Source organism: Haemaphysalis longicornis, unplaced genomic scaffold (assembly GCF_048455015.1).
Source record: "Haemaphysalis longicornis isolate Haplotype H1 unplaced genomic scaffold, Haemaphysalis longicornis Haplotype H1 scaffold_12, whole genome shotgun sequence".
Taxonomy (NCBI): domain Eukaryota; kingdom Metazoa; phylum Arthropoda; class Arachnida; order Ixodida; family Ixodidae; genus Haemaphysalis; species Haemaphysalis longicornis.
The window spans coordinates 64875930-64947071 of record NW_027526225.1 but is presented as its reverse complement, the minus strand read 5'-3'; the positions used below and the strand labels follow the sequence as shown (position 1 = coordinate 64947071).

The 71142-nt window shown below is 47.9% G+C and overlaps 3 protein-coding genes across 3 annotated transcripts; 2 read left to right on the top strand and 1 right to left on the bottom strand.

Moving 5' to 3' along the window:
- Positions 1–21389: 21389 nt before the first annotated feature.
- Positions 21390–55995, top strand: LOC144162780 (protein KRI1 homolog). The gene is given in 17 exon segments (XM_077693437.1): positions 21390–21549; positions 21726–21805; positions 21946–22051; positions 24168–24261; positions 25011–25118; positions 25877–25973; positions 28714–28794; positions 31962–32180; positions 33677–33772; positions 34801–34971; positions 39170–39248; positions 40895–41022; positions 45241–45334; positions 48579–48709; positions 48792–48872; positions 53425–53522; positions 55371–55995. Coding segments are annotated over 17 exon segments (2307 nt in total). The 5' UTR covers positions 21390–21431; the 3' UTR covers positions 55897–55995.
- Positions 55996–56136: 141 nt separating this feature from the next.
- Positions 56137–61268, top strand: LOC144162779 (uncharacterized). Its single transcript, XM_077693436.1, has 3 exons — positions 56137–59249; positions 59405–59565; positions 61081–61268. The coding sequence occupies exons 1-3, from the start codon at positions 59059–59061 to the stop codon at positions 61140–61142; spliced, it is 414 nt and encodes a 137-aa protein (XP_077549562.1). The 5' UTR covers positions 56137–59058; the 3' UTR covers positions 61143–61268.
- Positions 61269–63870: 2602 nt separating this feature from the next.
- Positions 63871–65615, bottom strand: LOC144161662 (uncharacterized). Its single transcript, XM_077692290.1, has 7 exons — positions 65601–65615; positions 65295–65354; positions 65104–65194; positions 64436–64542; positions 64274–64319; positions 64080–64216; positions 63871–64019 (listed from the first exon to the last, which is right to left on the bottom strand). The coding sequence occupies exons 1-7, from the start codon at positions 65613–65615 to the stop codon at positions 63909–63911; spliced, it is 567 nt and encodes a 188-aa protein (XP_077548416.1). The 3' UTR covers positions 63871–63908.
- Between the last annotated feature and the right edge of the window lie 5527 nt (positions 65616–71142).

Below are 71142 nucleotides of genomic sequence, written 5' to 3'. Positions count from 1 at the left end.
TCGTTCGGACAATCAGCGATGCTACGACGATACAGAGCTGCGTGAGGACGACGTGCTAACCACTTTACGTATTTAAAAACACAGGGGCAAAGAACTAGGTTCATCGGAAGCGAAAAATCTTTCCTCCATTATAGCGCCTGAAATATACTGGCTAGTGTGCCGAGGGCGGGCTCCAGGCGGGCGCCGGGAGCGATGTACGCGGCCGTCTGCCGCTTGGGGCGCTGCCGTGCGGGAATGTGCGCGTTCATCCGGCCCGAGCAGATCGCGCGGTACCTCGGAGCTGCGTAGCAGACGGCAGCGGCAGAACTTTCCATTCCCGCTTGCGACGAAAGCGAGCGAAAGCGACGGGAATTCTGTCGCGCAACCAAAATTTGTCCCGACCATTCGACAAAAACGATCGTCGCGCGACAAAGCGACGGAATTCCTGCCGATCTCACTCGCTTTCGTCGCAAGTGCGAACGGGCCTTTATGCGCAATCTCCGCCCCACATAAAACAAGCTCTTGCTTGTCGCCTGAGCATACGGTTGATATCTGACTACGTTACACTGTGCTTGCCAGTGTATTTAAACGATGTCACTAGGTTTGAAACGTACGCGCTCGGCGTGCAGCTTTGTAAACGCAAGCGGTTTCACATACGCACGCTATTTTGCTGCTAATAGAGTTTTAGTACAGCGTTTGTGGCCTTTGCATACGCTAAACGCTAAATTTTTGCGTCCCGCTACGTGACACCGCGATGGGAGTTTTAGTAGAGTGTACTAGAAGTTTTAGAGTGGCCCGAGCGGCGGCCTCTCCCATTGCTCCGCCGGGTCGACTTTCGCGCAGAAAATAAAACCGGTATAGCGGCGGCGCTGCTGTCGTCAACAACTGAACAGCCGGCGCTCCCCGGCACCAGCTCCCAGCCTGCGCGCGGCAATATTTGCGTTGCTCGCTGCGGTGTTTTGCGCTTGCGAAGCTGATTTATTTTGGATTATGAGGTTTAACGCGCCGGCGCTACACAGGCGATGAGGCAAGCGCTACTGGAGGGCTCCGAATTAATTTTGACCACCTGGGGATCTTTAACGTGCGCCGAAATCTCGAAGACACGGGCGTTTTTCGCTTTTATCCTCCATCACAAAAGCAGCCGCCGTGGCCGGGAATCGATCCTGCGCCTTTGGTCAGCTGGCTTAGAAAGTAGACGCAGAAACGTTATGACTCCGCTTGAGCAAACTTTAAACTAGTACGACCCGCCATACAATTATCGACCTCCCCTCTTCCCTCCCCCCCCCCCCCCCCCCCCCAACGATACTTTCTCATTTTGTATGCGTTTTCTGAAAACGTTAATTGTTGATATACAGTAATCTCTCGTTAACTCAAAGTCGCAAAATTAGCTGAAAATTTTCAGTAAGCGCGGAGTTTCGAGTTAAATCAAATGCAGAAAATTTGTAGCCAGGTCCCTGAAATAACAGCTATATATATAGTGCTGCTAACAAAAGCTCTATTGCACAGGGGAGATTTCGTAATAAAGGCAAAATAATTCGCAAGAAAAAGAAACTTTTATTATTGCAGAAGAAAGAAACAGCTGTGTTGCGCTCGGCTGATTCGCGTTCGCATCTGCATCCCAGAAAAGCGTACCCGAGAATTCTCAACGCATCGCATGAATTGGTGGTCGCCACCGCTACATTCTACCTTGTTACAAAGCAGACGCAGCATGTATGTTGTTTCTGCCGTTGTAGGCTCTTCTGGAGGCTCCTCCTCGTCCGCATGATCAGCTGCGTCGTCCACAGCTATCTTATGCGCCAAACAGCATTGATTCCGGTAACGGGGACGCGTAGTCCGCGTAAACTTGCACTTCACGACCGCGTTCGGCGAGTAGTGGGAGTAATCATTCGAACGGGGACCTTATCAGCTGCCTGCAGCGGACTTTGCCTTGTGTCCTCTCTGCCAGTATTTCGAGACATCCGTGGTCCTCCGAAAAAACGTTTTAAGATAAAGCGGGCAAATGCGTACCGCCTATGGGAGGTAAACACGGTGAGAAAAAGTTTCGAGAAGATATTTTGAGATATAGCAGAGTTCGAGTTAACGAGGGATTAATTTGACGGACAGGCACCAGGAATGTTCTTCCCTTCCCCTTCTTGACTGCGCATGAAGCAAAAGCGGCGGGGCGCACATTCTATGCTGCAAAAAGTTTACTGTTTTTTACGTTCCTATTTGGAACGAAAATACCAAAAGCCTTCTTCTGGGATACCCCTACCATTGATGCGTGTACTGTCGTTAGTGGGCTTATTTTATTAACCTACTTTGTCGCAGGCACTTGGTAAGAAAGTGTGTACTGAAAACGAAGTGCCAAGTCTGCGGGACCAACTACTGCTTCCTGCATGCCAGGGGACGATGCCGCTGTGTTTACTACCTCTTGTAATTTGAGGGGACTTCTGAATCCTTCCGCGCATTTTTTAAAGTTTATTAGCGATCTCTAGGACGTTTTTACCGGTTGCTTCAGCGACAAGGAGCTCCACCATGACAGCGTTATGGATGTGCTGCAGCCCTTATTCACAACAAACACCTTAACGGCGTTGGTTGCGACCAGCACGTGAGACCTTGACCGCAAATTTGGTTTGGTTCTGTATACATTTCGACACGGATTCATTTCTACATAAAATGTTTAAACAAGTTCCGTGATTACATGCGGAGGTGGGAGCAACACCTTAAACTTAGCCGTCGCTAATGATCAAGGGCGAGTTATGAAAATGCGTTGACCAAAAATGTCAATTTAAATCTCCATGTTACCGTTATTCCTAAACCTTTACATGTGTAGACTTTGTGCATGATTTCCCGCGTTACATTTCATTTTCTGGGCTATTGAAAATGAAAACAAAATGTGTATTTGCTCCAGTTCCGTTTATTTGAACCTCCATGTTAGCCTTCTTGAACCTTTACCTCTATAACGTGTTATATTTCATTTTTGTCGCGGTCAATATATCTTCTGATCTATGTTTTGCATTTGTTTTATGTGCGTTAATTGTACTCTCAGCGTACTTGCGAATTAAATTTGTGTTCATCTGATTCAACTCCTTTCTTGATCGAATCAGGTGAAAGGTGGTGCCATTAATAGAACGTTGCGGGAATAGTTCTATGAAAGACGGTCATTGGGACAACTGAGCTAACTGAGCTAACCACTCTAAAAAGATCTCTCGCTTGCGCGTGTCATTTTCTGTTCGGCCACCACGGTGACCCGTAATTATCCCAAGCGGGCCACTGCTTAAATACTGCTATAATAACAACTCACGCAATAAAAAACAAACGCAACAACTTACGATAGTAACCCACATAACTGCAGTCCGAGCGTAAATTGCAAGACAATAACTAAGAAATTTTTCTGAGAAGCTATCATTCCAGTCCTCATATTTTTTCGTGTCAGGTCCATCAAGCAGCCCAATAAGGACACAATCATAAAGCAATCATAAACTGGTTCATATTAGTCAATTCAACGCAAAATACGTTTTTATAGGACATTGGAATAGCGAAAATGTCGCTGCAATTACTTTATTTAGAATCCGTTATGAATGCTGCACTGAAGGAAAATCCGTAATTTTCCTTGTTGTCGAGCGGGAAAGGCAAAACTAACGCAAAATGAGCTGCAGCGTTAATTTTTCATTTCGTTACCCACAGTCCACTGTACCTACAGTACATTTCAGCAATTGGACGACCCGCAGAAAAAATTTCCAGCGCTCCACGCGTAAAGCGTTTCCTGGCCCGGCTGGGCGCGCGGCCATGCGCGCGGCCAGCCGCCGCTTTCGCTTTCAATGGTCGTTGACTACAGCGCCGCCGCTATTTTCTGCGCGAAACGAGCACCTCTCCGGGCGGCCGGTCGGGCCACTCTAAAACTTCTAGTTCACTCTAGTTTTAGTAGAGCGTCTCATCAGTTTTGCGTAGCGACACACTAATGCATACGGCGCCATCTGTCAAATGTTTTCCGAAATGTCTCGCCGGCTGATCTGCTAGCGGAGTGCCGGAGTGTTTGGACATTTTACGACTATCCAAACAAGTGCAAACAAACGCTTTCCCGTCAGTGTTGAATGCAACACATGGGTGCAGCTTGTCAGAACACGGGTTCTCGCTGATCGAGTGCAGCGTTGGTTTGCTCTTCGCCTTCACGTTCATCGCCGCTGATAAAGCGATCCGATCCGGCGCGTTTTGTGCACGGGTTCTGTGTCGGTTGAAAATGTCTTTTTTCACATGCCGCCGGTAGTAGGAATTATACAACCACCGCAAAATAACACCCGGCACCAGCGGGGCCACATCTGAGACCGCGCTTTTTGGATAAACAGTGCGCGGTGCACCAAAGGGAACGAGCGCACGATTCTCCCCACGCGGCTGCGAGTTCGCCGCCGATGTCAACTGTAGCTACGTACACCGCGAAAGGGCAAGGCCAGGTCGCACACATGCGGCCAGGTCATTCGTTCGCTTTTCCAGCCTGTGTCCATGGTGTCTACAGAGATGAAAAAGCCGAAAGAGCTGGCCCGTAGCAGACGGCAGTCTGTGGGAGCGCAATAGCGGAAGTACGTCACCGCTGAGCGGCGGAGCATCATGGGAGGGGAGGCCAACAGCGAAGAAACAGTTGAAAGGAGGAGGAAATACGGCGCGACGATAATTCGCGGTTTTTGATTTAGGATTTCTCAGCTAATACTCATCGCTTTAACAAAATTCTTGCAGGAGGAGATTGCTAATACATTGCTTTATTTGGTTACATGTACATCCATGCATCGGCGGAAGGCATTTCAGGACCCCTTTAAAATATAGTTTTTCATCCCGCTATGGAATAAACATTGCGGCGTCGCCCCATTCCTAGCGAAGCCGGTCCTGTGCGGAGCGCGAAAAGTCGGAGCTAGGCGTCAGCTTCTGTATTAAGCAATATTTCGAACAAAGGGAACAGCCAGCTGATAGTAACCGACAACAGCGAAAATACAAGACCAACACAAATTCCAGGCTTTCGAGGCTGCCGACTTTGGCAGATGGCATTACGATTCCCGGTAATCGTATGTAAAGTAAAACAGTTTTTTCACACTTGCTGAACGCTCGAAAGTATTGTATCACATCACTTCACGTTGCCATGGCATGAAAGTATGCCGACATACACTATGGGCTGCAAAAACTGTAGGTTGAGTTTCAAACAACCCACTGTGTGTATAGGCGCGTGATGGTTTTATACCAGGCTTCTAACCAGTATGGAGGTGTATTGAGCAAAACGAGTCACGTCTACGGTAAAGATACAGTAACACTATGTTTGTTCAGTCCTGGAGGAATATTTCGGTACATTTGCCACAGCAATATCTTCCCAATATTCAGATATGCGTTGTAGGAAAACTGCCCTCAAAAGGAGGCGGTGGAGGAGGGGGAGAAAACTTTATTTAACGGTAAAATCGTGCTAACTAGTGGGCTGGGTTAGGACAAGAGAGTAAGAGCAATTTCCTTCAATTCATAGAACGCCATCCAGAGTAGACCAACATTTGTTCTTTACGCGTGGAAGGGTTGAAAACAATAAAGAGCTGCTTGGAAATATTCATCGGTTAACGATTCCTGTAATGTATGCACTTATAGTATTTATTGTGTTTTTTTTTATTGCGATAGTATGCCCGTTGGCATAAAATACTGCATTACAGGTATAGATTAACCCCCATTTCGCGAAGAAACTCAAGCAGGGAGCGATGATGGGGTCCCCAAATCCACCGATGAAGGTCAGATGGTCTGCCAGGGTGGAGGCCTGTGCCTCGGAGGTGTCTTGTTCTCGCCGCTTCCAATGAAGGGCAAGTCCACAGCAAATGTTCAGTGTCCGCCTCTTCGGCAGGAGCCGTGCAAAAGGGGCAGTTCTGTGCGAACGGGGCATGGTAACGTGGTGGCCACTCCCGGGTAACGGCGGGAGAGAGGGCTACACCAACACGAAGTCTTCGCAGCAAGACCTCCTCCCAGCGAGCGAGTCTGCTAGGGAGGTCCGTTCCACACGGTGGAATAAGAGCTCGTGTGGCGCGACGAATATCTTCTTTCCTTTGGAGAAACTGTTCTGGGGTGTCTAGTGGCAGTAAAGGCAATGGTCGTGGAATAAATGCAGTGTGGCAGGCACCATCCGCCGCAATGTGAGCGGGGAGAGTATTTCGCCGGACCCACGAGAGCCGCAAAGGGCAGGGGTACGTGTCCAATATGTCGTTAATGTCCCTCGAGACAGCTGAGTTGTTATTTACTCGACGTAAATCACGTATGGCCGCCGTGGAGTCTGTGTAAATTTGTAAAGTAGTACCTCCAGGGGCTTGATGAAGTGCAGCAGTTAGCGCTTGCAAGCCGTCACGGATGGCCGTAAGCTCGGCCAGCATAGACGGCAGGGTGCGGCGTGTTTCGTAGAAGCACGTTTGACAGGACTCTGGTTGGGAAGGACATTGGAGTGTTGTGGTCACCACGTCGCCCTTGGCCCCAGCGTCCACAAATGCCTGCACCACCTGGGGTTGAGAATCAGCCGCCAGTTCTTGTCCGACCGGGAACAGCGTGTCAGAATGTCCGTTGGACCGATTGTGCAGTCGCGTTAGTGGCCTGTTGTCGGTCACCTGGTGGTATAGCCAAGGTGGCCTGGTAACAGCGCAGGTTAGAGATGTGGGTAGCGAATGACCCATGTAGTTTCCTAACGCCGCTGACTCAGCAACAAAGGTGAGTTTATGCATGCACGCTGATGGACAAGCTCATCCAAGGTGTTAACTTGAGCATCAGACTGAAGAGAAGGGATCGCTGTTATCCTAGGGAGGCAGGTAATTGCACTCATTGCGGCTCGGTTCATTGCCTCAAGTCGAGCCCATTCCGCCTGGTTCAGGTGTTGGAATTGGGCCTGGTAAACAAGCCGAGGCTGGAGTACAGACCGCACCAATAGACGGGCCATTTTGGAACAGGAGCCACCAGGCTTCTGTGAGATGCGTCGGATGAGGTGAAGCATCTGTCCCGCTTTTTGGCGAGCGGAACGTAACCACATGGACGCTGACCCAGACGCATAAATTTCTAACCCCAGCACGCGAAGTGAAGTGGCAGTGCGTACAGGTCGGCCGCAGAGTTGTAATGAGATTGGAGACACCTCCAGTCGGCGACGGCCCCAAGCACTGGCCACAGGCAGAATAGCTGTCTTCTCGGTGGAAAGTGTTAAGCCAGCATATTCACACCATTTCTGCGTGTCACACAAGGCTTGTTGAAGGCACGCGGTTTGCCGAGTCAGGTCTGTGTGCAGTCCACACTGTGATGTCGTCCGCGTACATTAGAAAGTGCATGTCAGGTATAGAGCCGAGATGCCAGGCAAGCGGCAACATAATAATATTAAAAAGGAAGGGCGAGATTACCGATCCCTGAGGCACTCCGCGGACAGGCGGAAAGCGACCGTAACTTGTCCCACCAATGCGAACAGAAAAGGATCTTTTTGTGAGGAAGTTCCGGAGGAAAGAGGAAGCCTTGTCCGGGAGCAGAAGGCCTTGGAGAATTTCCAAAATGGCTCCGTGGCTAACGTTGTCGTATGCCTTTTGTATGTCCATGGCAAGCACTGTAAGCACTTTGTGTGACCGGCCGCCTAGTAACACCATTGACGAGAAGTGGTCAAGCCCATCCTCGGTACCCAGACGGGGCCTAAACCCGATCTGCGCCGGGTGGTACCACCGGAAAGTGTCGATCCACCATTGAAGCCGGGTTGCCAGCATGCGCTCCAACAGTTTGCACAGGGTGCACGTCAAAGCAATTGGACGCAAATTAGGGAGCTGATCGGGTGGCTTGCCAGGCTTCGGTATCGGGACTATATCGGCGAGGAGCCAAGATTCTGGTATGTGACCAGAGAGCCACACCTCGTTAATGGAGTCAAGGAGATTGCTGAGGGCTGGATCGTCGAGATTCTTATAAACCTCGTACGTAAGGCCATCTGGCCCTGGCGCGGTCCGATGTTTGGCGTGATCAATCGCTGCAAGGAACTCGGCCATCGTGAAAGGCGATTGGATTCCACGCACGGCGTCATCAGGCGGGGAGGAACCGACGTGACTCGGCAGCGGAAACGGACACGGGCTGCTGGCCGGAAGAATTTCAAAGGCCGGGAACAGGGCGCGGGCAACATCGGCGGCAAATTGAGCAGGATCCTTGTCCGATGCCATACATGTACTGGCCGCCGCATCCGGAGTGCGGCCTCCACTTTCCATCGCACGAAAGGTGCGCCAGATGGATGACGTAGTCGCCGATGGGCCGAGCGATTCACACCAGCTCAGCCATCGCTGCCTTGAAAGACGCTTCTCATGACGCCTGGCAGCCGCAGTCAGACGTTGCAAGCGTATTCGGGCCTCCACAGACGATGGATCTCGGGAGGCAGCCACTTCAGCTTGTTTGCGCTGGGCCCATAGCTGTAAGAGTCGAAGGTCAGGCTTCGGCCGGGATTCCTCTACCCATGTGTCCTCACAGGCGCTTCGCAGGGCTTCCTTAACGACAGTGATGGGGTCCGGATTTGGCTCCGTGAGCATTGTGTTGATGTTATCCCGGAACATATCCCAGTTTGGTACCGTGTAGCGCCGTCGTAAACGATGCGTCGACGTTGGGACAATGCCAAGCCTGATGGGATGGTGATCACTGCCCCAGCAGTCGGCCTCTCGGTGCCAGGAGACCGTATCGTTACCAAGCCACCAGGTTAAGTCGGGCGAGTAGGGTGGCATCCGGGGATGAGTACATCGGCGCGTAGGACACGAGATATCGTTAAGGAGGGTGAAGTGCGCATCGCTGAAGTAGTCAAGTAGCACCCGTCCGCGTGCGCTTGTGGTAGCATAAACCCAGTCGCAATGAGGGGCATTAAAGTCCCCGGCCACAAGTATGGGACAGGCAGCGTGGGAATGCCGTAGAGATGTCAACCAGCCCAATCTTAGACGAGGAGCCCGCCCGCTATGTGGACGTACATAGCATGACACCAAGATTATTGCGGACTTGGGCAGTTGTACTTTCACCGCAACCACTTCTTGCCATTCTGTACACCACTCGTCTAGGGGGATCTGAGACTGCGGGTAAGCCGTGAGCACATAGATGGCGGCTTTGCCTGGCGGAAATCCATTGGAGCCACAACGCCGATCATGTATGGATGGCGTAGCGTAAGCCGTGAAATTTGGGAAGCGAGGTAGAGAGTCTGTCTCTGGTAGTAGGAAGGCCCACGCTCGCAGTTTGCCTAGGCGAACACGTTCCCGAAGCTCCCCAATCTTTGCTGTGAGTCCGCGACAGTTCCATTGGACTATATATTGTGACACAAGCATAGTGAAATGAGATTTAACTTAGTTTGGCTGCTAACACTGACACCAAGTTCTGCAGCTGCTGCACCACGAACTGTAGAAGCTCATGGTGTGTGAAAGCAGAAGGGACAGGCTTTGGTGGGGTCATGCTTGATGGGGCGAAACGGGGCTGACTCGACCGGTCTTGTTTCGGTGGAGGCTGACGGGACGGTCGATGAATTAAGCGGGCACGGCGCTGTGTGAGCTTAGTCACCTCAGTTTGCAGCAACGCCAACTGCTGGTCTATCTCTTCGAGCTCTTCTGTATCCGAAGACAATTGTACAGTTTGACTGTGCTGTTTCTTCCGGTGGCGGGAGCCACGGAGCACATCCTGGTACGACGGCTGGTAGTAGGTTGGTTGGTTGGTTGGTTCCTTATGATATGGCGCGTACCCACGCGGGGGATTGGCCAAGAAGCTGCCAGTAATAATTAGGCTGTGACCCGGTTTATTTTAGAGAAAAAAAAAGGAGTACGAGAAAAAACATTGAGAGTAGAAAAAAAAAATCTTTGGATTGAACAGGATTGTCAGGAAAAAAAAAATCTTGCGAATGAAGGCATAGCTATCTAGCAGGGCATCCGGCCTGTCGCCGCAACAAAGGAATGAAAGGCGATCACGACATCTCTGTGGCAATATCCTACGACGGAAGCACCCAGGGAAAGAATAACGGTTAAAGATAAAGGGAGATTCAGCCGATTAAACGTGTATTCAAGGTGCGTGCGTCGCATCGAGGAAAAGCTGCGGCAATTTAAAAGAAAGTGTTCTATTGTTTCAGGGGCATTGCAGAAAGGGCATTGAGGAGATAACGCCTGACCAGCTTTGTATAGATAAAAATTTAAAGGGGGGATTCTGCAACGAAATTTTGTGATTGCGACCTCACATTTACGAGATTCGCAGAATTTAGGCTTCCATAAGTGAGAGAGGTGAATATAGTCGGAGCATGAACGAAGGGCATCTTGCCGATTACTTTGTAAAACTTGAAGGCGCCTGAACCTCGCCCCCAAAAGAAAACTGTCAATTGGGCAATTCACGACGGCAGGACCCCCAAGAGCCAAATTGGCTAATTGGTCTGCCATTTCATTGAAGATTATCCCTGCGTGACCAGGGACCCACACTAACCGGATCTCGCGAAGCTGGTAAGGAATGAATGAACGGAATGACCTGAGAATAGAAGAATCTTTATCATTTGTTAGAGCAGTGCACACGGAGAGAGAATCCGAAAGGATAACCACCCCCGCAAATCTGTGCTGTAGTTTATTAAGGGCTAAGATTATCGCCAATAATTCTGCCTGAAAGATCGGGGTATAGTCTGGCAGCCTGATTGAGAAGGACCAATCTAGAGACTGGGAATATATCCCTACCCCAGCCTTCTCATCACTTTGCGAGGCATCTGTGGCAATGACGACATCAGTATGAAGAGTGGCCAAGTGATCTTCAAGTAAATGATTGAGTAATCGGGCCGGCAATAATTTCGCATGCGAAGGAAAAATGTTGTCCAAGCTTATGTCGACAGGCGACAAATTATCAGAATAGGGCTGGAGTAGAAAAAGATCTGCACGAAGAGGCTGCAGCCATGCCTGAACGCAATCCAATTGAGGACGCTGAAATCGGGGCCACGTAAATCCTCGAAAAAGGTCAGGCCTCAAGAGGAAGATGGGTTGAGCTTCGTATAATGGAGATTCAAACTGTTTTATAAATGTTACAACAGTTAACAATTTAAATCGATCCAGAAGTGAAGGCAACCGTGCCTCAAGGTACAATACAGAGTTAGCTACATACTTTGGCAACCCTAAACATAAACGCAACGCCAATCTCTCAATAAGAAATAGGGGATGGAGTTTGTACGTCGCGCAGCCAGAAAATAACACGCAACCAAATTCCAATACTGGGCGAACATAGCAACGATAAATCATTAGCAGGGCGTCTCTACGCATACCGAATTTATGATTGCATAGCCTACGCAGCACTCCCGCAGCTTTTTCACCTTTGGCAGCAATGTGCGAAATATGAGGACGCCATGTGAGGTGGTCGTCATAAATTATACCCAAATATTTAATTTCCGTGACCTGAGGGATGGATTGCAACCGGTATGTTAGACGTAATGAAATAGGGTTATTGCTGGGAAATACTATAACGGCACATTTACTGACATTTAGCGAGAGGTGTAACGTGCTAAGCCAATTATCCAGGACAACCACATAGTCCTGCAGTCGCTGATATAACGCTTGGATGTCCCTATCAGCCGAGAAAAAAGCAATATCATCGGCATACACATAGGTAGATATGCCGTTCTGTATTGGGATAGAACTAAGGAGTAAGTTAAAAATAACTGGAGAAAGAACTGATCCCTGAGGAACTCCACGAAATTGGTGATACTGGGATGTCGATAAGCCGCCCTTGGAACAAAAGAATTTCCTTCCCTTTAAAAACTCACCAATCCAGGAGCGGATGTACCCTGGAATCTCGCTAGATGCAAGGCGTGACATCAACGTGCTGTACTCTACGCTATCGTAAGCCTTTGCTATATCTAGGGTTACCAGCGCACTTACATGTTTTAGTCGGCGAGCTAATTTAATGCGGCTCTCGATGTCGACGTGGGCCTTCCAAATAGAATTTCCAGGTCTGAAGCCAATCTGGGCGGGGCTTAGAATACGATTACTGTTCAGAAACCGCATAAGCCGGCCATGCAATACCCTTTCAACCAACTTTACCACGTTGCTATACTCGGATACAACTCAAGAAAAGTGCGGCTTTTCCTCATCAAAGGACCCCCTTCCAGCCAATGGTGTCGCCGTATCAACGTGACGTCGCGGTAGACCGCCTCCACGCCGCGCTCACGGAAGAAATCACAAAACATGTTCTTCCGCGCTTCCGGACTTCTACCAAAATGGCCGCCTCCGCTGTTCGCGTCAAACCGTCGGCGTCGTCGGGCTCTCCGAGGACGATTTTTAGTGCCGTTCAGTCGTATTCATTGTTTGCGTGTTGTGTGCAGTGTTCTTAACATGCTCGGTAATGACAATCGCTACGGTGTTTTTTCTTCTGCTTTGTGAGCGCTCGCGTTGCCGGTAAGCAGCCGCCGCTGCAGTTACTGCAGTACGCTGTATGATACGAAGCTGTCGTCGTCATCCTGTGCGGGCGTTTGGCCTTGAGCGTGAAGTACCGTTCTACCGTTTAGTACCTCCTGTGTCTGTGCTACCCACGTTATCGCACCAGTGTCTGCGACAGGGGCGATAACTCCTTGTTTATTTCTCGTAGATTACGCCAGCAAGTTATTAACGCCATGGACAGTACGCACGGGGCGAAACGCAAGCCACGCGACGGCGCGCGCTGCATTTCGTTAAAGCATATATGTCGAGCCGTGTGTCCCAAGTCCATGTCGGGCGCAAGCGTATTCGCCCAAATTGTGATCAAGTTGCCAAATACAAGAAGCAGAATTTTCGCACTTTTTGACCGTGAATGCGTACGAGCTGTAGCTTAGCTACGTGATGGGATTTAATATGCCACCTTTTCTATTTTTTTTCTCGGTTACGCTGAGATACCATTGTTAAATGTGTTAATTGCCACAAGTATGTTTTTGTCGCCTGTTTTTTGTTGGAGTGCCTTAAGTTGTTGTTTCGGACAAAAACCTTTGTGAATTAAATACGAATAGGCATCTGCTTTGAGTTTGCATTGTCTATGATAATTAAGATTCCACAGGAGTGTTACCACTGTAAGTTCAATTTCATTGTCCCGTTTATGCTTTGTGAATGAGCTGTGGTTCGCGATAGTGACATTGCATTAGCTAGATTTCACCGGTATGACCAGCTGCAACAATGCATGTGAAGACATGAAACGCAGCACTGAAATCAAATAAACCACCTTTCAGCTTTTTCTACACATGCGCATGCATATTGTTCACCAAATCAAATTCTTGCATGAGATGTGCATTATTGAAGCTATATAGACACTGCCCGCCTTGTGTTTGTCTCTTAAGAAGCTGCTGCTGCAATGGTCATCTGCATGCACGTGCTCTAAATTCAAAATAGAGCATTCAGGGTGGAAAACAGCTCAGCATTTCATCCATTATCACTGTTGCGTCACAAGTGGCCGCTGGAGCGAGAAGCTCGCTGCTCCAAGTCAAATAGCAAGCTGCTGCTTGCCACAGCACTGTTCGCAACTCAACTCGTGCAATGTCTACACATATATTAGGAGTGTAAATCACAATGACAGAACATGAATTGATGCCCACTTCATAACACAGGCAATGAAGTCTGTTTGAAGGGTTACGTAGTGATCTGCACTGATTGATGACATGTCGGTTGAGTTGATGCATGGAACCACACATATGGTACACATCGCTGCACTGAAACTGGTCAATGCATATCATACTTTTCTTGCTACGCAAAGGCAAAATCGGATCATATGTTCAGGAGGAAATTTATAATCTCGCCAAATATGCACTACATGAAATGATTCCCATACATGGGAGGATCGATTGAAACCAACCTTGTTTCCCCTTCCCAAAGCTTTGGGGATTGTTTTTAACATTGTGATTCTGCATTTTATCCAGTGGAGTAGGCAACAGATAAAACCTATTTATCCTAAGTCCTGCGTAAGACAGCAGATAGCTAAATAGAATCAAATTAGAAATAAAACACCGAAGCAACGTTTCTTGTCCTCACTGCTGTATCCTGTCAGATTTGGCTCAGACAGCTAAACAGACGCACTGCTGAATTATGCATAGCAAATGAAACGAGCAATAAGACACTTAAACAGATTTATTTGTTCTCAATGTTCTACAAGAAGACAACTTGGCTCAGCCAGCCACACGGACACACAATGTTCAGTTACATGCTTTCACGTAGGCATTTAATTTGCAACTTTGTTTCTGCATCCAATACACGCATAAGTGTCCAAACAATGTAAAAAACGTGGGGTGAAAACTCGAGCTAGCGTCTTTTCCTGTAGGAGAAACTTGCCTTTATAGCCATTTATATAGTGTCGCACAAGGAGCCGTAGAGCCACACACTGCAGATGATTCTGCTTGAAGTGAATTTGCGAACTCGCTTGACTCTGCTTGCACACACCTCATGCTACACATGCGAATAGCCATCCTCCCTGTGCAGCGAAAACTATCGCATAGTGCAAGCGTGGCCCTGCTTCCAGATAATAGTTTGGAACAGTGTGGGTTTCCTCTAGCTCGAGATGTACAATTTTCTTTTATGGATACGTCTGCCACGCAGTGTCTTGTCAGGACTGCATTCATTCGGCCTAATTCCTGCACCACACTTGCAACAAATGCAATCAGAAACCAAGCACTGCAATAGCCTTTTCTGATTCTCATAGCTACATATCAAGGCAACCAGTCCTGAGCCAGCACCACACAATACACCGCTCGGTTCACTACAGCAAATGATATCATGCAGCGATTGTTGAAATAACTTGTCACCCTCACTGTCATACTGGAAAATCCCTGTCGACTCTACAACACAGCATACAACATTCAGTAATGGCAAATGAAATAAAACCCAAACACTGCAATTCCATCTTTTGATTCTCATAGCTACATATCAAAGCAATCAACCATGAACAAGTTACGCAGCACACACAGGCAGCTCAGTTAACTCCAGAAATAAGTCTTAATAACGCACACAAACAGCATGTCTGGTCTTCTCTGCTGTCTGATGGAGTTTCTTGCTCCTGCAGCTATGGAAACACACCTACTTAAGCTAAATTGCGCACTCCACACTAACTGAAAGGGGCAAAGGCGGCACTGGCGAATAGCTGGCCGCCTTACACATCTTCAAAGGACTCGATACCAGATAGGTCACTGTCGGAGTCCATGTCATCTTCATCCAGATGGATTATAATAGGTTGAACATGCGCACTTGCTCCACCGTCTCCCCTGAACTTTGTTTCAATGCTGATCACATGCTGAACTGCGTTTGCCCAGTGTTGAGCTGTTACCTTGGCAGCTTCTTCCCTCGGGAGCACCTCTACATCTGCCAGCTTAAATGTGGCATTTCTGACTGCGACACCTCGTTTCATCTGCGCCCATATGAGCTCAATGGGATTGAGCTCACAATGGTAGGGTGGGAGCCTAAGCACAATACATCCTGCCCTTTCAGCTGCACCGTCAACACGATATTTGATGTACCGTGTCTTTACAGAGGTCACAAGGCTGAGGAGCTCCTTTTTAAGCATTTTTTCATCCCAAGCAAGTCCTTTGGACGTCAGCCAGTCCTGAACGACCTGTTTGCGCGAAGACGTCGTAGGCACTGCTTCTTCCAGCCGCGAGTGGTACGAGGCATTGTCCATGACAATTACACTACCTTGTGGCAGTTGCGGCAAAACGGCGCCAAACCACCTTTCAAAGCGGGTGCCGTCCATCTCCTCGTGGTAGTCGCCGGTCTTTGTACCCCGAAAGATATCCAGGCAACCACTGACGAAGCCGTCCTCGCTGCCGATGTGCGTTACAATCAGGCGCTGTCCTTTCCCTGACGGCTGCTTCAAACCTGTCGTCAGACCACGCATGAAGGCGTCGTGGTGGGAAGCAACCGTCGTGTCCGTCCAAACAGTCGATAGCGTGTGTCCCGCATTCACCCAGGTTTCATCAAGGTAGAAGATTTTTCGACCTTCCATCATGTACCTGGCGACGTCGTAGAGGTACTTCTGCTGCCACGCGACAATGTCGTCCCGCTCGATCAGCAGCGAGTTCCGGCCCCTCTTCTCATACCTGAACCCGATGTCATTCAGCAGGCGGCGCACAGTCCATGGCTTGAGAGGAGTAACATCGCCGCTAGCGTTGAAATCCGCAGCAATTGCCTTCACTGTCGGAATCTCATTGCTGCGAAAAAAACGATGCACGGACGACCGCAATGCGCACTTCGTGAAGTCGTCGTACACTTCTGTGCGTCGTCTCTTTCCGGCGCTTCGCGGGCGCTTTCGGGAGGGCGTCGCAACATTTCCGTCGTTATTTTTCATCTCCTTCTTCACGTCCATCACCAAGCTCACGCTGACTCCAAGAAGATCGCTCACGGTCGCGGCCGTTTCTTCAACGCTGCGCTCTGGGTGAAGATGCCGCAAACGAACGTACGCGTTCCGGATCATCTCCCGTCCGCAGCTGCAGATGACACGGCCGCTTTTGTTTTTCTTGTACCATCGGCGTGGCGTAGATGGCAACGCACCACAATTCTCAGTCGAGAACGATGAAGCACATTCAGATGCGACTTCTTCGGGATCCATGGCGGGAAATGGGGCCGGCAATGCATAAAACCAGAACATGCCAGAAGCAAGCGGCTGAGGGAAAACCCGGAAGAGCAGAAATTCACCATCAGGAATATAATTGAAACTCGCTACTGCAGCTGACGATAAATTCTTTCACGCATTGCATTAAAACGGGCACATAAAAAAATTTAGCTAAGGTTTTTATCTCCGCTCAAAGTGAAGGCGCCCTTACGAACTACTTTTCGGCACGGACGCATTAAGGAAAGCGTGGCTCCGAGTGCTGCCCGCAGGTGCAATGCGGTCGGCCACGACGTCACCTTGATAGAGCGACACTATTGGCTGGAAGGGGGTGGTGGAAGTGGGGGATTAGGCGACGCCCCTTTTTTCTTGACTTGTATCCGAGTATAGTCAACGATATCGGCCTAATATTGTCTTTGACGAAACCCAAACTTTCGTTTTTCAACAATGGTGCTACCCTAGCGATTTTCCATTCAGAAGGTATCCAGCTGTTTTTTAACGACATGTTGTCAATGTTTAGTAAATCATCAGGAGACACCTCAAGCAGAAATTTTAACATTGCCACCGTAATGCCGTCTGATCCTGGAGCACACTCAGACAGCTGCAAAACAATATCAGCTAATTCCGCCCTTGTCACTGGAGTGAAACCCTCATTTGAAACCTGGCACACAAAAGGAGAGGCCAACCCAGAAGAAAAACGAGATTCCAGTTCCTGCGCAATACGTTCCAAAGTTTCCATAGACTCACTCGTCGACTGAACAATTGACTTGCCGTTATCCTGATCTTGTACAACCTTTCTTGAACGGAGGAATCTATGCAACATGCGTCTATTTTTGGACTTTGATAGAGAGGCGAACTTTTGGGTGTTATAATTTTCTTTTGCTTTAGAAACAACCCGCTTGAATATTGCAGCTGCAAACTTGTAACTGGTCCAATTGGATGGGCATTGGTTTTTGAGAACGTTCTTCCAAGCCGCTTCTCTCTGACTATACGCACGAGCACATTCCTCATTCCACCATGGACTGGAGAGCGTCTTCCACTACTACTTCCTCGCTTTCCTCCGCCAAACAGCCGAAGCGGTTGGACAGAAGAACATCGTTGGGCTTAGACTGGCGTCGGAACGCGCGTCGCTTAGCGCGAGTAGCTTTTCATTTATTGCGTTCGTTAGCCAGTATATCAAGCCTTCAACACCATAATCATGCCATAAGTGTTCGGGTTGAGAGTCAGTTCATTATGATAACGATGGTTATGGTAGAAATTCGGAGCACAAAATCCGCCTTCGAGTACTCCGGACAACGTTGACTGGGGTGCGATCGCGGTGGCGTAGCACAAACCTTCCCATTGTATTTACATGTGAATAAACAACGCAAGCTGCGGATATGCACCTTCTTCCACGCAGCAATAACGAAAGCCAATTTGCGAAGAAGGCAATAAGAAAATATCCACACTATCTTTGTGAGCCTCCCAAGCATCCTGAAACTTACTAATAAGATTTTGTGACGGTGCAGAAAAATAAATGCGTTGGGCACAGAAAAAAAATATTCACCTGATACAAGCCAACAACGAAAGAAATAGAAAACACGCTTTATTTCCTGCTGTGCGATGCGCGTGTAGGGGCCCACTGCTTGGTACATAGATATTAGACTGTTGAGTCTTCATAAGTGCATCTTAAAAATACTGTAGGGAAGCCTACGCATTTTGAATACTTATTGAGGAGATCTGAGCGCTGAACCTCGCCCTCGCGAATAAGCTAGAAAGAACGAGTTGAACACTTGTGATCTTCCGACCGATGCTCCGAAGAAAGTTGTTATCTCTAGAGCTCCTCGTGTGTTGCAAACTTGTGGGGGATACAGCTTGAAATTATTCAGATGTGTCAGAAGCTGACAAAAATAACCGAATGACTAGAAGTGCGCTTTTTAATGCAATAAATCATCAAATCCGGCGATTTCTAGCAGAGGTACTGCTGCCCCTCACAAGCGGAGTGTAGCAGGCGACACCGGCGCGAATCCCTAAACCGACGTCAGCGACAGGGGGCGCCACTCAAACATCTCGTTAAAGTCAGAGAAGCACAGAGTAAAATATGCTTTGAGATGAGGTTGAGGGCAATGGATCAACGAAGGTGGGAAGCTAAGATTTTTAGGTACCTATACTTGAAAAGCGTTGACACACAGTGGTTAAGAAAGACTAGAAGGCTAACGATGAAATACGGAAAGAACAGTGGAGAATCAATCCAATCTCAATCCAAAACAGCCAAGGTAACCAAAAAAGAGGCAAGGCAGATTGAAACGAATAAATGGAGGGAAAAAATGGAAGCTGAAACGTCGTTAGAGATGTACAGGGCTGAGAAATTGGACATCAGAAAGGAAAATTGTTACGATAATTCCCAGGGCAGTGCTTTGCTTTTTGAGGCTAGAGCAGGTTGCCTGCGAACTAAGAGTTTTGTGGGGAAGTATTCACAAAATGATGGGGTATGTGTGGTCTGCGGAAAAGAAACAGAAACTATGCGGCACATAGTGTTAGAATGGGAGGGTATACATCCAAATCTACATGAAGGGAATATTGGGCTTCCAGAAGCCCTATGATTTAAGGGTATCACAGAGGAAGCTAACTTCAAGGCTGCGAGGGGACGAAAAGAAGATTAGAATGCTGGTGGGCGAAAAGCAGAGAGGGGAATATTGCCTAGGACAGTTACCGCCTGTAACGGGAAAAAAAAGTATTTTGTGCCTAATAAGCTTTTTGTGCCTGCCCTAAGCAGCGTTAGTATTAAACCAAGAGTGTAAGACATGGGTATATTAGTCCTTTTTGGTAAGATGACATGTCATCACCCCGCTTCAAAGGGGAAACCAATAGCATTCATCATCATCATCACATCATCACCGCCAATAACCAAGGCATACTGAACTAGAATACTTCTAGTTCACTATAAACAAGGTGTGTTCAAAACGCGAACCCACAACAGTGGAAAGAGTGGCCAGCAGGGGTAGGGAAGTAAGGTTCGGGAAGGTGTCCGTATGGTTTCAGACCGTATGTGGTTGTCTTAATTGAGTGTGGGAACAGTTGGTAAGTCCGTCATAGAAATGTGAAATAAGGGCACAGTTTGTGACGTAGACTACGCCTAAATGGGTGTGACTATAGGTCGCTTTCCTGGCATGATTAATTGTTAACGCGGTGCTCATTGATATTATTGTAATGTGCCGAGAATATTTGGGGCAGTAGATTGTGAGGTGTGCGCACAGGGGATTGAGTAAAGAGCCGGTTTTTAAAGAAGTGTTTGCCAATACCCCTCTGGTTGCATTCATTATTGCTAGAACAGCACCAACTCGTATTTGTGCCAATTTGGCTTTAAGTTCTATTTGAACCGGTACCCACACCTTGACGTACAGTGAATACTTTTGCGGTGGGTACTAGTTCACCACGTTAGATCTCTCAAAGTGTGACGTTAGGCCTGACGTCCGATGTTAGGCGTAACACTGAACTAAGCAACGTCATGGTGATTATACGTCGAGCTGCGAATAACAATAACAATACAATACTTTATAATCAACCCAGGAGGGCAGGGGTGTCTTCATGGTGTATCTTCCAAGGGTGTCTTCGAGGGCATGCATGCCTCCCAATACAGGTTGACTACGCTCACTCCAAAGTTATTGTGACTTTCGGCATAACGTCGGGACATCATGCGCCCGTGTCGCCGCTTCCTCTGCTGCTGCGCATCAACCTTAGTGCAAGCCTAAAGTGACCACATCCCTCAGACCCATAGCGGGTCGGGGTGGGGGGTGCAATGAACAAGGTGGCACATAGTTAATTACAAATTGCACTTTGTATTGCTACACCTGCCCCGTGCGGCCCTACTTGTCGTTTTTTTTTTTTTCTGGTGAGTAACTGGTCGTTCTTGCTTGACTGAACTGCCATCAGCACTTCTTCACTTTTGCTGACGTGTTTGCAGTACCACTCGCACGTTATGTGCAAATTCACCTTCATTGCTTTGAGTGTGCTCAAATGAAGGGGCGTCTCCTCTGCCCTCCACGACTTATTCTTCAAAGAAAACAGCCTTTCCATTGGCGCATGTGTGTCTGGCAAGCACAAGCCGTTCTCAACGATTGTCTTGATAAAGATGCAACACTCGAAGTGCTAAAGAATGTTTCCCCCCTCCCCCATCCCCACCGTTCCTCAAAAGCAAAAGGGTGTGCAGTACACCTTGCTGGTGCACTATATAACTTCAAGAAAACAGCGCAGACATTAGGACTGAAGAAGAAACACACAACACAGGCGCTGTGTTGTGTGTTTTAGTCCCGTCGTCTGCGCTGTTTCCTTGAAGTCCCTCATACGGTTTCTGTCGGCTCTACCATTCCTCCAGCTTTCATGTGTGACACGGGCTTGATACCCGTCTTCATACTTTCAGCCGAAGGCGGGACTAAAGTACCTTCATCAGCCGATGAAAGGGCTGTGGGACAAAACACCGTCCTACAAGCAGGCTGCCGGGACAGCGGAACTACTGCCCCAAAAACGGGACATTTCCGGCACGAAGCGGGACGTCTGGTCACTTTATGCAGGCCAGAAAACTGGTATGTACGGGAGGCTTCACGAAAGAGGCTTCACGGAACCACGCGCGTTGCAAGTTTCATCGGACAGGCTTTCTAAAATCTTTGCGAAACGCGGGGTTACGCGCACAGCGCTCTAAACCGCCCTTTTTTTAACCGCTTTATTCTTTTTTTTTTCTCTATGATTCTTCTAATTCACCGTACTATTAAAATCATTATTAAAATAGCTCAAAATTATTTGGTGTGGAATCTGTGGATAGTTTCTGGCGGCTTGCTTCCTCCATGTCGCGGCTTTTTTCCCCGCCAAGTGTAATCTGCCAGAAACGTCTGATCTTGGAGAAAAACGACCATTAGTCTGGCAACAGTGACAGAGCCGCCAAAAGAAAAATGGCCGACCTCTTTCAGGACGGCGACAGCGATTCCGACGATGTTGGTGAACTTAAGCTTAACGAAGGCTATGCCAACAACTACAACAAGTGGAGAGAAAAAGAAGAGCTCCAGAAATGTACGTATTGAGGTGTTTTTGTTTTTTGCTGCCTTCGTTTTCATTCGAAGCGCGCGAGCTTATTTCTCGCGCTTGCACATTTCGCCATGTGGTTCGTTGCCCAGGCTACGCGTGTTCACGCGTTCAGCGTTTGTGTTAATCGTCATCCCTAATTGAGCTCTTTTATCTGTGGTTAGTGAAGGACAAGTACGGAGACGAGGCCGTCGCCTTGGACTCTTCGTCTAGCTCATCAGAATCGGAAGATGAAGACGCAGAGGTAATCGTGCCGTGCATTTCGTGTTTATTTGACATCCGCATGTTCGCTTAGTGATCGCTTAGCTAGCGACGCGCAACAGTAGTTTTCGCAAATAGTTTTTGTTCCCACTAATGAATGTTTTGTTCTCACTGATGAACTAGGAGCTTACACCAGCGCTGGAGAAAACGTTCTTGGAGACGCTCAGCGCGCTTAAAAGCAAGGACCCAAAGATCTACGAAAAGGACACGGTTTTCTTTCGAAACACAGGTGAGCTGTTGGGTGCAACGTTGTCGTGGTATTGTTTTGGACGTTTCATACTTCTGTCAAACGAGTGTGCGAAATGTCATGTTATTTAAGTTGGTTAGGGAGTGCGAAGACGCGGAAAGAGAATAAAACAGCACAAGCCTGCCTTTTTTGCATTCGTGTTGATGGCGAAATGTGAGAAATTAAGGAGAAACATACCCTGGGGTTAGTGTTGGGTGAGTAGCATTCGAGAACTAATAGCGACCTCGATAAACACGCACCGGTGTTGCCCCCAAAACCGGCGCGGTGCACAGTGGCCCTCGACGGTGCGTACCGGCACGGAGCGTTGATCAAGGACAAACGAAGCGGTTCTACCCAAGCGCCGTATCTTAAGCTAAGAAAGCAACTCGTAAAAATGTTCAGAAGTAGCAATACAGCACGGTAGTGAGGCACAGCGCTATTAGAAAGTGATATTTATTGAAGGCCAATGATTATATGTACGCACAACCCATATCCGTCACACATGCGCGACAACGTACCTCCGCAGCTTCCACTAAACAGCTACATACAAGCTGCTTCTCATCTTCGTTTGAGCCATAATGCGAGTGCCTGTTTTGCTCCACTCTTCGCTACAGCAAAGCAAGTACGTCTTCATGGTCTATGCACTCCAGTGACAGTTCAAGATAATTCAATCGAACAAAACGTATGCCAATCCCCAACTGGCTGGCAATGCATGCATCCTTCTTTGCGGTACACGAAGTTCGTGTCCTCATTTACAATCTCTGGCCGTTGTTACCGCCCACTCGGAGCCTGTCGCATCGTTGCCCGATGAATTCACAAGCAAGTCATCCTTGTCAGCAACAATATACAACTCCTTCCGCCTTGACACGAGTGCGTCAATGCGCCGTCGCTGCAGCAGACGGCGGAGGAAGCCGCTTCCCTGGCGTCGTTCGCGATGTATCTTGGGATTGCACCACGCCACCTCGTTGACTCTCTCGGTGCACGGCGGTGCAACCAGAAATTGCCCCGTGACAGTGTTCTCCGGTTTATTGAGAACAGACGGTGCACACCGGTGCGGTTTATCGAGGATGAAAAGGCGCACCGGTGCAGTTTATTGAAGATGCTAGAATTAACCAAAGGGAGGTTTATCTAGTGCAGTGGGACATGGGAATCGATGTTAATACTAAGCTGTCAAAAAAAAGAGAGAGAGAGAGATGGGAGGGTTGGGTACAGAAAAATGAATGTTGTTAAAAGGTACCACGTTATGGCGCCATTTAAAAGCAAAGAATGGGAGTCGATTTTGGCATTTTTGTGTAAAATTCGCGCTCGGTAAGCCAGTATTCTAGAACACAAAACGTATTACATTACATTGTTTTGAACGTGGGAAAAATAAAAACCCCATATAACTCTCTCATTGTTGCGAGAGAGAGAGCTGTTACAGCGCTGTTTCGGGGTGGGGGGGGAAACAAGCAGGGTGGATTAAGACTGCCTTATAAAAGTATGAGTGGGACTCCAGCGCATTTTCTCGCACTTTTCTTCTTCCGTAGTAGTCCGAATGCAGTCACTTTTCTTCTTCCGTAGTAGTCCGAATGCAGTGTCCACACCCTTTTATACCTAGTTGCAATTCAGCAGTTTAGTACACTGCTTTCTTTTCTAGAAAAACTCGTATTGGGGTGGCAGTAAAAGGGTACAGTGAGAGAGTTTTCAAACAAAGAATGATGACTTGGCAATCAGTGCTGTTATTCGTCAGAGAACTGTGGCCTTTGATTGTGGAGTGTATTTTGCCTAAGCCCACTAATCTGCAAATGTGGACTAATGTTTGCATCTGTCACAGACCAATCTGTAGCCACATTTGGTGCCCTTAATGACGTTGATCTTGAAAGCATTGCTACTTGCCCATTAGGTCGTGACTGAAGGCATTCAATGTTGCCGCACGTGACGACGCAAACATTGTGTCAGAAAGTGCATTTTCCTTATTACTTTCAGGTTTCATTCTCGTTTTTTAACACCCTGCTGTCGACTTGCTTACTCTTGTCTGGAAACTGCTCGCAGACTTTGAGTCGTGTCTCGCAACGTATGGAATGCCCCTGGTCTTTTGTCGGCCATCTTTTACTAACTAGTTTTACTCTGGCTTTTACAGAAGGAGGCAGTGAGAAAAGCAAGGAAAAGACGAAAAAGGAGAAGCCCATGTTCCTGAAGGACTACGAAAGAAAAGTGATCCTTGAGAAAAGAGGGTAATGTTTTCCATTCTGCACGTGCCACTGAAGCATCGCTCATGCAATGTTTCATGCAAGTTATGAAAGCGGGTTGCAATAAAAGCGGCTCGCTTCTGCTCGAACCGTAACTGCAAGGGCAAAGACCTTTTCACGCAAGTGCAGTTGCCTGCTAACTGCCAAGTTGAACTTTAACGGAATCCTCTACCATTAACGGGTGAACAGAAATTACCTCGACATTAGCATGTGAATTAAGCTTGTTCCGCCTCCCGTTCTTGTTTTATTTAAACTTCTGTTACTTTTAAACCTAGTCTCTAAAATGTGGTTTGAAGATTGCCAGTCTTAAAGTTTTAGTTGGTTGTAATGCAGCCGAGTCAATACATTGCGGTGTATTGGCGAAATTAACAATGTTGAAGCAGTGCAGAACCCGCTGCAGCGGCTTGGGGCTAAGGCATTGTGCTGCTGAGCAGGAGGATGCTAGTTCGATTCCCAGCCACGGCGGCCGCTTTTCTGGTGGAGGCGAAAAGCAAAAACGCCCGGTTGTACAAGATTTTGGCGCACGTTAAAGATCCCCAGGTGGTCAAAGTTAATCCGGAGCCCTCCACTACTGCGCGCCTCATCGCCTGCGTTGCGACGGGGCATTAAACCCAACAATCAATCAAGCAGTGTAGGAATATCGCCCGTAATCCCATTTCTCAGAGGAGATTTGTAGACCTGTTCTTTATGGCATTTTGACTGGCTACGCATTCTTTCTTGCCTCCCTATTGTAGCGTATTGTCAGACGACGAGGATGATGGGGACGGAAGCGGCGGTTTATCGTTGCCGCGCAAGCAGGGCCACTTTGCTACTCCTGCAGAAGAAGAGCAGCTGAAAAGAAGGTACGTTGCAGTTGGTTTGTGGCCACTGGTTTTGCGATTCTTAATTCCCTGTGTAATTCGTGCTCATACATTGCTGTATGTGTACTCTGTTCTTTCATCAAGATACACAGAGTCATGTGGCAGTTGTCGGCGAAAGTAATGGACACGGCCCGCGTAATATGCTATCTGAGCTGAGGAAATTAACGATTCAGCTAACTAATTTATTCTGCCTCAAGTGTGAAAGGTAGTTTGTTTGCTCAAAAGAAAAGGCTCTCTTGAAGTAGCCTGCTTTCTTGCAAAAATGTAGTCAGTGGTTTATCTTTCTACCTTACTGACACGTGTGTAGATTGCAGAGGCCTGCTTACGGTCGAAGGTGCTTCGTGCACTGTAACCTTCCTGTTTGGTTACACACAAGTTCTTTTCTTCTTCTCTCTGTAGTCTTTTTCACTATCTTCTTAGTGACACTGTAACTACACTCTCCTTTATTTGCATTCTACGCTGCCTGTGTTGCTCCACTGAACTCGCTGGCTTTCATATGAGCTAGAGGACATGCTCTCCACAAAAATCGGTTGTCTGTCCCTTTAACTATTTCTGATTGGTATGACATAACCTAATCGTGACGAGGCCAGCTGGACTGATCTTGTTTTTGCGTGGGTGTTTTCGAGGGATTCCCCTTCCTTGAAACTTTAGTACGGGTTCTAGGCCTAAAAATTGCAGCAGTGTGTGATACGCGTTTGTCTTTCCATGTACCACAATGTGGTTGTATTGATTGGTTTCAGCTTCAAGGCAGCCCTTGCAGACTCTGATGACGAGGACGATGAGAGCGGAGACGGGGGTTCCTTGCTGAAGACGGCCAAGCCAACCAAGGACCAAGAGGTGAGGCAGACGATGTTGTACGAACGCAATACAGATGAGGATAGTGGCAGCAGCTGGTAAAAGAATTCCTAAGGCAAGGGTAATCGTTTACTCAACGCACTTGCTTTGTGCCACTTTCTCTAATGTTTAAAGGGGCCCTGCATCACTTACCATCTACTACTCGAAATGTATTTTGGGGTAAAGTGTGTTGTCCCAGCAATCTCCTCCCGCAAGAATTATGAAAATCCGTCCACTATCACCGAAACTACGCGCGATGAGAAATCGCGCATAATTGTTCCCTCTGAACTCGACCCAGGACAACGCGTCGAAAGCTGAGCACTCTCTCCCAGAAAGGGGGGTGGCTCGTGGCGTTCTCTTTGGTGCCCTTCGATATACAGTGTAGACCGCTTATAACGTATGTCGCGGGAGCCGCAAAAATCCGCACTATAAGCGGTACCGCACTATAACCAAAACGTGCGCGAATTCAACCAAATCGCCACCTACCTCTCAAGTCATCCTAAATTTTTTATCATCCAAACGCACAGCGCCTAAAAACGAAGGAAGGGTCTTTATTTCGTATTATTTTTAACATCAGCCGCTGCTGCCGGGTCTCACACATTGCAAAAGCGCGGTCTTACAAACGGCGAGTGCGGCTTTAACTTCCGTTGTGTTTGTGTTATGAAAGACCATGGCTGCGTTTTTTGCTTCTATGAAGATGCCGCAGGACATGATAAGAAAGGCCAGCGGGATTTTTTTTTTTTTTTTTTTTACCCCACCTTGCGTTCACAATGCCGAAGGCGGCAACGTACTGGTGGTGGAAATCTTCGCGCGGCTCGCTTGTTCGGGAAGAGCGGTGGCTTATCTGCACAACGTTCTAAAGCGTGAACCGCATGGAGCGATTTCTCGCGAAAACGTGCAGCGCACGCCGCAAGCGCGGTGACGCCGGCGCGTAAACTGACGTAATGTGTGCGGCGCGGTAAGAGGCGGCAACATGGCGTCGGCACTGGTCGTGAAGCGGTGCAGGGAGCTCCAGCGAGCACTTCTAACCGCTCGCTGAAATGCCGCACGAGGCACAAGCGAAGGTACTCATGCAAGAAAAGAGCTGATAATGTGACCGCAAAGTGGAATATAGACTGCCATCCATGCTGCTTGTGAAAGCGCCCATCAAAAAATACCGCGGCGGTAAGCCTAAACTAAAGTCCCTTCATCTGATCAAGGGACTTTAGCCTAAACACCTTTGGCGCGGCTAGCCGGCTCGGAGCGCTTCGAATCTCCTGCCATTAAGTGCGCGTCTTTCCATTGGTGCAAGTCGTCAGGCTCCTCCCACTGCCACGCGAAGCCACCGCGAGCGCGGAATCGTAGACGCGAGCATGAAAAAAATGCACGCGCAACGCCGATGTGCGAAAACGGGCCATGCGGTTCACGATTAATAGAAATAACTTGCCACGCGCGGACGGGGAGCCGGTCGCTATCTTCCGAGGTGCATCAAGCAAGGACAGCTGTGGTTATCACGTGCTTCTGTGTCGAAGTTAGAGAGCAAGGGGTGCGCGCTGCGTCAGATGGCCGATTTCATCATTTCTTTTTTTCTTTTGCTACCCTAAAACGATGCCCCCTGCGCCGATCGATGAGCAGACCCGCCGAAAAACCGCACTATAAACGGTATGGTGCTTCGGCCAACCGCATCTTAAGCGGTATGCTTATGCATTGAGTTCTATGGGAGCCAAACCGGTGGTCACGAAAACCCGCGTTATATCCGGTCCCGCACTATAAGCGGTTACGTTATAAATGGTCTACACTGTATCACAGTCCGGGGAGCTTTCTTCTTTTCTAAGCAATGTGCAGGGGTCTATTTTCGGTCTGGTGCCACAAAAATGCAGGCATGGCTGCCTGCTCGCAAGCTTGCGCTCGGGCTGGTAGGGTGTTTTTTCAGCAATAAACATTTGTTGTCGAGTGGTCTCGTTGAAGTGGGAGTATTGAGTTCGTCACTCAAACTCTGCACTCTCAAAACACAAAAGAAACGTCAGAACTGTGCGTTCAGGCACAGAAGAGGTTGGTACACAGCGCCGACGGCGGCGGATCGTCACAGGAATTGCGAGAAACAAGCCGCGAAGTTGACCAGCGACAGCCGATAGGACAGCCATGGCTTCAATTACGTTGTTTCGGCCATGCCAGGGATGCATAATGAGGAAAATTGAAGAGAGGGCAGTTAGTTTTCCGCCTCTTTCACAGTGATTAGCACTCACCGCTTCCCGTGCTCGTGTAATATTTGGCTCAGGTGTTCCTGGCAGTGTAATCTAAACGCCGCGCAGGTTTACTTGCACTGCTAAAAGAGTGTTGCAGGGTCACGTTAAAGAAAATGATAGTGCAGAACAAATGGCAGAGAACTAGGATAGCTTTCTTTTGCTTGTGTGTTGTTCCTGTGTGAACCATCTTTTTGTGTGTTGGTGGTGCTTTTTTTTTTTTTCATTAGAAAAGGGGATATGTTGCCATTGGATGGCATAGATGACAACTTTAGACGCATTACATGCTCCTAGTGCTCACTGCTGGTTACAGGTGACTCATGCTGTTAACCTAAACCGAGGTTCTGGATGATAGCAACAAACTAGCAAAAAAAAAAGAACTGCTTAGATTTACTAGAATGTGGGCTTAGTTGCAAGTTTAGAAACTGTTGTGCTTTCTTGCCACCTGTGAAATGCTGGCTTTTTTTGTTTTGTGATGCACAGCTGCGTGAAGTAGTGAGGAATGCCTGTTCTTCCTGTAGGCTGAAGCTGATGAAGAGTACAGGAGGTGGCTGAAGGGGGAAGTGGACAAGATACAACACCAGAAGGATGCAGAAAAACTGGTGGGTCACGGTTGCATGCGTAATTTTCTGCATCGTACACAAGGTTGAGGCCTCGAGTGGCCTGGACAGTTCGAAAAGCTGGTGGCGCCGTTACCTTAATTTCCCAACTAAAGCGCGGATGTTTAACACATGTTTCATGACTTAAAACATGCTTTGGGTAATGCTTGTGTGTTGTAGGGATCAAGTTGAGCTATGTCTGTGCTAAAGTTTTCTTACTTCATTTTAGACCGCAAGCACAGATGCTTTCTTGGCTCAAAAGGAAAAAAAAATTGCACGGCTTGCACTTGTGCAAGGCTTGGAGAAACAGCAGAGCTGGCAGCCCTTCTCCCTTGGTCGGAGACCCGGCTGTTGCACCGTGCATTTATTTCCGAATTTGCCGCTGAAAGTTCTCCATGACTGGCAGGCCCAGATCGTTTTTGTCCGCAGGCGTTCACATCTCTCCCAAAGTGGGCTGCGTTACTGCTGCTGATACTGCAGTGGGGGTGGGATTATGCTGCAGCATACTGCTGCCCATTATGGCCATTCTCAATTCATACGAGATGGCTCCTGGTGTGATGTATCGTTGTCCGACCTACTACAGTCGAACCCCGCTACAACGAACGCCGCTTCAACGAAATTTCCGCTTCAACGAAATATTTCCAATTCCCCGTCAGCTAGCCATAGAAGTCAATGCAACAAAGTCCTCGCCACAACGAACCATTTGTCAGGCTTGCTTTCGCTTCAACGAAATTTTCGATGATTTGGGCTGGGTTTGAACAATTATTCTACAATAAAATAAGCATAGCGCCAGCTATCTGTAACTTTTTATACATTCAGGACGCTTAGTTTCACCGAAAAAGCGCGTTGCGACCACACCACCACCCAAAACAAAACAAAAAATAACTCATAGGCGCACGCCATTGCTTGATGGTGATAACGATGTGGCTGGCCGTCTTTACACGAGGCGCAGGCCCGCTTCGCCAAGGCGGAGCCCCAGAGCTACAGCCAATCCGTATCCAGTTGAAATTGCATGAATGTGCTCCGCTGCTGGCGTGGTGCCGTCATGTATGCGTTGTGAGCAGCTGTCCTTGCCGTTTTCCTTCTACCATTCTTCAAAGCCAAGAGCGAAAATCATGTTTGCGCGTTTGGTCTTGAAGCCTAGTCATCCTATCTTAGTCGCGAGCGCGCGGTCATGTTAAATGCAAGCGCGCGCGTCTTGCCTGCCAAGGTCAGTAGCTGCCGTGCCCTGTCAGAGGATAAGATAACGGCACTGCTCCTGCCACAAGCGAGAGGGGGGCTTCCCACGGCCTAGCAGCTATCTGCAAGTAATCAGCTCGGTGGACACGCCTTGTTGTACAGCGATACGTTTTGCTCCAGCATATCTTCACCCCCCTCCTTAACGCGTTCTTTGGGTGGTGAAAAAACAGATAACCATTGGTATGTTTGTTATCCGAATAAACATGAGTTATTGCGCGTCACTCCTTTTTCTAAACATTGTATTATGCTGCCAATGTTGCGGAAACGCACGGGACTATTTTTCTGGCCTTTCCGTGGTGTGTTGGGGCAGATTTCGCCTCAACGAATTTTCGCTTCAACGAAATTTTTCGCACGTCCCGTCAATTTTGTTGTAGCGGGATTCGACTGTAGATTGTGATACTGCTCAGCACTGTAGCATTGAGCAACAGATGGCACCACTGTCTGTTTGTGCACTTTGAGAAAAGTAGCCTTCGTATCTCCCTCAGTTCCGTTCCAGCCACGAAAGGCACTTTTTAACCGAAAAAGTGCAAGAAATTTTGAACAACTTTAAAATTTTGCGTATTACGGGCAGGAGTAACGCACTAGAGGCTGGCTCTAAAGTTAAAGCCGGTCCACTCAGTGTGGAAGCTGTCAGAAGAGCAGACCAGTGATTCGCCATAATGGGCTGTGGCGCCGTTATCCGCTCACTGCTACCACCCAACGCAATTCAAATTTCCCGCCTTCGCAGTGCTCGCGCGCCCCCTGCCTGAAGCTGCGCCAGCGGGAGTTCCGTTCTGTTTGTGCTCACATTTCCTCCCGCACATGCCGGTGTTGCACTGCCACTTTTTTTCGCTTACTGTCGTAAAACCAACCCAACCAGCGTTCCTAACTAAATGAATGCGGGCGCTGGCATTTAATCACGTATATTTTGCCTCAAATGTACCTGCAGTTTTCTTTGCGCTAAATGACAAGGATGTAGGAGAAGCGCCAGCGGTTCACGAGTTTCGAACGCTTATGACTATATAAACCGCTTGCCTGTCAAAGACTCTTGGTTACCCCGCAATGACAGAACGCCGTGTGGCTCTACTTGGGTCCAGCAAGCAAGCTACGACGACAAGGCGAGCCCCTAAAGTGCTCTGCACTTAAAACAGGTAGCAGGGGTTTAACTGTATGTCAGCATTCGACTGATATGATGGAACGCTACTAGAGGCCCCACTATGATAGCCCGCTCATGTTCGTTCGCACTGGCATTGGTGGGTGGCCGCCAATTACACAGAGAATTTTCTGTGACATCGTAGAGGCGCCACCAGAAAGTGTCTGGCGTATCGCCAGGGCTCCTCCTGTTTTCCTCAATATCTCGATTATTTCTTTGGTGTTTGCAATAAAGTTGTCATCACTGTTATCGGGACGAAGCAGTCTTTGTAAAGTACCAAACTTTTGTTTTGTCTTCCTGGTCCTTTTAAAAACTGCTCCTGTGGTCGTCCTTATCGCCGTGGTGTAATAAACCATACCATATTTTTGTACGTATAACCCACACTAAAAATGCAAAAATTTCAGTGGCAAAGCAGGGGTGCGGATAATACTAGGGGTTCTTGCTTTAGTGCAGCTTTACGGACATGCACGTTGTGCAGTGAAGATGACCTTGTGTACAACAGTGAGGACTACAGCTCAAGTGATAGCTCTAGCGAGAGCAGTGACACTGAGTGAATTGTGACTTTTGCCTTGCAGCCAGTGTATTCTACTCGCTGAAGATACATTTTTTCTGTCTACATAGTATGTGTTGTGTTGTTTGAGCAGCAGTTTTGGTGCAGCCTTTCCTGTATCAAATGTGCGGGCAATACGCGAGGATCTTTTTTTTCTTTCTTTTCCGGCGGGATGTAAGTGGGGGTGTGTCGTATTCAGGGGTGGGTTATACGCGTGAAAATACGGTGTGTCCTTTTCCCCAACTGCAGGGCTACCTGCACAGCTACTGGAACAGCAACAAGCTGGAGGAGTCTGAGGCATTCCTGCGCGACTACATCCTGAACAAGCGGTACCTGGACAAGCACCACTTGCCCCCGACAAGGCTCGACGAACAGGAAGACCTGAGCGAAGATGAAGCCACCCTGCAGGAGCAGGAGCTCTTCGAGCACAAGTTCAACTACCGCTTCGAGGAGCCCGACACGGAGTTTGTGAGTGCAGAGCATCCCATGGCTTCTTTCTTCTCTGCCGCGTACCTTGTGGGAGTTGGTGCACCACTGCGAAACTGTCGCAAACAGTTTGTCAATTGAAGCTTGTGCTCACAGACTGTACTACACTTTAATGTGGTGGAATTCTTAGGCGGTCCTCCCGCGGGAATCTGCCTATCTGCATTGTGTTATGCAGTGGTATAACATGGCCATGAGAAGGATAAGAATGGGGTGGATTGTATTTGGTAGGCATTCTCAGATAATGAATGGCAGCCTAGCATTGTCCCTGAAGAAGAAAGTGTATGACAGCTGCATCTTACCGGTACTCACCTACGGGGCAGAAACTTGGAGGCTCACTAAGAGAGGGTTCAACTTAAATTGAGGACAAATCAGCGAGCAATGGAACGGAAGATGATAGGTGTAACATCAAGGGACAAGAAGAGAGGTCAGGGAACAAACGCGTGTTAGGGAATTTTAGTAGACGTTACGAAGAAGAAATGGGCGTGGGCAAGGCAAGTTGACCGTTGGTCATTAAGGGCAGCAGAGTGGATCCCTAGAGAAGGCAAGCGTGGCAGGGGGGGGGGGGGGGGGCAGAAAGTTAGATGGGCAGATGAGATCAAGAAGTTTGCGGGAATAAATTAATCACAGTTAGCACAGGAACGGGTCAGTTAGAGATCTATGGGAGAGGCCTTTGCACTGTAGCGGGTGTAGATAGGATGATGATGATGATGATGATGATACATGGCCATATGGGGTATTTAATTAAAGGCCCTTTCATAATAGGCCTTAGGGCCTCCATACATAGAGGTGCATGTGTGGAGATGATCCTGTCGAAAGAATGCCCAGGCACCACTGTCTGACGATGACCACCTGGGAGTGTCCACAATTTCTTTTTTGTTTAAAAGTAAAAGTTCCGTGCGTACATTTTCTGGATCCGATGCCATCTCACTTCCTGGGCATTTTTCTGAACTGCGTTTGAGAGCTTATTGCGAAACCACAGTATGTTGCGATTATGGTGGTACTGAAAGATGCGGTTTGCCTGGATGCGTATATATTTCATCTGTGAGAGTTGCAGCCTTTGTGGATCGGATTGAAATGGCAACAGCATTTAGTTGTTGCGTCAACGGCGGTATGGAGAGTACAGAGCGTTGCCCAAGCCGTGGTAAAAGTGGGTGGGGGTGGTATTGAGTGTGGGGACATCTGTGGGCAACAATCTGGTTTACTGTGAATGCCTGTTTTGTATCTCTTTGTCACGGGGCCTCTAATCTGGTTGCAGGACATTTTGGTGATCTAGCTTTGAGTTGTTATCATGGCTGCTGGTGTTTAAACTGGTTGCTATCTTAGACATTTTTGCCTTGTAAGGAGATTCATGTGTGTTATGTTGTGTACTAACGAGTCCCTTGGGGTTTTCAGAAACTGTTGCTACACGTTGTCACAGGCGGATTTCTTGTTTTCTGGCAGCTTAATTTGCACGTGTGCTTTTCTCCATGTAATAACAGATCAAGAAGTACCCCCGAACGATGCAAGACTCGCTGCGAAGAAAAGATGATCGACGGAAGGTCAAGAGGCAGGAAGTGCGGGAAAGGAAAATACAGGTGGGCTGACTTTGCTGTCATCACTCTGTGCACTGAATGCAGCCCTAAGCTGCTTAGGGCATCCTCTAACAAACTAGGAGAGAACCAGTAGGTCATGGTTCAATTGTGTTGAATTTATCTTCTCAGAACACATGATTGTCTACAAAAGAAGTCGTGCAGGGAAGTGTGTGCGAGTTGCAAAAAGCATGTGCTATGTCAAGTGCACGCTTGCTGTCTGTTCTGCTTTAGTAGTCCTACACCAACAGCCCAGTTTTGTGCACTCTTACGCTATTTTGTTTGTCTAGCGCTGGTCCCAACATCTGACAGGGGCTGGGTTCTTTTGCATGCAAAAATTCAGGAACCCCAGAGGGAATAAAAATCAACTAAGGGGTCCTCCCTCTGCAGTCATTGCTTTTATCTTTTACTTGTGTCATTTAATGGGAGATAATTGGACCATTTCGGCGTTTCATTGAAGCTTTCCTGAACCCCGAGCTACCAGCAACCTATTCTTGAAAATGTTGCAGTGAATTCTGAACAAAACAGTATCTGGCTTTCATTGGTAGCCGTGAAGTGTACGCTCTCCTGTGTGAAAAGTGACTGCGAAATGGCTCGTTGTCTGTTAGATTATTGATTATGACGCTTAACGCGCTGACGCTACACAGGCCTTCGATGAGGCGCGCAGGGCTCCGGATTAATTTTGGCCAGCTGGGGATCTTTAATGTGCACGGAAATCTGATAAACACAGGTGTTTTCGCTTTTCGCTTCCATCAGAAAAGCGGAAACGGCGTCCGGGAATCGAATTCATGTCCTTGGGCTCAGCAGCACAACGCCTTAGCCACTGAGACACCGCGGCGAGTCCGGTTGTCTGTTAGGGCCAAGATTTGTGGGCTGACAGGAAATGTCGACGCTGCTAAGTGTCCACCGTGGAGAACACTGTTGTCCTCCGTGGAGAACTGTTAGCCTCTGCTGGATCATCCTGACCGGATCTGTGCTGTCGCAATGTGGGGGATTGCGTAGCATCTAAATGTGGGGTGGCCGCGCATGCACAGGAGAAAGAGCAGAAGCGGGAGGAGATCAACCGGCTGAAGGCGCTCAAGAAGAAGGAGATCCTCGAGAAGCTCGAGAGGCTCAAGGAGGTCACGGGGAACGACCAGGTCGGCTTCGCGGACGTCGACATTGAAGGAGACTTCGACCCGGCAGAGCACGATCGGCGCATGAGCGTACGTACTACCGAGAACGGTTCGCAGCCCTCTGAACGTTGCCCGACTTGCTGATAAGTGTTCGTGGTGCTTGTTCAGGGCTGTTGGGGGGTACAGCCTACAGATTTTTATACTGCACTTTTAAGTGCAGTGCACTTTAGGGGCTCACCTTGTCGTCGTAGCTCGCTCGCTGGACCCAATAGGCTCACATGGCATTCCGTCGTCGCAACGTAACCCAGAGGCTTTTCAAAAGCCAAGCATTTTATATAGTTGTAAGCGTTCAAAACTCGTGAACTGGTGGAGCTTGTCATACATTTCCCCGTTGCTTAGCGCAAAGAAAGCTGCAGGTACATTTGAGGCAAAATATATGCAATTAACTGGCAGTGCCCGCGTTCATTTAGTTAGGAATGCTGGTTGAATTGGCTTTTATGATAGTAAGGGGAAAAAAGTGGCACTGCAATACCGGCACATGCGAAAGGAAAAGCAAGCACAAAGAGAACAGAACTCCCGCTGGTGCAGTTTCAGGCAGGGGGCGCGCGAGCACTGCGAAAGTGAGAAATTTGAAATGCATTGTATGGTAGCAGTGAGTGGATAACAGCGCTGCAGCCCATTATGGTGAATCACTGCTCTGCACTTCCGACAGCTTTCGCATTGAATGGAATGGCTTTATTTATTTATTTATTTATTTATTTAATTATTTATTTTATTTATTTATTGGGGGGGGGGGGTTATCTCTCCTTTTGTACCACACATGTTTGCAAGGGACAATCTCTCAGTTAAAATATCTTCAGCTTTTAGTGCCTTTTTAAAGGATTTTTTTACAGTGATTTGCATTTACACTATTATAACGATTAAATGCCTTAACAAGGCTATAATCTGTTCATGTTGCAGGACTTAGGAAAGCATTCTTACACATGACGTCGTAATGCACTGCAGCTGTTGCTCTTGGTAGCCTGTCGGTACTGGGGCTCCAAAGTGAGCTTGTTGAAATTGCACTTGTGGCTGCATTGTGTAGTTTAATCCATGTTATTCACAACGTGGCTGTTTAACTCAAGTCTTAGAGCTGTGGCTAATCTCTAATAGATGGCGAAAGAGGAAACACTGTTTGCAGTCTTTGCACCAACTACCGTGGGGATGTTTCACTTTTTTTGCACTTTCTTTCCATGCAATGTTAGCCTTCAAAACATACACGTTGATTCTTTGCAATTCCGTAGTTGATATCGACCTTTTGTTTGTTCACAAACAGTTTGTACAAGTTAAACCCGCTAGGAACCGCTAAATTTAGCCATTCAACTAAATTTAACCGGTGTGTTATCGTAAGGGAAGCAAGCAAGTCAGAGCGGAAGACAGTGCGCAGGAAACGGTTCTTCCGAATGCACTTTCTTGTTGAAAACTGCTGCGTTTGATCTGGTAAAGTAATTAGGCAATGTTTATATAGGTCACTTCAGTGTGCACCTTTGTCACAAAATGTGCAGCTATGGGCCCAGCCTCTGATGAACACAGATATGTGTGGCACGTAGTCGGACTTTAGATATGGAATGGCCAACATTTTGTAAATAGTTCACATCACCCTTAACCATGGTTGATGCCATTTTCTCGGCCACCACGCAACACCTTTAACTTGTGTCAGAGGTGTTGCTTGCTCCTAGTAATTGCCTGGCAGCATCTTACAGCTGTGTGCAGGAATGTTATGCGTGCCTTGAATAATGAAAATACGGTGTTACCTTACGAAAACCACCGAAACTAAGAACCTTTTCTCTGTAGCTGCATTTAATCGAGAAAGAAAATGTGGAGGTTCGGATTTGCAAATGCAAGCATTTTGGAGTGGCGGGGCATTTTAAGGCTATTGTCGTTATCAAAATCATAGAAATCGCATTTGTAAGGCTCTGCTCATGTCCCCGCCATAGAACTGAATAAAGCTGCAGAACACATGCAAAAAATGCTTGAGGAACTACAATCAGAAAGCACGGCCGTGGGGCTAAAAATGAATGTGAATAAATCTAAAGTAATGAGGAATAAGCATGCCGAAAGCTCCCTCTTCAGTTTAGGAAAAGAAACGCTACAAGAAGTAAAAGAATACTTGGACAGATGGTTGGTGCTGACCCCAACCCCGAAAGAGAAATTTGGCGCAGAATAGGTATGGGATTGAGGAGCTTTCGGCAAGCACTCCGAAATAATGCACAGTAAGCAACCTCTGCCACTCCAAAGAAAAATCTACTACCATGATGTATGGAGCTGAAACTTGGCGCCTTACTAAACAACCGGAAAGCAAACTTAGGTCGGCTCAACGGGCCATGGAACGAATTATGTTAGGAATAACACTCAGGAACAAAAAAAACGAGCTTCCTGGATCAGGGAACAAACTAGAGCAGATGATATCATAGTTCGAATAAAGAAAAAAGAAATGGACTTGGGCTGGCCATATAGTGAGACGAACCGACTACCAGTGGACAATTAGGGTAACTGAGTGGATACCAAGAGATGGGGTTAGAAGAAGGGGAAGGCCAGTAACCCGATGGAGAGATGAAGGAAGGGAATTCGGGGATAAACTGTGGTCTTCAGCAGCGCAGGACAGGAGAAGTTGGAGGTCAGTGGGAGAAGCCTTCGTCCTGCAGTGGACCTGTTGATAATGATCATTAGCAGGCTTCATTTGATTTGGTTAATGCAGTCGAATCCCGCTACAACGAAATTGACGGGACGTGCGAAAAATTTCGTTGAAGCGAAAATTCGTTGAGGCGAAATGTGCCCCAACACACCACGGAAAGGCCAGAAAAATAGCCCCGTGCGTTTCCGCAACATTGGCAGCATAATACAATGTTTAGAAAAAGGAGTGACGCGCAATAACTCATGTTTATTAGGATAACAAACATACCAATGGTTATCTGTTTTTTCACCACCCAAAGAACGCGTTACGGAGGGGGGTGAAGATATGCAGGCGCAAAACGTATCGCTGTACAACAAGGCGTGTCCACCGAGCTGATTACTTGCAGATAGCTGCTAGGCCGTGGGAAGCCCCCCTCTCGCTTGTGGCAGGAGCAGTGCCGTTATCTTATCCTCTGACAGGGCACGGCAGCTACTGACCTTGGCAGGCAAGACGCGCGCGCTTGCATTTAACATGACCGCGCGCTCGCGACTAAGATAGGATGACTAGGCTTCAAGACCAAACGCGCAAACATGATTTTCGCTCTTGGCTATGAAGAATGGTAGAAGGAAAACGGCAAGGACAGCTGCTCACAACGCATACATGACGGCACCGCGCCAGCAGCGGAGCACATTCATGCAATTTCAACTGGATACGGATTGGCTGTAGCTCTGGGGCTCCGCCTTGGCGAAGCGGGCCTGCGCCTCGTGTAAAGACGGCCAGCCACATCGTTATCACCATCAAGCAATGGCGTGCGCCTATGAGTTATTTTTTGTTTTGTTTTGGGTGGCGGTGTGGTCGCAACGCGAATTTTCGGTGAAACTAAGCGTCCTGAATGTATAAAAAGTTACAGATAGCTGGCGCTATGCTTATTTTATTGTAAAATAATTGTTCAAACCCAGCCCAAATCATCGAAAATTTCGTTGAAGCGAAAGCAAGCCTGACAAATGGTTCGTTGTGGCGAGGACTTTGTTGCATTGACTTCTATGGCTAGCTGACGGGGAATTGGAAATATTTCGTTGAAGCGGAAATTTCGTTGAAGCGGCGTTCGTTGTAGCGGGGTTCGACTGTGGTTCTAATTTCAAAATTAAGTTTTAAATTCAACGCCATAGTTTCACCACAAGACTTTGCATTGTGGCGAGCACAACCCGCTATCTGTTTCCCAAAAACTTAATTGCACGACAACAATGTGATCGACGCAAGTGTAGGGAGATAAATGTAATGGAAAGACTATTACTTTCAAACGTACAGAAACAATGTGTCTTCTTTGGTTCCGGCGTTCCCCACCAAAAGCTTCTTTTCACAGTTGAGGGTTAAGCTCCCTGTCTGCATCCAACCCTCGCAGGTGCTCTATGGTGCGTCCCGGGTTTTGGGTTTCATGGCTTTCTGGTCTTGCTCCTTTTACTTTACCGTTAAGCTTGAGGTTGTTGGTTACTCAACCAATGATACTGTGCTGTTCTTAGTTCTGTGGTAGGCTTCATACAATATTAGGTTAGTTCAATGTTGCAGTGCAATTTGGAAAGGCGCATTTTGATGAGTAACCGTTTTTTATTTTTCATTCTTACTCCTGGTTTCCAGGCTATATTCAACAATGAGTACTACGACCAGGAAGCTGAGGAAGTGAAGCCAGAGGATCCCTTAGATGAGGAGGTGGGGGGTAAGTGAGCGCACTTCTATATATTCGGGAACGTGTATGCTCTATTTCTTGAAAACTAGAGTTCAGTGAGCCACTTGCTCCAATTTCTGTTGGGCCAGGCTGTTGTGCAGAAGTGCATATGAATTTACATTACAGAGCAGAATTTGTAGCTGTGTTGCGGCATGGCGTTGCAGAGAGAGTCTGAGCTACCAAATTTTCGCGCGTATAACGCACCTCAGTGTCACGCCTAGAACACAGAGCAAGTTCAAGACAGGAGGAAAAAAATTGCCCACGTTTCTGCTCCTTTCGTTGCAAATGTCGACGAAAGACGATAGTCGACTGGCTCCCCTGGCAAGTCAACGCCCCCTTCTCTTTCCCGCTCACCTCTCATGCTGGTCCTCTCCTGTCTCGTTTCTCCCAAGATAACACGCTAGAGGTTTGCTCAAGTAAACTTAACTTTACCGCGTTCCACTGCTCCAAATCAGGTGCCTCGATGCCAGTGCTGCCGTACGGTGGAAATGCGCATGAATCGAGGCACCCTACTGCGTTTATAGAACCATGCTGCGTGGAACCTATCTAGTGGTACCTTTTGTTGCTATTGCCGTTTGATTTTTTAAAATGCCACCAAGTAGCGCGTGCATCAGCGGGCGTCAGTTTTCTGCAGTTGATGGTGATGCACAAAGAACACATTACCTGAGAATGAAAGATTCCACAAAAAAAAAGAAAAAAAGAGAAGAGAGAGAAACAATGCTGTACAGCAAGGTGTATCCGCTAAGTGGTTACTTGTAGATGGTTGCTAGGTTTTCAGAAGCTCCCCTCTTGACGTGCCAGGGGCAGCGCCTGTTATTTCATTCTCAGTGACACAGCGCATCTGACTGGAACAGCTAGGCTGCCCGCAATAAAGGTGGGATGGCGCCACATTCACAATTCAAACTAAAACCTTATTTTCTTTTAACATTAAGCTGGCTAGAGTAGAGCAGGAGGAAAAAGAAACAAAAATTAGAAAGCATCTTTCGTGGCTGGAATGACATGGATCTGAGTAGGTTTCAAATTGAACAATGTTGCATATTTTGTCTTCATAGCTCGTTTAAGATTTGTCAATTACCGTATTTTTACGTGTATAACCCACCCCTGGATATAATCCGCACCCGCACTTTCAGCCCACCAGAAAAGAAAAAAGAAACCTCGCGTATTGCTTGCACACTGACTGCAAGGCGAAAGTCCCAATTCACTCAGTGTCACTGCTCTCGCTAGAGCTATCACTTGAGCCAGAGTCTTCAGTGTTGTACACAAAGTCATCTTCATGGCACAACGCGCAGTGCCGTGAAGCTGCACTAAAGAAAAAAGCCCCTCGTATTATCCGCACCACTGCTTTGCCACTGAAAATTTCAAATTTTTGCTGCAGGTTATGTGCACGAAAATACGGTATTGGTGCGGGTTATACGTGCGGAATTGCGGTACCAGTATCTGCCGCCGTGCGCGTCTGAAACAAACGTTATGAAAAAAGGCCTGGAAAAAAGATGACGATGCAGAGTAGAAAGTACCCAGGGTGGCACACCTTTTTTTCGTAATGTATCAAAACCAGCTTGCCTGACTTTCCATCGTGCAGAAACTGTCGGTAATGCGTAAAATTTTTGCCCTTCCCGGAAACCTCTGATGCATTTCAGTGGAAGACTGGGACCAGTGGCAGGGAGGGGAAGGTGAAGAAGAAGGCGGAGAGGAAGGTGAATGGGCTGAGAACTACGATGACGAAGGCTACCACGGTGACGTGAGCGGTGACTACGGCGACCCGGACGTAAGTCGCTGTCGAGCAGTTTTTAAGGGAGGACACTGCTCTAAAAAAACTTTTTTAGTTTTTAAGTTAACTGTGTGAAACTTGTCAGCCTTCCTGCTTTTCCCCCAGTAATTTCAAATACAGTGTAGACCGCTTATAACGTATGTCGCGGGAGCCGCAAAAATCCGCACTATAAGCGGTACCGCACTATAACCAAAACGTGCGCGAATTCAACCAAATCGCCACCTACCTCTCAAGTCATCCTAAATTTTTTATCACCCAAACGCACAGCGCCTAAAAATGAAGAAAGGGTTTTTATTTCGTATTATTTTTAACATCAGCCGCTGCTGCCGGGTCTCGCACATTGCAAAAGCGCGGTCTTACAAACGGCGAGTGCGGCTTTAACTTCCGTTGTGTTTGTGTTTTGAAAGACCATGGCTGCGTTTTTTGCGTCTATGAAGATGCCGCAGGACATGATAAGAAAGGCCAGCGGGATTTTTTTTTTACCCCACCTTGCGTTCACGATGCCGAAGGCGGCTGCTTATCAGCGCAACGTACTGGTGGTGGAAATCTTCGCGCGGCTCGCTTGTTCGGGAAGAGCGGTGGCTTATCTGCACAACTTTCTAAAGCGTGAACCGCATGGAGCGATTTCTCGCGTAAACATGCAGCGCACGCCGCAGGCGCGACGACGCCGGCGCGGATACAACTGACGTAATGTGTACGGCGCGGTAAGAGGCGGCAACATGGCGTCGGCACTGGCCGTGGAGTTGGGCAGGCAGCTTTAGCGACCACTTCTAACCGCTCGCTGAAATGCCGCACGAGGCGCAAGCGAAGATGCTTATGCAAGAAAAGAGCTGGTAATGTGACCGCAAAGTGGAATATAAACTGCCATCCACGCTGCTTGTGAAAGCGCCCATCAAAAAATACCGCGGCTGTAAGCCTAAACTAAAGTCCCTTCATCTGATCGAGGGACTTTAGCCTAAACACCTCTGGCGCGGCTAGCCGGCTCGGAGCGCTTCGATTCTCCCGCCATTAGGTGCGCGTCTTTCCATTGGTGCAAGTCGTCAGGCTCCTCCCACTGCCACGCGAAGAAGCCACCGCGAGCGTGGAATCGTAGACGCGAGCATGAAAAAAACGCACGCGCAACGCCGATGTGCACAATTCGTGTGCGAAAACGGGCCATGCGGTTCACGAATAATAGAAACCACTTGCCACGCGCGTACGGGAGCCGGTCGCTATCAAGGTGCATCAAGCAAGGACAGTTGTGGTTATCACGTACGCGCGAACTAAAGGGTGCCTATTTTTAGCTTCTGTGTCGAAGTTAGAGGAGAGCAAGGGGTGCGCGCTGCGTCAGATGCCCGATTTCATCATTTCTTTTTTTTCTTTTGCTACCCTAAAACGATGCCCCAGCTGCGCCGGTCGATGAGCAGACCCGCCGAAAAACCGCACTATAAACGGTATTGTGCTTCGGCCAACCGCATCTTAAGGGGGGACACTGCTCTTTAAAAAACTTTTTTAATTTTTAAGTAAACTCTGTGAAACTTGTCAGTCTTGCTGATTTTCCTCCACTGATTTCAAATATGGCATTATTTCTTTTGTTGGTCAATTAGGTCCCGAGATAATTAGAGTTAATTAACCATTTTTGGAGGAACAATAGACAAAACTGTGTTGGTAAGAAAACTGTAATCTTTACATTTTCTAATACTATGAACACTGGTGAGTGCAATAAGACAATTAGTTTTTTTATGCGTCGCTTGGAACTAATTTTACGGCACGTTAAACCCTGGTGGCAACACTGGCAAGGAGCCATTTCGAGTGCCAACTGGAAACACTGAAGTTTAATGAGCATGTAAAATCAGTTCCAAGCAATGAATAAAAAAACTGATTGTCTTATTGCACTCACCAGGGTTCATAGTGTTGGAAAATGTAAAGATTACAGTTTTCTGACCAACACAGTTTTGTCTATTGTTCCTCCAAAAATGGTTAATTACCACTAATTATCTCAGGACCTAATTGACCAACTAAAAAAATAATGCCATATTTGAAATCAGTGGGGGGAAAGCAGCAAGACTGACAAGTTTCACAGAGTTTACTTAAAAATTAAAAGAAATAGTTTTAAGAGGGGTGTACCCCCTTAAGCGGTATGCTTATGCATTGAGTTCTATGGGAGGCAAACCGGTGGTCATGAAAACCCGCGTTATATCCGGTCCCGCACTATAAGCGGTTATGTTATAAATGGTCTACACTATGTATGCCATTATTTTTTTTTAGCAATTCAATTAGTTCCTAAGATAATTAGAGATAATTAACCATTTTTGGTCAAGCAATATGTGCTATGACCATTTTGGTCTTTACATTTTCCAATACTGTGAACCCTGGTGAATGCAATAAGAGAAGCAGTTTTATTATGCACCACTTGGAGCTAATTTTACAGCTCATTTGTGTTTATACACTATAATAGTTTTTTACAGCTCAATGGTGTTTGAAATGGGCATTAAAATGGTTCCTGGCCACTGGTGCCCCCAAAGTTTAATGAGCTGTGAAATTAGTTCCAAGCGGTGCGTGCATCAAGAAACCAAGAAGTTTGCAAAATCAGGGTGTAGACCTTGTGTAGGCAGTGTACGGGTCTTGAAGCTGGACAAAGGAGCCTCCTTGAGGGAGCTTTGTAGTTATTGCTGAAAAGTGTGAACGGCTAATGGTGCCGATAACTTACTGGATATCGTGAAGTCCGAACTTAATACACTCTAAGCCCATTGCAACGGACCCTCCTAATCCGGAGAAAAACATCCGCTGTAGCCGAAGTATGCAGTATCCGACCGGGGGTGGGGTTGGGGTTATATCAGCGCGAAAGTGGGTACTTCAACCGGTATTGCGTATAAATAGTACAGACACTTTGTTCTCTCTGCACTTCCTCAGCACCTCTGCACAGTGTTCGCGCGAGGGCGAAGAATCGCCTAAACGCCATTTCAAAGCCTAGCACCGGCACCTGGAAAAGGCCTAGCGCATGCGGTCAAGTGTGTAAAGACGCACGATAAACTGAGCGAATAAACCAAGAATAAAACTAGGAGCAGTTATTAACCAGCTACAAAAATCAGTCGTGGCCATCAGAATTAGCTAGGCTTCGTGACGAGGAAGAATTTCTCGAAACCGTTCGTCAAACAAATCGGATCGCTGCCTGACGTTCTCCCAAGGCAGCTGACACATTTTTTATGATTTTAGTCTGGTCAGTGAAACAGCTGGTATGAAATGATCTGATGGACAGCTGTGAAATTGAAAGTTAGACCAGTTGGATTGCGCACGGCCACCAGCAGATTCCACACAATGTATGGGAGCCAACATCCCTACTTTAGGCATTTCTTACCTTTTCACCTAACGGAACGGGAATGATGCATGTGTGGGAATAATAAAGACCGAACTTCACTGAACCCGAGTTCCTTATTACCTAAAAAAAACTGTGAAGAGGGCAGACTCGACTCCGGGTGGACCACTTTGCGTATTCGATAGTGCTGTTGTTCCATCTCACTGGAGTCGCGTTTATCGGCAGCGGCCTTGTTCTTGACGGTCGAGCGATTCGTCTGCTTAGACAGGCCTGTACTTCTGGAGATGTCGGCCTGTTTTTCTCCATGTTCAACAGCGTTAATTTTGCTTACTTTATCCGACAGTAAAATCAGCTACCCTGCGCTCATGCCGCTGGTCGCACAAAAAAAAAAAAAGAAAAAAACAAGGCTACTAGCACTAGCTTGGCTGCGCGAACAACATGGCTACCAACAATGTGGCCAGACATAACAGTTTTCTTGCCAAACTAAACAAAGAAAAACCATATTGGGTACCGGCCCCACAGAAGTCCGCTATAAACATTCAGTCAAAACAATTTTTGCCTAAAATTTAGTCTACTGGAGCCGATAGTCTGCTCTAGCCAGGTCCGTTGTGAGCGGAGTGGACTCCATTTAAAATGCATGGGGACCAAACAAACCAACAGAAATGGTCTGTTGTAACCGGAAGTCCATTGTTGCCGGATCCGCCGTAACGAGCGTAGACTGTAGTCATATTTTGCCACTGTTGTGCTATAAAATCGGTGTTCATTGGATAAATCCGAATCGGTGAAAATTTTCTCCGGCAGGTGTTTTTCAAATTTTTTTGGATTCATCCGAAAACCCAAAGCCCTACCTTTGACCGTTCCTGCTTTCCTGGCTTTGCTGTCTGATAGCACGCGTCTTGCCTCCTGTCCCGCTCTTTCAGGAGTCTGAATGGACAAGCGAAGAAATAAAAAGGTGGCGAAAGAAGTCCCACTTTGCCAAGGTCATCAGCCGCAAGAAGCCAGTGTTCAACCCGTGTAAGAATCTTTTTTCTTTATGCTGAAATTTCCGCCCGTGTGGTAAACACCGTAGTTCCTGCTGCGAAAAACCAAAATTCAAAAAAGCGGTGGCACAGGGGCACATGTTGCCTTCTGGGCAACTGGTACTAACGCTAGAGCTGTATTTAGTACAAGGTTCTATTAGCTTTGCACCACAGCTGATTGCAGACGGCAGGATCTTTGTTGCTTTCGTATACCAGCCAAACTTTGTTTCCATTTGAGCTAAAACTTTAGTCTGTTTCTTCTGTATGGGTGACGATCATGCCAAGTTGCGCCCAAAGCCGAATCCAAGGCCAAAGCCAAAACCAGAAGTTTTAATAGCAAGAGCTGGAATGTATTTAGCGCGCTAAAAATTTTTCAGCTTGCCAAATGTACCACACCCTTGTGACTGTCCTACATCAGTAGGACTTTGGGGAGCCATCATAATTACAAATCAGTCGGCCAGCCAAGAGGAAAACAGGAGGCTGCCTAAGCAGTTGTGTGGGCTATACTGTCGGATGTCTAGTTTTACCCATGCAGCGGTGTAGTATTGCGAGAGTGATAGCGCCCTAACAAAACACCTTTGCACAGGTGTGTGTTGGCTCACTTTATTCTCAAAGTGTACACTCTCGCAGAATCATTCACCACGTTTATCTTGGCAGAACTACATCTGGATGAAGGTGCTCCTTACACGAGTACAGTCTAGTCCACTTATAACAATACTCAAGTTCGAAGGAAATTTCGTCGTTATAAAGTGGGTTGCAAAAAAAAAATAGACAAAACAGAGATCAAAACATTTTATTTGCATCCAAGCAAAGTTATACTGCTACTTATTTACAGAAACGGTGCCATAGTCTGTCAGCTCCGTTTGCTTCACACAAAGCTAGCGTATATCTTTTTCAAGAGCACTTAGGTGCTCCACATAGCTGAGCGAGAGGTCCTTGGCGGAAACTATACCCTGAGGGCCCTGCAGGCCCTGTGCAATGGGCCTGCAGTGAACTGCCTGAGTGGGCTGCTCAATTGCATTGTCAGAGTTGTCACTGTAAACTGTAACCGCTGTCTGCAGCACATATCCGTGCAACAATCGCCTCTTCAGTGAGGCACTTGAACATTTCCTAAGCATCGGCCCTGACGTCCTTTCTGTGGAAAAACGGAGGCAGTTGAACCCAGTCAAACTCAAAGCGGTGTACACGTGACACCAAAGGCCAATGCACGAGCGAGCAGCACGAGCCAACACCCTCTCTATTTTTCTTGAGAGGATGTTGAGCAAGTGAGTGAGTGCGAGGACGAGTCAAGGCGGCAGAGACCGGGAAGGAGGTTCGAGAGGAAGACTGCTCTCCTCTCGCTTCCCTGTAAGCGGTGCAGTTGACTTGTTTTGTGAGAGGTTGACGGCAGCCACGCATGGCGGGCCACATTACCATGCCGTCAGCGCGGAGAGCCGGTGGAGCTCGCATCTTGTAATCTTGCTGTAATCGGATTCAATCGTTACATTCAACATCGTGTCACTGGAGCATTGTAATAAGCGGTCCATTTTACCATAAACCGCATAGAAAAGTGAGCGGTGCCATAGTTGTTCATCGTTATATCCGGTATATTGTTATAAACGGTATCGTTATAAGTGGGCTCGACTGTACACCCTTAAAAAGTACAAATGTATTGCTTACTTTATTCCTATCGTGTACGCAGTTAATGAAATGTTCCTCACTTTATCCTTGTGAAAGTTTACCTGGACAGAGGTGTTATCCTTACTAGTGGAATATATCTACCCAAAGGTGTTTTTCCAACAGATATTATCCTAAAAATATCAGCTGAAGGGAGGGTTGCTCGACGGTAGGGGTTGTTTCGTTCACCCAAACCAGTGGCTGTAACTCCAAGATTTTTTTAATGTAACTCTCTGTGAATGATGCTGAACTCATTGCTGTCAGCATGCCAGTGGAAGGAGGTGCAGTGTTGTAAAAGTGAGACCGGTGTCAGCAAGAACCCAAACTAGATTCGAGTTATCAACTTCAGGATCAATACTTTAATGTTCGGTTATTGCATTTTATCGCTGGTAAAAGCCGCAAGCCACTCCTGTAGGGTGGGCATGTTGAGTGCCTACTTCGCCGTCAAAAACGGGAAATAATGCACATTCATAGGGATGTAGCTGCAGTGTTCCTCATGTTCGACAGTGCACATGCTTAAAGCAAAACTCTAGCATCTACTTCTACTGTAAGATATGTGATCTCTTGGAGTGTCCAAGAATATAAAAGAAAAGACTGTATCGAAAAAGTGGTGTGTCCAAAAAAAAAAATTTAAAAACGAGAAAGACAAAAGGAAAAACAGTTCACAAAAGGCAACACTTCAAATAGACATCTCTAGCTTGTTTTCCTTAGTCTTTATTTTACCCCTCTCGCTCCCCTTCTTTTTCTCGGAAATTGTACATGTACTCATTTGTTCCAAACATGCAATGGCTGCAAGACGGCTGTAACGCTAAGCTGGCACCTAGAATAGTACCCCTGTCACACAGGCACTTTCAATCAAGGTTTGAAGCAAAGTGGGATTGACTCTTCAAGTGCGTTCGACGCATTGCCTCTGCTACACGGCATGTGTCAATCCCGATTGAGAAATAATGCTCACGTACGCCATATGGTGCCAGAAAAAAAGATATTTTTCTGCTGGCGTCGGGTGACTTTGCACCGCCGTAGCCAATATCAGCCGAATCCACAGCCGTGCAAACATTCGTTGTAGCGCAGTTGTTTGTAGCAGTCGGAGCAACGTTTTGTGTGGCGGTCTGCAGACACTTTTGCAACGACGGCTTCCACCGTGTTTTCTCTTCACATACTGCAATCTCTTGACAATACTGCAAGAACTAGCAAAAGACTGCTGTACTCGATACAGCTGCTACACTACACGGCCGCCGGTGACCGTGGTGACCCCATTTTTGTTTTTTGGTTGGATTTACCCGTGGTGTTGAGAGTGTACAAATGCAATTTTGTGAAAAGTAGGTATAGTGAACTACGTAAATTTATGGCATGCTTGTTTGAGTCAAGTTATTTAATACAATTTGTGGCATTATTTAAAGTTGCTACCTTCTATGGCGTTACTCAGCGGAAACGAAAGTATTGTTTCCTTTCAATTGTGCTTGGAAACCTCGATCGTGCTTGAACTCGATCCAGATCGACTCAATCGTGATTGAAAGTGCCTGTGCGACACGGCTATAGGATTCATAATGGCAAGGACACGTTTTCTCCTTTTCTTCTTGCAGCTGACAAGACATTTGAAGAGTACTTTGACGAGTACTACAAGCTCGACTTTGAGGACATCGTCGGAGGAATGCCCACACGCTTTCGGTATCGATCCGTCGTGCCCAACGATTTCGGCCTCACCACGGAAGAGGTGGGGGAGAATTCGCGCTGTCTGTGTGTCCGGGCATAAAGTTTTTGACGCCGTCTCAAATGCCTATACCATCTCGTTCCAGATTCTTTCGGCAAAAGACAAAGAGCTCAATCGCTGGTGTTCTGTCAAGAAAACATGTCAGCACAGGTGAGCGATCGACAGTGTTTTGTTTATGCACGGCCGGACTCGACTCTGCTCCTCCCGCGCTCCCCTTACGGCCTTCGCATTGGGGCGTCTTGCTGCCTGCCGCCACAAGTTGGGGGTGGCGCTGCTAGGTCATTGTCACCGCCGCTGCCTCCAAGCGTAAAAGTTTTTTTTTTTGATCCACATAATTCAGCTCGGTCGTTGCATGTGATAAGGTTAAAAGGTTATAGTCGACCTCTGGGAGCACCGCTTACCCAGTCGCAACCATTCTGGCAGCTTACCCGGATTTTCGCACATGCGTGTTGTGACAAGTAACAGTAATCCATTACAGCACACAAAATTCAGAGACAGAAAAAGAAGTATTTATTTAGTCGTAAGGTTGACTAGAACTTGAATAAAAAACAATTTCTGTGTGAGGTGAGCACAAATACTTTTTTCTTTCAAACCCACGCTAGCAATATAAATTAACACAAATAACACAAATGCATGTTACAAATAAAGCGAACCTCCATAACATACTCATCACAGTTTGAAATATTTTCTAGACGGCTTGTGCACATACGCAAGGGGTTTTTCATTTCTGTCGCTCACCATCTTGGTGTAGTTAACCAGAAGAAGTCGGATGAATTTGTCCGCAATTAAACGAGCTGTGCGCCTTGCTTGGCTGCTGTCTACACCCTCTGGGCATAGGAGGATGGGTGATTGTTCGAGGTGTGGGGTAACCAGAAGTTGCAGCACTTCATGCACCTTTGTACGTGAAAGTTTGCTAGCAGCTTTTTCAAAGAAAGTAACAATGTTGGCCAACAGTGTCAAAAACATCCGGTTTGTGTAGTGGAGCGCACTTTTGTCCTGGCTGTGCAGCAGAACATACAAAGGATCAGCTTTGTTTGTAGTCATCAGCATCGTAACACAAGCATCACACTCAAACTCACTGACGAGTTTCATGATGTATCCACCAACATACACCAGACCAGAGTACGTGACAGACTGCGATGGATCACACAGCTGCCCCTTCAGGTTCTCGAGGTCTGCAATCACTTCTTGTGGCACACTCAGCGCTAGCTCCTCCGCATCAGTGTCCTCCACTTCCATTTGCTTTGAACAGAGGGCTTTGCCCTTCACAATGTTGTCAAGGGCTACCGTCACTGAACTTGCATCTAGCACGTTGTTGCCCCCACACATGGACCTTAGCCGGCCAAATAGTGCCTCCACAGGGTCACTGTTGAAGTTCTTGGTAGAGACGTACTTGACACCACTTCTTAAAAGGAACCGTGTTGCGTCCACTGTGGCCCTCGACGTAAACAGCAAAGCATGGAACGTTTGCTCTGTGAATGCACCTTTTCCTGATGCAAGCGAGGCATCTTGTACCTCGTTTATGTAGTCGGTGAACTCCTTTTCAAGCCACAGGAGTCTAGGGTCATCCTTGTTAGATATTGGCCTCTTGTGGTCACTCCCTTTGTATATTGTGTCATGAACGTCGAACCACTGTTTCATCATGTTCATGAAGAAAATGGTTTGGCTGGCTCCCCTGTAACTGTAGAGACTGGGGTCCCCACCACAGTTCTCTTTGAGATGACACAAGGCCGCAGTTACCTGCAGAGAAAATACTTGAACTGCCCGAAGCACGTTCATCTTCTCCAAGTTTGATGGATAAATATGTTTCCTGGTCAAGTTTCGTGCCAGTTTTACAGTTTTGTCCTTCTGAAAGTCGTACAGCTTTTGGACAAACGTTCCAGAGATGACCCCAATGCTGTCATGAAGCTCACGTTTCAGGAATTGGCTGCGCACGTTCTTGAGCACATGGCAAGGGTAAAAACTCAGAAACATGACCCTATTTGGATCGTGTGGGTGAGCGACAACAGTTGACAAATGCCCATTACCCATGTGCGTAAACATAGTTACGTTTGCAGAGTAGTTGTCCGTCACGATTCTGACAATCAGGAATCCACACGATTCCAGTGCAGCGATTACCTCTTTGGTCCATGCAAACAAGTCCCTACCGCTTAGCTGCTTCTTGAAGTAGTAGGCACAAGGAACCTTGTAGGAATTGGTGACATTGTGGAGAACGAAGCACAATACTCTGTTTGCAAGAGCCTCACCTGAGGTGCGTGCTGCACTGTTAACAGGCTTGTCCTTGAAACCATAAACAGCGTCGGCCTTCCTGTCGTAGGCACACTTTGGCTTAATGGAAGCTTCTTCCACAATCAAAGATGCCATGTGCTGCTTGTTGCTCAGCATGGAGGCCTCAAGAAGCAGCCTTTCTCTCATGGCATTGCTCATGCCTGAAGGTGTTGGGCTTGGACCCAAGTACCTTTGAAGTGTACGTTTCGCTGGAAGTGTCAAAAGGTCAGATGTTCATGCGTGATTGTAGCCTTTTAGTGAAATAAAGCGCCAAATCACGCACCTTCTTATAACTTCCTCTGAATAACTGGGTCGCTCCATGCCATAGACCTCAATCTGGTGGCGGAGAAAAACAGCTTTCTTGTCACCATTCTGTGTATCGGTTACAATCTTTTTGACTGCAGTGCAGTGTTTGTCTTCGTGAAAAAGTTCCACCTTTTCTTGCTCTCTGGCAAGTTGTTGGGCGAGACTTCTGCATTTTGAGCGCTGATAGGCAACCTGTGATCGAAGCCTTTTTACAATCGTTAGGTAACGACTTGCTAGCTTAGCATCGTTATTGCTGGTTTGCGTGGAAGTGCTACACCTTTCATCGGTAAACTCCTCTAGCGGAGCACACTTCCCATAGGTAGACGGCGGACGGCGGTGACTCCGCTTTCCGCTTAGTCGGCTGGCGAGGAGCCGAGGTGGCCGAGGGGCCACGAGCTGCAGGTTCTTTACGTGGCCTCTTCGTAGCCAGGACCATATACGAAGGATACTGATCGAAGACCGTGGGATGACGACCGATGGACTGTGGGAGTGGGATACTGATCGAAGACTCCTGGACGCAATTTCCGGATACAACATCCGGGAACAGTCACTTTCCGTGAAGTGTTTGCTGCACACTACAGTCGATTCGTACTTGTCATTGATGACGAGGTTTTCACGGGAAACATTTTTCCTCCGCTTCGAACACAGTTCCTCATGGCTAGGAAATTGGTGGTACGACACACCCGGTGTCTTCCCTTGCTGTGACTTGCACAGCGACACGCAACAATAAACCATGGCTACACTATTGCAGTGAGCATACCTGAGCGTGTCTGAGGCATGGTTTACCCTAGGTCATCGAACGCAGTCAAAAAAAGTCAACACTCATATTGCCAACAAACAAGTCTGCGCAATGGTGTGCGCACAGGAAAGTCACGTTTTACACACCAACAACCACAAGCGTCTGTCCGGGAACAAACAGCTGCCGATGTACGTACTAAGACCCCATTCGAGATGAGCCAATCCGCACATGGCAATCGAGGAGACGGTGACGCTGGAGACGCGGCGACGCGTAGCCGGCGTCGCTACTGTGTCGCTACTGAAGCGCGTGGCACTGTGTCAAAACACAACAAAGATGCGCCACGCCATGCTGGTCTCTGTGCGCCAGCGGAGCCAGCACTGGGTCACTGCTCAAGCATGCGAAAACCTGGTCGGATTCCCCTCCTCCTCCTCCGTTATTGCCTTTCACACCCCATCACTCTCTGCATTCTCGTCACCATGCGGCTATCCCCATGCTAGCACAGCAAACAGATGTTGAAGGTGACCCAGGCCACCAAGTGGCGCCACCTTCCTGTCGCCAAGCACAGCAGTGCATGTGAGAAGTCATTGCCAGGATCTCGTGAGAAGCACACTGGCAGGGGCACCTGTGGCGCAGCGTTCGATATATCGCATGTGCTGGTGAATGAGGATTACACACGTACAGGAGTGCTACACTCTTGCACGGGATTTCCAAGGAGATGTTTAAAATGTCCCTTATATGCAATAATTTGGCATATCCAAGTTTTATATATCTGGGATCGACTATAGCAGTTTGCATATATTGATCAAGATTGACCAGGATTGACCAAGAACAGGTGGTAGCTGTGAGCCACATGCTACAGTTTCTAAGGCAGGGTGCTGACCTCAAGGATGTGGGTTCAATATTAGTAATGACTTAATTAAGTTGATGCTAAAATTTTCAACAGCCCTCTGTGGTGATCTCAAATATTTGAACTTCGACCATAGTGCCATAACATTTCAAGCAATAGCCTAGCATTTTGTAGATGTGATTTCCCAATTTATAAGTCTGCAGCGATGAGATTTCGTAGCTTTGAAGGGCATATGCATGTGTTCTGACATTCTTTCATTTAAATTCAAAAAGCAAGGAATATTGTAGCCCTGGGGAACCAGCCTATGGCTTTGTTGTTGTCCTCAGTTGTGTGGGCACGTTTCTTTCCTTGCATCCTTAGAATGCATCCTTGGAACAGCGCAAACAGGACACGGATGAGACATTAATGGGGCATCGCGCAGCAGCTATGTCCTGCTTATGTCTCATTCGCGTCTTTCTTGCGCTGTTCCAAGGACGTTGTACTAACGTGCCCAGCCAACATGTGAATTTAAATGCACCGTTCTTTTTGACACAAACGTATCTTTCTTTTACTGATTAGGACGGAAATGAGGAGAAGCAAGATTGGGAGACGTTTAAAAGGCGAGCGTCCAACATCGCCCTGAAGCGCAAGATCTTCCCCAGTTTGTTTGAGGCACCGTGAGTACTGATCAAGTGTGAAGCTGTCAGCCCTGTCGGACTTTCTTTCTCTTGGTCGGTTTTGGCATAAGCCCAAACTAATTGGTGATTTATGCATTTCAGTACTCTTGTGTTTAGCATCATTGCCTTATTTTTACAGTTCTCGACATTTCATATGATGTGCAGGAGAATTGTGTGAGCTTAGCGAAGCAAGATGGTTTTGTATTGACAGCGCGAAGGGATGAAGAGTAGGGCCGGAGCAGACTTGTACAAGCTACTGAAAAAAAAAAAAGTAACCATTTTACAGTTGCAATTATTTCACTGTAAAAGGTAACCAATTGCAATTGCAAAATAGCCTCGAAAAGTATCAAAGTCACTTTTGTGTAACCGATTACCTCCTGCGTAACATTAAAGATGAATTTTAAAAACAGGAACGCTGTTTATCTGCATTAATCACAAGAGGCTAGATAGGTTTTCTCTCTCTCTCTCTCTCTCTCTCTCTCTCTCTCTCTCTCTCTCTCTCTCTCTCTCTCTCTCTCTCTCTCTCTCTCTCTCTCTCTCTCTCTCTCTCTCTCTCCCTCTCTCTCTCTCTTCTCTCTCTCTCTCTTCTGGGAATGTAGTCTCCGATGTACCGAAACAATAGTTACCCAGGCAACAAAGCATAGTGAAGTGGCATACTAATCCTCGAGGTTCCGTGCGCAGTGATTTAGGGAAGAGAGAAAAGCGTTGATCATTTTTGCCCCGAGCTGAGTTGTTGCAGACCATCTAACCTCTCTCGCGAAAAGGAAGGGTTGAAGAACACTGTGTACCCGGTAATTTTGCAATCAATTAAAAAAAAAAGTGATTGAATTACAGCGATCGTTACTCCTTAAAGGAAGTAATTACAAATTTACAGTAAAATGTAACCGAATGCAAGTTGCGCCCGTGTTGTACGTTTCTTCCTGTGTTGTGTGTACGTTTCTGTGCAGTTTTTTACAATGAACCAGTACCAACTCGTTCAGTTCATCGTTCTTCTAAGCACATACAAGTGATTCATTACCTATAACGAGTTACGTAAAAGCTAGCAAAATGTGGCGGGGTTCAGCGGTTGTCGGTTTTTGCACTCGGCGCAACAATTGAAGGGACATCAACCTGGTTTTTGTATGGCTGGTGAAACTTCTGTCCATGGGGCGTTCCCCATCTCTTTCGATGAACAACCTGAAACTGGTCACCTCGAGAGGCTTTATAGGTATGGCACAAATTCTCAGTGAAGCTCTCAAAGCATCCTGTAGCTTACCTGAACGACGCACCTGTTCCACCAGTGGCATGACATTACCTTTTATCTGTTGTACAGCTATAATCTTCGATGGCACTTCATTGGCTATGTTTGCTTTAAAGCGAAAGTTTTCTTAGCGGGACCAGTGGCGTTCTTCCAAAAAACTACTGCATTTCTCAAAAATTTCTAGAATATCTCTGGACGCAAGCGAGAAACGGGGCTTCCATTGTGTCAAAGCGGTTACTTGAAAATTGTGAAAAAGGAACGGTTCAAGATTAGATAATACACTCATCGATCGTTAAGGAGGAGTACAATAGTATGCCTTTAGTATACTATTTAGGAGTACAATAGTATGCCTTAATAGTACACCATATGTCGGTATACATTTAGATCGTTCGTAGATGGGTTTACTTAGTGAGAAAAAATCGATTGATTCGTTCTTGGTTAGAGATTTCGATCTTTGAAAGTTTTATGATTGATGGGACGTAGTTTCGCCGAAGGTTGGACCCACTTTTAGCGAAGGTTTTGACACAGTTTCGATGCGAGACAGCTTTCGCGCTTCTCTAAACTGTTTTTAGGAAGGGGTGGTAAAGTTTTTCTCTCCTCTTTTTCAGCTCTGAGAACAAGGAAGAAGTTGCGGAACCTGAAAGTCAGCCGAAAAAACGAAGACGGAAGAAAAAGAAGGCCGGGGAAGGGGTCAGCGACACTGGAGAAGTGGAGCGCACAACAACAACAGTTCCCGAAACCTCGCCAAGAGTAGAATCCTTCAACTCGCCCAACTTTGGCAGCAATGCAGGCGGGCAAAAGCAAAAGGGGAAGAGGCCTGCCGACATGGAGACAATCTCTCGTGAGCCCGACGTTGAGCCCGTCAAGAAGTTCAAGTCAAGCCCCAAAGACGACGGCGCAAGACAAGGTGCAAAGGCGAATGGACAAACAACGGCTGGCCCCGAAACGTTGGCAAGCAAAAAGAAGAAGAAGAAGAAGAAGAAGCCGAAGGGCGGACAGGGAGCCGGCTTTGCCCAGCAGAAAAACCAAGTCCCAGCTCTGAAGGTTTCTGACAACAGACTCAAGGCTTACGGTCTCAACCCCAAGAAGCTGAAGCGACAGATGATATACGGGAAGAGAAAAGACGATTCGTAATACAGCAGGGACGCCTGAGAGATTGTCTCCTTTTTTTAACAGAAAGACAATTGAAAGGATTTGATTTTAGTGTTCGCAATAAAAGCTGTAAATAATTTCTTTGATGCCTGTGTTTATTCTGCAGTAGTAGCACAAGTTTTTCAACCTTTATTGCTTTCAAGGTAGCTAGCTAGCTCATACTGAAAAGCCATATGCGTTGTCGCAGCATCAAGCAGACAAGCATCGAACTTGCCAGAAAACTTTGACGTGAAATGCAATGCTGATATTGTTGCACTTACCTAAGCATTCTTTTTGAACCTAGGAAAAGAAACATTCAGCCCTTGGCATCTGTGCCAAGCCTATTTCTGTTGTGCGCTGCGGAAAACTAGTAGTGCACCTGGAAAGTTGGTGACACCCTTCCTTTAATTTTGAGTTGTCACTGTCATTCTGTGGTTACGCATCAAGGAACAGTTTCCTGCTATTGCACATAATTTTCGTGCAATTCTGGTCTACTCACTGTTGGCGGGTTCTACCTGCACCTTTTTAAGGCGGAATCCTTATAGTTGCTTGGTCGACTGTCAACATCCTTGAGCAAACAATCATATAAAAAGGTTCCTTTGGAAGAACAACAAGCACACAAGGCATTTCATGCAGCTCGACAGTAAGCTCAACAGTAGCATAACGGCATAAGCTCGACAGTAGCAGGAGGTGGTGGCTGCCCATGCCAGTATCCTGCAGATAAAGGGAGCAGGAGATCGGAGCTAAACTAGCGAACATGCAAGTGCAAGGCGGAAAGCAGAGGAAAGTACAACAGGAGCATGCAGAAGAAAGCAGAGTTGCAGCAAATGAGGAAATGCACTGCATCAGCGGAAGTCTGTCGACGGCAGCAACTAATTGATGTCGTTAGTATCCTCCACCTTGCTCCTTCTATCTTGGAACCAGTGGCCTAAGGCCATAACCATGTTTATGAGAAGAATGCACACTTCAGAAGGAGGCTGGAAGAGATTCAATGTTAAAGGGGTTTCTAAATGTGTTTTGAGCTCACTAAATGAACTAGTGCAATCGTTAGGTTGGGTGTTCGACGTCGTCTGTGCCAAGTATATCATTTTTGCATGCAATGGAAAGCTCACTTTCATTGTGAAGTGTGAGTAAAACCTCTTTCAGGGCCCCTTTAAAAGGGCCCTGTATGAGGTTTTGCCGATACATGGGTGTTTGCTTTTTAAAATATGGAAGTATGCGATTGCGTGCTGCAGGAAGCGCTAATTAACCAATGGCGCCGATGCGACCCGTCGGCGCTGAGTAGACGACGTTTCTCTTCACCGGAAGTGAGAGAAAAGGGCGTGCAATTTCAAGATTTCCGCTTCGTGATGCGCATGGGAGAATCGATAATGTGCATGTGGGAAGATGGCAGAGGCCAAAAAAAGCGGAGGAAAGGGTGGGAACGCAGCAACAAACTTAATTAAGTGTGAGCTTTCCACTGTGCACGCAAACACGTTATCTTGCACAGATGACGTTGACCACCCGTCCTAACGACTGCGCTAGTTCATTTAGTGTGCTCAAAACGCCTTTCCCGACCCCTGTAATAATGTAATGCGGAGTGTCAAAGCGGCCCAGTACACGGCGCAAGAAATTCTCGATGTTATGCTGACACATCAACGCCTCATGCCTCCCTCTGCCACTCGGGTTTTCAACTTCAAACCGTTTTGGAAATTACACAAGAAACCCTGTGAATTGTTTAAGATTTGCATTACGTTCGGCATGCTTAGGCATTGTAATAATTGTCTATGTTTACCTTTCTTTGTCAAAAGTGTCGCACAACTTGTCGCACAAAATGGGGCAGCCTGTGGCGATATTTGTGTACCCTGCTCAGTTACATAATCATTCGCCTTGTGTCATCCTGTGCGTCACCCCGCCAATTCTGAGGAGGCATTCCGAACATCGTGCTCAACAGAATGAATTAACGTGGTTTGTAATTGCAGATTTTCCATCACTTTTCGCCTTGTTTTCAACACGTACACAAAAGCGTCGCTAGCAGCCACTGACTGCAAAGGCACTGAAGAGAATAGGGAAGTTTACCTTCACGAACGACTACAGACAGCAAGCTGTGGTAATTAAGCGTGGCTTGCATTGGGCTGTCGACTTTAGACAAGAGAGAGAGTTCGGGCCGCGCACCAGTGAGCGAGTACGGTAATTTCACGACGCCTGACGTTGCCGAGCTTCACAAGTATGGCTCGCATATGACGACGCCCGTCTTAGAGTTCACGTAGAGTTCATAGGGCAAAGGATTCACATACGTGGAAATTGAAGGTGAAATGCAATAATAATGCAACTACTTCAGAACACCAAGAGGGAGCTCAGTACAGCAGACTCGACATTTGGGCTGTACTGAAATGTCGACCAGCTTCTCATGTTCGCTCAGAGCTCTGATAGAAGCTACGAGATGGGCTGCGTTAGAGACTCAAAACAGAAACGGAAATCACAACTGGCATGGCTTGACAAATACTGATGGCTGAATTATTCCGCTTTGCGTGAGGGGTAATCCTGCCATGTTCATGTAATTGTCGCCATTAACAGCGCTGTTCTTGTGCTTATATCTGTGTGTTTGTTGGTATTTGCTGAAATTATTGCTAGCGATATAACGCTTCTTGTATGCATGATTCATAGTCTGTAGTTTTTTTTTTAACAAAACACCTGCGCTACACATATATTTGTAGTGTAGGTGTTATCTTAAAAAGAAAACGAGAGGCTAAAGTAACGTAAATTATGTTATAACGTAAGTGCATAAATTCGATGCAGACTGCACAGAATGAGCTACATTGGCCTTGCACTGGAAGCTGCTGTACGGGCGTAGAATGCTTATATGCCAAACATTTTCTTTTGCATTTGGGACAAGAACAACTAAATGAAAAAATCTCATTCTTGCTACAGAACTGTGACCTTCCCAGAGAAAATAGTAGTTGGTACCACAGTTTTATGGCTAAATTCCTAGCTGGAACTAGCTGGTACCAGTTGGGACCAGCAAGGACCAGCTGGGCCCAAATGGGAATTTAACCAACACCACCTGGGACCAGTTACATTTTCTCTTGGGTTACCTTCGGAGTCGAGGTATGGCGATGGTCCCGGGGACGTGGGTTGGTCACAATCGGGTACACCGTGGTCCACCTGAAGTCGCTCTATATATACATGTCGCAGGGCCGCCTGGAGGGCTTGGAGCTGGGCGTGCCTGCTGCCTGTTTCGGGCAAAGGTTCTGCACCTGCGGAGCCCCGTGTGCGGACGTGTCGGATCGCGAGCACCGCGAGGGCTTTTCACTGCTCGGCCCAGAAGGTAGTGCTGGTAGCCCGTACATGCCTGGTAATGGAGATGGCTCATTGGTGTGAGTGCCCCCTGCCCTTGCCAGCAGCTGGTTCACTCCCTGTGAGATGCACGCGTTGTGGACCAGATGGGCTGGTTCATAGCCATTTGCGGCACTGTTGCGGCAATGGCAAAGCTTACGTAAAACACGTCTCTGTGGTTACCGTGCACACACAGGCTCTCCATCGTGGGCGTCAGACTTGGACTGCGATATGCGAAGGCCCTGCACGCGAGGCTGGGTGCTTGGTCGCCGCATCAACAGCCTCCTGGGATGCTGCAGAGGCGCCTGCCAGCTGGCCCCCTCTCTGCCTTCTCGACGTTGTCCAGGAGGCGCATAGGTACGATGCTCCTTTGGTGCGCTCCAGTTCCAACGTAGTGAGGCTCACCAACCCCGTATTCGGAAAGCCAACTTACCGAATGACATAAGAAATTCTTTCATAAGGGCCGTAAAAAGTAGCATGAGAGAAAGCCAGCGTGCATTTCAAAAGTCATCCATATGAGAATTCAGTGGCCTTGTCGAAGTGGAGCAGTGAGGTTCAGTTAATGCAGGAGGAACGAACCTTAGGGGGTTGTGGATAGACAAGCAAGTTGGCTAAGGCGGTGGTCTTCGAGGGGCTGGGGGATCGTGTTAACGGTGCCAGTTGAGAGTAAGCGTATTGTAGAGGGGTTGGCTGGAAGGCGAAGTGTTGCTCTGTATACCCTGCGCTGTAAAGCTTGATTGATTGTATCGCTTAACGCGCCGACGCAACGCAGGCGACGAGGCGCGTTTTTTAGGTGCGGAGCACCTTAGGACCTCACAATGTCCGTCCGCGTCCGTGCGCATAACATTAAAAATCGCGAAAAATCACACAGGCACCGGCAGGATTCGGGCCTGTGTTTGGTAGACCAGACAGAGGTAGTGTCAGTCGTCTTACCCATTGGGCTACGACCGTGAGTTAGTACCCGAGAGCCAAATGGCTTACTCCCTCGCCTGTAAGGGTGCGGAGTACCTTAGGACCTCCCAATGTCCGTCCGCGTCAATCCGTGCGCACACCACCATTAAGCGAAAATCTGTGCGGAAACTATCTAAAAGGGTACAAGAGCACTCCAAAACACTCAAAAACAGGCACTAACATAATCTAGCAACGAGAAAACGCGCAAAAGCACCGGTGTAGTCAGGTTGTGATCAAGTTGTAATACACCTGCAGTGACTGCATCGAACTACGCTAAATGGCGCTACGTGGAAACACGAGATGGCGCCGCGGTGCACCGCGTATGTAAGCGGGTTCTGAAAATCGCATGCCCTCTTCCCGCCATGGGCGGAAACGAACGACGCGTCACGCTGCTGCTAACGTCTACGAAGACAACGAGCTTCCCCGAATACGAAACCGCGGCAAGCGGAGGCAAAGTGTCTAAAATCGAATGACGGTCGGGGCGCAAATCGGATTTCACACGGGGTGCAACTTGGATGTCACGGTCCCCGTACTCCGCACCCTCGCTATTATCCACGGAGTTGAGATGCTGCCATGTTTTTTAACGTGCGCCTAACGTGCGCCGAAATCTCGTACACACGGGTGTTTTTGCTTTTCGCCTCCATCAAAAAAGCGGCCGCCTCGGCCGGGAATCGAAGCCGCGACCTCGTAGAAGCATGACTGAAAGTCTATAAAACTAGTTTCATGTAATCTGTGGTGCCTAAGGATGCTTATCGGCCTACTATGGCCTTATCGGCCTACTATGGCCTTATCGGCCTACTATCGGCCTTCCCTACTATGGAGCTGTAATAAACCGGGTCGCCAGCCCGCAGCTGCTTCCGTTCCTGACTGCTGCATATGTGCAACTTTGGCTTTTTCTTCTTGTTCTTCTTTGTTTTTCAGATGTTGCATTCACTTATCTTCAGCGCGCTGGCCTTGTTCGACAAGTCAGGACACCTCTTTGAAGTTCCAAACCCGAAGCGCGTCCAAGCCTGCCCGTGTTCTGTACAAGCTAGCAATCCTTCACGCCGCCAAAACATGACGTTGTAGCATCTCGCCGTGTCGCTCATACTCCTTGCTTAAATTGCGAAAATAAAACAGTTTTCTAAATATTTGCTGCCTCTATTTGCTGCCTCCTGAGCTCGCTGGCTACGCCAGCTTGAGCACAGTGGCGTGCATGTACAGAATTGAAAAGAAAAAATTAAAAATATGAATATAAAAGGGAATTTGGATGGAAAACTACGTTTTAGAACAAACCCTCACTCACTAAGATCTCTGAATACGAATAAATAAGATCACCTGAAAACTCACGTCGAAGAGAAAACTTACACACGTGATGTGAACGTTTCCCTCGAAAGGTCTAACATTACGCTGCACGCAAGGGAGCAAATTCTGACTTTCCTATGCCAACCTCTCCAATAAACATATTTCTCTCTCTCTTTCTCTCTCGGGTGCAAGGACTGACACCCTTCTGCGGGGCTTATACTTCCACAGTTCCAGTAAAACGTTTAACTAAAGAACGCTTGAAAAGACCGCCTTTATCAGCAAAAGATTTGCCCGATAACATGAAAGTTCGCACCCTTCGGAAGTTCTCACCCTTCATGTGGAACTAAACGCATGAGTAATTTGCCTGGTCAAGCTAAGGCTGAAAGCTTCAGAACTAGCGCTACTAGCCACGGGTGTACTAATGGGGACGAAATACGTACGTCTCAACTCAGCCCGCATGCAGTCTTTGCCTCAACGGGCGCTTTCTAACCCTTCCGACGGCGCCGAAAAGGGCAAGGAAAGCGCCAAGAGGCACGATTTGCGTCGCCGTTATCAAGAAAATCTTTTGCTGATAAGGGGGGCCTTTTCAGCGAAACTTTTTTCCCTCAAAGGGTGTATATATAGCCCTGCGAAAGAGAGTCAGCACGTACACCCTCAAGGGATTCAAAGGGAGTCAAAGTTTACACCTTTTCGCGCAGCCTAATGTTACACCATGGTTACACCTTCGAGTGAAAAGTTTTGCTAAAGAATGCTTGAAAATACCCCCCTTATCAGCAAAAGATTTTCCTGATAACGGCGACGCAAATCGTGCCTCTTGGCGCTTTCCTTGCCCTTTTCGGCGCCGTCGGAAGGGTTAGAAAGCGCCCGTTGAGGCAAAGACTGCATGCGGGCTGAGTTGAGACGTACGTATTTCGTCCCCATTAGTACACCCGTGGCTAGTAGCGCTAGTTCTGAAGCTTTCAGCCTTAGCTTGACCAGGCAAATTACTCATGTGTTTAGTTCCACACGCATTAGGGAACATTATTAGAGCCATTTAATGGCGGAGTCTGTCCGTGAGAGGGCGTTTCTCTGCGCCAATGACGTGTGGAGGTTAGATGGCGGTATACAGGGCCGGCAGATTTCGTCGTCTTGTCAGAGATTGAGCCCCGTGCATAAGCCGTAAGCCTGATTCAGTGCCTTTTGAGCAATTTTTTTTCACTTTTGTTCCTTTCTCTTTCATTTCTTTTACTTGGTCTGTTATAGAATGCTGTTTCTTTACTTATTTCAGTACATGTATTTCTATCGTCGAATAGGACTCCTCTGGTTTGAAGAGAAAATATGGCCCTGTGTGAATATTATTTGTTTGCCGCTGTGCTTTCGGTGCCTCTGATTAGTGCTGAACGCTTTGGTGAGTGGAGCAAGGGAGGACAACAATCGTGAATCATTTTATGCATTTTTATTCACCACGAAGGAAATGTATTCCCTGCCAGGGCATACTTGTTTTCGAGATGAAGGAGCCCGCTGGCCAAGCAAGTAGGCGGGAGACATAACCAAACGTCTTTTGACTCTTGGCAGCGTCAACAGACACTGACGCCGCCATCACTACGAACACCGGAACGCGCGCACACTGTTTATTTCCGGTGAGTTTGAAGCAACGGCGTCCATCTGGGGGGGGGGACTCAGTCGGGGTTCCCCACAGGCTCACATCCTTCGCACAGGTAATGCACCACTCTGGCAGGGCTGCTAGGCTCCTCTGTGACGATCTGCTTGGGGCTTAGCGTCACTGAGACGCTTTGCGACAGTTTTTCGCATTGCCACCATGCATAATCTAGCCCTTCACTGCACGTTTACGTACAACACTTGTCGATACTGAATCGCTAATCTTTGAGCAGTTACATCTGATAACACTCTGGTATGGCACGCCATGGTTTATCTGGACACAAATTGGTGCAGTTAGAGCCACTGAGAAAACTAAACAGTACGCCGAGTATCACACTCAACTCTACGAGTGACGACAACAACAGTCAGACTTCTGTCCGCATGCTACTTTCCCGGCGGCTACGCCGAACTCCCCTGTACAAGTTGCACACAACAGTCCGTTTACCTTTTTCGCCGTCCGGGGCCAAATCCTGGGAGGACACGTTGCCTAGAATGAACACTTTCACGCCAGCCAGAGGACAAAGTACCCGAGTAAGAACTTCGCTTCATGAACGGTGCGACCTTCACACGAGGTCAATGGCTGTCCCTAACCGCACTCCTAGCGAATCTTTTTTGGAATTATGCTCACTAGGAGTGCGAACTTGTTCGCTCTTTTTTTTTCTCCCAACTTTAATGAGCGCCATTATGACAACTAGGATTTGCTTTACTGTTCGAAACGAGGTACAAGAGACCGACACAGTACTTGATGTCGCTCGAGCCGACAGAGCCAGCGAGCCGCATCGACTGTGTACAAACGACAAAGGCAGTACTCCGGTTTCGAACAGGGTTTAATTCCAAGACAGGCGCAGCGACGGACAGCTCGACTCGAACGGCATCCGTGAAGGCTCGACGGCACCGTCCTCCAAGGTGGTAACCAGGACGCATAGATAGGAGGCGGTCTGCACCAAGAGGCAAATCACGTTAAAAATGTTACGTTTAGGGACATCACCATTCCTTACCGATTGCAAACAGGGCTTAATGATTTCAAAACAGGCGCGCGCAGCCATGTACAGCTCGACTCGAACGGAATTCTGGACGTCTCGATGACGGTCCCGTCCTGCTCGGCGGTGGCCGGTACGTATAGGCAGGAGGCGGTTTAGAACAAAAGGCAAAACACGTTAGAAATGTAATTTAGAAGGTAATCACGGCTTACCGAATGCGGGGACCATGATTACGCCTGGCAGGAACAGGAAGGGACGCTGAAAGGCAAAGTAACAGACGAACAGCGACAGAACCACTTTTTATTACCAGAAAACACCTCTGTACAAAACACGCGTCGTCGAGCTCAGTAGATAGGACAGATGGAGACGTGTACCTGCCTAGCCAGAAGAGTAGTGCATGTTTGCGGGAAGGAGCAAGTGCAATAAGACACGACGCAAGGGTCAGGGAAAGGGGAGGGCGGAGGCGGTGCCGGACGCGAACCTGAAAAGGAACCAAGGACACCAATTCCATCACTCGCCTTTGCCACGACCCCAATTTGGAGCCGCGGACCGCAGAGCTGCGTTACGTGCTTCAGTGATGATCGTTGAATGTGGCGACTGTATTCCGAACGCCGCGCGAACCGAGGACGTGCGAGCGGAAGGCATTATCAAAGTGCATATACCTCGGCTACCGCGGCGTTCGGAAAGGAATTACCGACTTTCACCACAACCTAACGGGGCTTCCGAGCTGAGTCCGACACTAGAGGCAGTGGCGAAGGGCTCCAACACCGCCACTGCGCCGCTGTCCCGAAAGCTACAGCCTAACGCGCACCGCAAAGCTTTGGCGACAGTCGGAATCCCTGCGTCGCGACGGCCCAGGAAACGTCCGGCTCCGAGGCTAATGTGCGCTCGGTTAGGAAAATTCAAATACGCAAACGTTCAGCGTCGCGAAAAAAATGATACAAAAGCCGGTTTCGTGGGCACGCCGCACGTCGCACCGGGCCTTCAGCCACGGAACTCACCACTTGGAAGAGTCGTCGGTGTAGACTGTGAAGCAGCATACCGTGAATGAAGTCCGTGAGGCCCTCGTGGGTATTCGCTTGTCCGAGCGAGCCGGTTTGGAGCGGGGATGGCACAGGCACAACGAAAAATGACTGAAGGAAACGAAAACGACAACACTTATGGCATTAAAACACCTCTTAGCGCGAACCAAACTTCCCCAATATACAGTATACCGCGTGGAAAAAAACTCACCTGTCCATCGCCGCCGCCACCGCGCCGCCAGCTACTCTGCGCCCGATGCGCAACAGGCAGCTAGGCAAGATGGCGTACCCCTTGTTCTAAAACGCGCACGCGCTTATCCTGGCATTACAGAGCGCTGCTATCGGTCGGCTACCGCCTACCCTTCCACTCTTTCACATCGATATCGTCTTCCAGAACATTCTGCCAGTTGTAAAACAAAACGAAAAAGTTATCGCATCAAGTCGCAGCAGCGCGGCCACATGAGCATGCATGACAAGGCATTTTATGCTGCGTCACGGAGCGAGATAACCTTCTTGCTTGGTGGTTCTTCATGTCGGCTAGGGGCTTCGGCTGGCGCGATTGCACGGTCCTATCGATCATGCGGCCGTTACCGGCCGTCTTCCACGGCTTTTGAAACCGAATAACAAACGCCACGTCTTGAAGAAACAGTCGACTGCGCGGGAACACAAATGCTACTGCGTACGAGTCTTTGATTGATTGATTGATTGATTGATTGATTGATTGATTGATTGATTGATTGATTGATTGATTGATTGATTGATTGATTGAAAGGTTCAACGCGCCGACAAAATGAAGGCGATGAGGCGCGCCGTATAGTGGAGGGCTCCGGATTGATTTTGACCACCTGGGGATCTTTAACATGCGCCGAAATCTCGTATATACACGGGCGGTTTGGCTCTTCGTATCCACTAGAAAAGCGACCGCCGCGGCCGGGACTCGAACCCGCGTCCCCGTTCTCAGCAGCACAACGCCTTAGCCATTGAGCCATCGCGGCGGGTGCGTACGAGTCGTGGCTGTAAGAAAACTAGTGCTCTTTCCACTCTGTGAAGAAAAATGACCTGCGAAGCTGGACGCAGTCCACGGTGTGCATGAAAGGAAACACGTTTGTTCGTAAATAGCGATTGAGCATACTTACAATTAGCTGAACGAAACTTGGAAGGACCCAAGGTTCAGTCTCGCGGACAAGCTAGGAGCTGACTCCCGCTTCGTAGGCATCTCACTGTTCGTGTAACACACCAACCCAATCCGCTCGATCACTGAGAGGACCCCAGACAAGTCGCATTGGGCCGTGTGACGTCCGCGTTTAAACCTCCCGCCAGCACAACGGAGGCGCCATCAGTAAGAACCGCGTGCACGCACCCCTCCCCCCAAGCCGTGCACGCCGGCAACCGGTTATGTGCGCGGGCTTAGAAGTGAAAGAAACCTGAACAAGTAATACTGCCCCACGTCGGCGTTTTAAGTGGGCAAGTTGCCCTTCATCCGGGAGGTATTCACAGCTACTCGACGAGCTGGAACTAGAGAGCGCAGTGCGGCGGTAGCGGCTTTCTATACATGTCGAAGTTGCGCAAAACAAACAAGGTCAAAGAAGAAGCGACAAGAAAGTGCGCTTGTCCTTTCGTTTCTTATTTGCCCTCGTTTGTTTTTGCGCAACGTTGTCATCGATCGCCTCCAACTAGGCCGGCTCGCGGTATGGCTTCCTATTCACCTATTCGCGCTTCTGTTCGGGCCGACGCCATTCCCACTCTTCCTCGAAGCGAACGAAATGCGCCCATCCTATAGCGAGTTAAAGCTGGAAGGTCTCTAGCTTTATTCTAGCGGACAAACATGGAACCGTCGGTTTCCCGCCCCCGTCGTAGGCATCTTATACCCCTGTCACACGGCAAATCTAATGTCATTGAAACTGAATGAAATTAGCTGTAAATGACATTCGGCTCGGCCGTGCGGGTCTACACGTCTACACGGCGGAACAAATGTCATTTGATTGTGATAGCGGTGGCGATTAGCGAGCTCGCAAAACGGAAAATTACATTTCAAGCGCATATAAAATGTTTTCACACGTAATATTTAAACAAAAACGTAACAAAGGAATATTTTTTAAAATAAAAACAAGAAAACCACCGATTTAGGTGACATCAGTAGACAGCACAAGCTGAGACAAGTCTGCAAAAAATCCGGATTAGGGTAGCGCGCGCACTGGGGACGAGATTTTCTTTTTTGTTAGTACTTGCTGGTCTTACTTTATAAGAACAACAATACAAAAAAGAAAATATAAGTTTACTGACAGTTTTTAGGTACAGTATTCTTTGGTTTATTACTGAATTTTCCTGTCTAGGGACGCGCTACTGCTGTCGAGGCTACTCATTCGGCCGCCAACTGAGGTGTAACTGAGGTCCGGGACCTCAGTTAGCCGGTAAATGTCATTCGCCTTGAATGTCATTCGGTATTCTCGTGTAGCGCCGGATTAATGACATTTAGGGCGAATGACATTTGCTGTAAATGTCATTAGATCTAACCCAGACCCAAACCGATTACGAAAGACAACAGGCAGGACACATTGAGCCATGAAAATTGCCCATCTAAATGTCGAACCAGCACAACGGGCATTATCGGAAAAGGCATGCAGGCCAACTGTGCCCCCCCCCCCTCCCCCCCCCCTCCCCCCCGCAACTCGCGCGCATATAAACCGGCAACCAGTGATCTGCGCACACGTATGCAACCGGAGAAAATGCCGCTCGGAAAGCCTTTCCAGTTGAAGAATTATGGGCTCACGCCGGCGTCTCAACCGGGCACATTCTCGGCGAGGTGGAATTTGAGGCGGCCACGGTGGCGGCGGCTTCACCGCAATCACCTACCTGATAACGGTGCTACCGCCGTTGTCAGCCAATAGAGAGAGAAAGTGTTTATTAAAATGAAAATATTTACAAGGCGAAGTTTTGCCTCTCGACAGAGGGCACAGGTCTCGCCGGGGAAAAAAGTGGTTTGAAAAAAAAAAAAAAACAGTGAAAGGGCAATGAAAAATGAAATGTGATAACAGGCTATAAAAGGCTATGCACAGACTATATACATACACACTCAGGTTACATACAGACTATTTACATTCACACGCACTCTCACATACACACCCACGCACACGAGAGAGTTAACAGGGGGTGGATAGCCGGTGGGGTCTGGCTTCTGGGCGGGTGTTGAGGCCTGACTCGTCGAGGTACGAGAGGAGCAGCCTGAAGGCCTCTCGGTGCAGCCTGAAGGGTCCCCGAGGACGCAGGATGTCCTCTGCAGTACTTGACGGTAGCCCCAGCCGCCGGTACTCAGACGCCAGTTTGTTCCGGGCACCAGCGTACGCAGGGCAGGAGCAGAGGATGTGATCTAATGTCTCGGGGTCGGGGCAGTGGGCACAGGTGGGTGTGGCCTTGCGACCCTGCCTGTGGAGGCGTGGTGCTGTGTTGTAGCAGCCGGTGCGGAGCCGGAGGAGGGACCGCTCTATTCGGGATATCCCTCTGGTGGGAAGGAGCCGCGGGGCTTCACCGGTGGCCACTCGTTTGCAGGGGTCAATAGGTGACCGGTAAAAATCGCAAAGGCTCATGGGTGCATTGTTTTCTCCCGCGGAGAGCCGCCACTTCCGGTTCGGGAGCTCTCCCGGCCTCCCGTAGGCAGTCGGCTTTCACGCGCGTGTGTGCTTGTTGTTTATCTGTTTCCACTGGGGGAAAAAAACGCTCATGCATCGGGAATTCCAATAACAACGATTGACCACACTAGGGGTTTATCTGACAGGTAAGCACCCTGCGACAAAAAATTCCCCCGCATTTCCCCGAGGGGGAGAATGTGAAAGTGCGAATGCACGGTTGTCGGCCCGCTTGCGGCGCTTGCGCTCGGCCCCCGCAGCCCACCGCCTCGCCGCCTTCTCTTCCATCTCTTCCATCGGGTTTGTAGTATCACGTGTACACCACGCAGTTATCAAGCCGCTATAACGCCGCTGAGTCGCCAACGCACGCCGCTGACGACGTAGTTTGAATGCGTTAAAGATATAAGGCGCGTCAACACTGATATCACCGTCGCGTCCGTGGCTTGATCGGTAGAGTGTCGCGCTGCGGCCGCAAAGTCCGCGGATCGAAACCTGGCGCCGGATGCTGTTTCTTTATAGAGGAGCACTGCGGACGCCGACGCCGCCGCCGGCGGTGGATGGTTTGGGGTCGCTTATAAAGTGTATCACACTTAATAAACAACACGCTGCGTACACGCGCCTGACAGCCGCCGGCGCACGCAGGCGTACGGGAGGCGTACGGGAGGGCAGGAGAGATCTCGAACCGGAAGTGGCGGTAGCAGACGACGTACCCATGAGCCTTTGCGCTTTATCTGAAAGAGGCACCGGTGGTGGCGAGGGGAATAGCAGTTGTGGTAGAGTGCACGGTCGGCGGTGGCGAGGAGGAGCCCCGTAGCGGTGCGAGTAAATCGACCTCACTGGTGTGAAAGCTGGGGGTGCTAGATATATACTGTTGCTGAATGTGTCCAACGTTGGCCCACATTTGGCAACATTGTCACCACGTTGTGTAACGTTGCCTCACGTTACACAACATTGGCAACACGGCAGAAACGTTGCGGCAACAATTTGTGTTACTAGGGGAAATATACTAAGCATAACGCACACTTTAGTATTAAAGGTAGCTTCCCCGCAAGAAGACCCTGAGTGCGGGAGTGCACCCTTTACAGGAGGCTTGCTTCGTTGTACTGGCGTCGTTTCCGTGACGGATATGACGTTAGTGAAATCTTGGTGTACCCAAGAATGAAACGCTTTCGTGTTAATATTACTTTGTCTTCCCTGAAACACTCTGTATATGCAAGAGGTGCAGCACCTGTAATTGTGGTGGTCCATGGATCATGACATCAGTGCGACCCTCAGGCAGTGGTTCCGAGAACTTCGTCGAATGTCTTACAACAACTGCGTTTCGTCACCTGAGTTTTGTCAGCGGGTGCCATTTTACCAGACTTCCTACTAAGTGTTGATGCACTCATTCAGTGAAATGGCTCCGTATGACAAAATTCGTGTGATGAAATGCGTTTGTTGAGGGATGTTCACAACGTGTTCGAAACCAATCCATTGGTGTCACATTGATCATTGCAGTAGCTTTCACACATGCTTCCTTCCTGGACTGAAGTGGAATGTTGTTTCCTTTATCCGGCCTTTGCAATATTGTCGCGTAGCCAAAGACGACGCAGTTGTCTTGAAGGAAAGACAAGTCTATTGGAGCGAACTTGTGCTCCCATAGCAACTCAAAGTATATAGAGCAGAGGCGGCGAAGCAGCAGTCAACAAAGTGACGTGCGCAGGCGAGTGTCGGCGAATCGAATACCGCAGCGTCTGCTCTGCGGGCATTTAGCTTTTGGCGCGAGTGTTTCTCGAACCTTCGAATTACATCGAGAACACTGTAGATCAAAGAAGATTATTCTAGGCTGGGGACGTTAGTTCGAAACACTCTCCCTATCAAAACAGATAACGCGTGCGGCATCAAAAATAAAGAATGGAACACGCGCTTCACTTGGCCCACGGATAACACAGATAACACAGCCCGGCGCAGCCGGTTGGCAAAAACAAAAACAAAAATACACCCAATGCATGGTTCGCGGAAATATAAATCTTTAGCAACAAAACGTGCAACTTTTCAGTGATTACCGCGAGGAGCATTCAGAGCAGGGACATCCTAAAAGTGTTTGCTTCTCGTGAAAAAAAAAAAAATTGCACTTTCGTGTTTTAAATTTTTATTTTATTCGTTGATGTTTTGTCTGTCAACCATTTTAGCACATGCATGAAACTTTTTTATAGGATCCAGCCCACCCCCCCTTTTTTTAAATATATCATTTTGTGTTCCATTCATGCTTTTAACGTTTTCTCAAAATTTGTATGCAGCTGGTAGCGCTTAATTGCGAAACTTCTCAAGCAGTAACTGGAGACGTGGTTTGCTTTTTCAAACGTGCATCAAACAGCTTTGAGACCCTGGATATTAACAAAGCAAAGAACGAACAGCAAGATTTGTAATAGGGCATGTTTAGAGCTTTCCGCTTTG

Bases quoted from the DNA above. Each gene is read 5' to 3' on its own strand.
- LOC144162779 (XM_077693436.1), top strand. From the start codon at position 59,059: ATGTCGCAGGGCCGCCTGGAGGGCTTGGAGCTGGGCGTGCCTGCTGCC. The intron at 59,250-59,404 runs GTGAGTGCCCCC...GTGCACACACAG, and splicing joins AATGGAGATGGCTCATTGGT to GCTCTCCATCGTGGGCGTCA. The intron at 59,566-61,080 runs GTACGATGCTCC...TTTGTTTTTCAG, and splicing joins GTTGTCCAGGAGGCGCATAG to ATGTTGCATTCACTTATCTT.
- LOC144161662 (XM_077692290.1), bottom strand. The intron at 64,320-64,435 runs GTACACGTCTCC...TTTGCCTTTCAG, and splicing joins CTACTCTTCTGGCTAGGCAG to CGTCCCTTCCTGTTCCTGCC. The intron at 64,217-64,273 runs GTAAGCCGTGAT...CTTTTGTTCTAA, and splicing joins AATCATGGTCCCCGCATTCG to ACCGCCTCCTGCCTATACGT.